Source organism: Argiope bruennichi, chromosome X2, assembly GCF_947563725.1.
Source record: "Argiope bruennichi chromosome X2, qqArgBrue1.1, whole genome shotgun sequence".
In the NCBI taxonomy this organism is placed as follows: domain Eukaryota; kingdom Metazoa; phylum Arthropoda; class Arachnida; order Araneae; family Araneidae; genus Argiope; species Argiope bruennichi.
This window is the reverse complement of record NC_079163.1, coordinates 76,436,233-76,508,321: the sequence shown is the minus strand read 5'-3', so window position 1 is coordinate 76,508,321 and position 72,089 is coordinate 76,436,233. Positions and strand designations below refer to the sequence as shown.

The following is a 72,089-nucleotide window of genomic DNA, read 5'->3' as shown; positions in this document are numbered from 1 at the left end:
AGTAAAAAAAAAAGAGTGTAAATGACCAAGATATGATTAGGTTAAATAAGAAAAAGAAGTAAAATAATAATAATTTGACCTTAACAGCCATTATCTTTGTTATAATCCTAATTTCAGCATATTTTGTAAGAAACCAGAAGTTCCCATATTATTTTCAAAAAATTTCTAATAAATAACTACAAAAAATATTTAATTTAACACATTTTGGAAGAAATCATAATATTATTTGTATTTACATCACAAATTTAGTCTTTAAAAAGTTCATAATACTGAAGCAAAACTCAAAAACTTTATTAGTTAACTAATAATATTAAAAATAAAATGACCAACAATACATAATATATCTATCCCAGTTTTCTAGATGAATTAAATGGCTATAAGGCAGGGGATCAATTTCAGCACAAACTCTGTTAAAGGTCCTGTTAATGGGATTGTTCCTAAACCGAGTCTAATAAGTGCATGGTCTTAAATTAGCATGTTCAATCCAATAAATTATTAATTTCAATGTGACTCCAAACGATATAGCATTAGAGAAACTCTCAGAATAGGCCTCAAAACTTTCAGAAATTCAGTTGTTTATAGTTTTAATTGCATTATTACAGCAGTGAAATTAATGTATAGAAAGCAAAACTCGGCTACAATAAAAATAATATTGGATAATTAATTAGTTAATTATGAGCTAATTTAAATTATCTCTTCACTGTTTAAAACAATCACATTTTAATCCAGATTAACAGACACATTTATGAAACGGTTTGAATAACATTATTTAAAAATACTAAATAAAACAAAAAAAAATATCTCATAACTTTAATAACAACACAAATATTAGAAAATTATAAGATGGGAATTCCTTTCAGGAAAACTTTTAGCAGATAAAACTGAAGTTACTAAAAAAGTAGTTTCGTAATACAACAAAAAATAAAACTTACCAAACTAAAAATTCCCAATTGTTTCAATAATTCTCGATTTTCTTGTCTTCTCCTTGCGATATTGTCTTCGTAACTCATTATGGAAATCTCATAAAAAGAAAATAGATTAAAATATTTCTTAAAAACGGACGGACTTTAAAAAATTAAAAACGGAAGACTTAATCAAAACATTTAAACAAAGCGGCTTTTTTTTTTCCTTCTCTCCCCCCTTCGAGCCCAAAATTAAAGATACAGTTACAGTTACTGTTCATCCTCACTTTTCAATCTATCCTTTAAAAAAATTTCGTCTACTAACACATTATAAAATTATATTTAGTAATTACTAACTCCTAAAAAGTAAGATTATTGGCATACATCCTGGAAAAATGAAAAATAATTCTTTGGCAACTGAGTACGACTGCAAAATTAGACATCGTTCAAATGTTTTAATTAACTAAGCTTCTCTGGTAGCCAATTGATTCAAAGAAAAAAAGATTTTTTTTAAAATTTTAATTAAACAAACTATGTATTATTCAATATGCATAATTCCATCCATAAAGCATTTTACTTATCAAATTGTGAGAGACAATCGGCCGTATTCACCAAACCGGTTGCTAAACATCGGATCGTTCAACCCATGATCAACGATAAATCATCAACCAATGATCATTGGTATTCACGAACGGTAATTTCACGACTAAGCATCAAGGTTACGACAAGCAGCTTTTTCTGCCTTTTTCAACCGGAAATGGATCTTCATTGGTCTATATATATCACATGATTATCAGCTGATGGGTGGCGCTGTTTCGTGTTTTTGTTGTTATTTTGTTTCTTTCCCAGATGTGTACAAGGATCAAACGAGAAAACGAAGGTGATATTGCCTAGTGATAATCTCACCGATTTGCTTACATGATATTATAGCTTTTCGTAGGATTGTTTCTCTGACTATACATTATTAACCAAGTATATTTTAAATTTCCACTGTATTATTATGTAATAAAACATTTGAGCATTTGCTCTCTTTTGAATTGAGAATATGCATATTAGCTGTGCTTTGAATAGTTTTCCAATGAATTAAACTTTTACAAAAGGTCTATCTGAATTAAATTTTTGAAAAAATTGCATATTAACCTTAAATTAGTTCATTTACTTATGGAAATATTTAAAAAATTTTTATATAATTCTAGAGTATATACATAAACAATAGAAATAACAAACTGCTGCAAACTGATTTCGCAAGTGAGGAGTTCATTGAAGTTTCTTCTAAACAATGAATTTAACAAAAATTGTAGTATCCTGTATTTTTAATATAATAAAAGAGGAGGAAATGTAGTGTATAAAATCTTGCTTACAAGTATTATGACTTTCATATTAGTAAATAATTTTCATTTACACAAAATATTTCAATTTCCAAAGGTTATTTAAATTGCAATGATATCTCTGGCAATCCCATATAATTGTTTGCATGAAGTTTATAGCATATATTACAAACTTCTCTTTAAGATTGTTATTAGACTTTCAGCATTTATTTTTAAACAAATAGGTTTTAAACTTCCACAATATATTATATTTAAAAAAAAATACTAAGATTGTTTTTGGTGTCAATATTTAAATATGTATTAGCTGTCTACATATTCAGTAGTGTTTGAGATAATTTTCTTCCCTCAAAGCGGAATAAAAGTAAAAAATACTTATTCTGTGGTATGCTTTTATTTCTATCAAAAAGCAAATATGGAAAAATTTTCTTTTATTAACTATCAGAATATTAAATTTTTACATATATTTTGTTAAAAAAGATATAAATTTATTGTTATAAATGTCAGAATATATACATATAAGAAGAATATATACATTCAGAATATATGCTGCAAATCAGAAAATTCAAATTATAAACAAAAGTCAGTGAAAATTGTATATGAATATTGAAGAATTCTTATGAAAAACAAGAGCCTTTTTTGCCAAAATAAATATTCATGCAATAATTTTTTATAATATTTTATTATTGTGGAAGTGAATTAGCTCATTTGTATCTCATATCTAAAACTTTTTATAAACAATGAATTTAACAACTCTTTAAATTTGAATGAGTTAATTGTCAGTTTGACAACATGTACTTCACAATCTTGCCATTACAAATCTGCATAAAAATAATATAAATATTGATGAAAACCATACTTATTTTAGAATTGCTATCCTTGAATAAAAGAAATGATTAATTTGCACATCATAAGCACTCACCACTCACTTTTGTACAAATAAATTGAGTGGAAAAACATCAACAACCAACAATAAATTTTTTAACACTTTCTGCTTGATGATTCAAACTTAATCAAAAAGCAACACAGTTTAACTTGATTAGCCTGTCAGAAACTAGTAATGATATTTTAATTCTTTCAAGTAAATGTGAAATTCCATTTGTTTCAACAAGTTTTTGCCTTTTTTTTTTTTTTATTCCCAGGATTTTGTACCAAAAAAGTTATTAATTTTTTGATATTTTAATTTACATTTAGTTTCTACTCATACTTGAATAATATCTGTCACTTTATTATATTAATTTCCAACGATGTTTTTAATTATTCATATCTTCATGACAATCATTACTTCCTGAAATCATAAACCTATGAGCACAACATCTAACTAAATACTGTTAAGTCAGCATAATTTCCTTTGTTTAATTGTCAAATTTTTCAACTCAGGATCTTGTGTATTTAAACAAGGAATCTCTTTCTATATTTAAATTTGATGAAAGATGATCCAAATTGAAATGTTTCAAAAAAGTAAAAGAATTTTTCACAAAATTTTTTTCCTTGAAATCATCTTAAATATTATTCTAATAGGTTACATTAAACTGTCAGTTAAATTAAGTTGAATTTTTAAAATAAAAACCTCTTTTTTAAAATTTTATATTTGCACCATAATTTGTAGAAATTTGAATTTACTCGGATAAGTTATTATCTATACTTGTTTTTCAAATTCCAAAATTTTCAAATCCCAATTAATCTATTTTCTTTGTTTTTCACACACTTCTCAGAATGTCTTAAAATATGCAAAATTAAAAAAGGACTTCTGTATACAAAAATCTATTTTATTCAAATTTGACTCGAAAAGTAACATATATGAATTACAAAAGAAAATTCTGACAGAGAAGTTACAGCTTCTACAAGCATTAAAACAAAGTTCCATTAAAGGTACTTTAAAATATAACATTCATGCTGATTATTAATTCAAAATTCTTCTACAAGAATTACAAGAAAGTGTCAATAGAGGTGCAACATTAATGCTGATTCTTAATACAAAATTCTTCTATATGTGTCTTTTTATTTCTCTAATACATATACATATTGTAATAAGATAATGAGCACATAAAACCACTAAAAAATAACTACACTGATATGAGTCATACATGCATGTCATTTTCTATAAATCATAAAAAGAACAACATCAAATTAAAAATACATTTGATTTTCAAAGATGGGAATAAGGAATTATTTAGTCATTTCTATACAGATAAATTCAAAAAATAATCAGGTAGAGAATACATTAGAAATAATGTTAAAATTTGTTATGTAATGAGAAGGAAAACATTAATAAAAATTGGTAATCATTTTCAGCAGATAACAAAGGTCAAAATTTGATTTCTTTAAAAAATGTTAATTTTATACACATTGTTGAAGATTAAAGCTGAAGTAAACTGATATTGTAAAAGAGATTAGCTATATTGAGTAACTAAGCACATTATTATATCACACAATTTATAAGTAACAAAAGTAATTTCTTTAAATTTCTAATTATTAATCATAATAAAAACTGCAATAATTCTTTTTCTATAAAATAAATAATAACATAAAAAATCAATTTACTAAAAAAAAAAAAAACTTATATACCCATGTGAAAACAGTGTACAATCATGGAAATGAGTCATACAGGAAAGTTTTAAAAATACAAAAAGCAATCCTGTATAATCATCACCAGACAGATGAAAAAGATTTTTTTGTTTGTTGCTTTTCTTTCTTTCTTTTTTTTTTTTTTTTTTTCAGGAGGAAAAGGCTGTTCCTTATTTCTTCCATATCTTTGCAAGTCTTTAATCTGAGAAATGTGAAATAAGAATTAATTATATTATAAATAACTAATGAAAAAAATTGCTAATTTAACAATAATACTTACATGACATACTTAAAAATTGATAGTATAAACACAAATATTATAATTTATTTGATTATAATATTAAATACTTTAAATATTATAATATTTGATATAAGACAAAAATTCCATTTTTTGTAACTAAATTTAGAATTCATTTATACAGTACTTTTTAAAACTTTTTTATATATATATAAAAAAAGACATAAGATATTCTATTCTCAATCACTAGAAATGTGCATTCTAAAATATTTGTAAGTGATTTCAGATAATTTTGGAAAATATTCTACAGAAAGAATATTTTTTTTCCTAATCTTAAAATATTATTTGTTCAACGAAAACATATTTATTATTTAGGTGGTTGTTTCTCAAAAACCCTTCTTGCTTTATTCATACAAAAATCTGCCGTAATCTTTGATATACAGTGGTATAATGGTAGGGGTAGAAGAATAAGATTTTTCAATATGGAATAAAGCATAATTAAAATGTTAAGTTTATATTGCAAATAATCTTTAATACTTGAATTCTTTATTATATTTTTACAGATTTACAAAATTGAAAAATAAAAGGAGCAAGGTTAAAATTGATTAACATGTACACTGTCTATGTAAAGAATGGGAAAATTTTCTTATAGCATAACAAATGCAAAAACTGTTACAGATGAATTCTAGTTATAAAAGTAATATTAAAAGTTAATTAAAAATGATTTGAAAAAATATTACATACATACATTATCAATTTTTAATAACTTATATCGCCATAATAACATAATTAAAAAACTATAAGACTACACAAATGATATGAATATGTATAGATATGAAATAACTTATTTTATTAGCAAGTCATTAGATTAACCAGATAGAAAATATGCAATAAAATGTTTTTAATGGAAGTATTTTAAGGAACAAAAAACTGTAAAACAGTATTGACAAAAAACAGTATAATCGTACTAAACTTGATGAGTTTTCCAAAAGGTATTAATAAGTTTAGAAAATTCTTTTAATTATAATTCCTTTGCTTCAAAAATTTGAATGTTCACGGAATTATACAAATGACAGATTCTAATTTTAATTCCAGAAAATAATAATCAAAAATCAACTCGGATATAATAACAATAAAAAGGGATTCCCATATGAACGATGTAAAAGGGATAAATGTAAACATACCTCAAGTCGCTCAGATTCATTATTTGGTAGGTAAATGAATCTTGGCCTCATTTCAGCTATACATCTAGATACTTCATTTATAGCCCGGCAACATGATGACTGGATAGTTTGATTGAAATCAGCAATTATTTGTTGATGACTTCCTGAAGCAAAAAAACGTAAGGCAATACACAATTTCTCTTCAGTAGTTACAGCACTGTTTCGTAAAATATTGGTGCTTAATTTCTCCTTCTCAAAGATAAAATGCATTGGAAACAAAATCACATTCATCTAACAAATCCAAATCAGAAACTCTGTCAGTGTAAATTATTCACCTCCTATCTGATATCAACTGCAATAGTTCCAATGTATCTAAATCCTCCATGTTTGTTTGAAAACTAATGTAACAGTTGTCCTTCTTGAGAACTGCGCATGCGGAAAACCGTTGATCAAATTTGATTATCGGAAGTCCGTGAATCAAAAAATGGGGTAAAACAGGGGGAAATCGTCAACCGATTTGGTGTGGTGAATACCGATTTGACTGCTGATCAGCGTTTAATCATCAGCCGATGTTTAACAACGGTTGGTGAATACGGCCGAATAAGAACAAGAAGTTACAGATTTAGAAGTTCATATTGATGTGCTGATCCGGTTATGGATATTTTTTTTTTTTTCTGAATTTATGAAATTCCAACGACCAATGATGGATTACAACTCATTTCGTTTACTTCTTTTCTAGTCTAACTAGAAATCCGGTAAGGCTCGGTAAGACCACGGTGGCCTGGTGGAGTTATCATACCTGTGGGCCCGTAGGGTTCCAAGTTCGAACCCCAATTCCACCAGAAAATCGTCATGCAGGCGGGCTTGGTTAGAGATGCATAATCGACGATTTTTTGAGCAAATATTTTTGGTATTGTTTTTTTTTTTTTTTTTTTTTTTTTTTAATATTTGTACCATATAACTATTTTACTCACACTTTTAATTAAAATTTGTTAATTAATATTAATAACGAAATTTATTAGTTATAATTAATATTTAATCTCTTAATTTAAGTAACGTGTAATTGACTAAATTTATCTGTTTGAGCTAAATTTTTAATTTTGATTTTTTTAAACCATTTATTTAATTTATTTATTGGAATAAAGTATTTTCTGAAAAAATTGAAATAAAAAAATGCAATTTTTAAAAACTTTAATTTTAGTTTTATTTTTTACCAATAGATCGCGCCTGCAAAATGAATGCCAATAGAAGCTCTCTTCACAGGCAATTAAAATTCATCTCTATGGGATGCACATATTATCAAATGAGAAGTCACGGATATTGGAAAGTCAAGAAATCGCTGATAACGAGCAACGACTTCACACTTACATACACTTCATGTGAATAGCCCAGTTACAATGATATGCGGTTTTGAATGATTTCAATGGTTCTGTAATATCGATTGATACTTTCTATCATAATGCAGGACCTGTAATCGAAATACCACCAGTAAAATCATAGCAAAGATTTGAATCACACTTCTCTTTGAAAAGTATTGATCACTGGTATTTCTGACTTTTTGATATTGCTTACATAATAACCGTTCGTAAAATATTTGTCATCCCTAGGCTTGGTGTACGTTAAATCCGTTGGGGCCAAATGTCCTCCCTCTGGTATGGCGCAGAAGCTTGGGGAGGGAGTGTATTCTCACATTTCGTCCACGTCATTTGAAAGCGGTTCAAATTTACGAAGTCCGTTCCAACAGTAATCTCAATATTATTTTAAAACGGGACGTTAATAGAGATGCATAATCTACGATTTTTTGAATAACAAATAATTTTGCTATTTTTATTTTTAAATATTTGTTCCAAATATCTGTTATTTCAATCATATTATTATTTAAAAATTATTACTTAATATTAAATATAAAATTTATTAATTGTAATTAATACTTAATTTACTAATTTAAGTAACGTATGATTGAATTAATTTATCTATTTCAGCTTACTTCTTAAATTTGATTTTTTTTCAAAACTATTTATTTAATTTCTTTATTGGAGTAAACCATTTTCTGAAAAATTTCAATTAAATATATATGTCATTTCTTTAAATTGTTTAATTTAGCTCTATATTCTACCAATAGATGGCGCCAGCAGTAAATGGAATATATGCAAAGTCAAGTCACAAGCAATTAAAAAGGATTTGTATGGAATAGTGCATCATCAAATGCGAATATCGGAAAGTCAAGGTTACTCTCATGAAGCGGCGACTTCGCACTTTCCAGTGAAGTCACAGATTTCTCCTTTTCTGTTTTGTTCGAGAGCTTCCGTTTGACAGATCGTATCGATTTTTACTTTCCAGTGAAGTCACCGATCCGGTAAATTTCAGTGATATCGTATCGATTGTTACGTACTATCGTGATCCAAAACCTGTAATCGAAATATCACCAGTAAGATCGTATCAAGTATATGAATCACACCCCTCTTTGAAAAGTATTGATCACTGGTATTTGTGACTTTTTGATATTGGTTACGTAATAACCGCTCGTAAAATATTCCTCATCCCTAGACGTTAATAGAACTAAACTGAAACCTATGTTTCGTTCCGGAATAAGGACGCAAAAATTACTCTGATTAATTTTAATAATAACGTATTATTACTGAAGCTTTATTAATATCTAACAAATCAGGAGCCAATTAATAATTCTATAAAGATAATTAATTATATTGGAATAGTATTTATTAGTAGTGATTAAAATTTTTCTTGTAATTATCAAATTTAATGTTACTTTGGCAGAATTTCCAATAATTTTATATGCCAGCATTATGGGTGACTATTAATTATTTTGTTTGCTGCCTTCCAATGAATTTGATTTATTTTCTGAGATAATATATTTATTGAAACTTTCGGTGATGTAATTGCATCTCAAATTTCTAAGAAATAATAAATTTCCCATACTGCCGAATGGGGCTGTGTCGATTTTCGATTTATCGAAAATAATCGATAGTTTTAAAAAAATCGATTTTTCGATGCCAGATATTAAAAAGTATGCATCTATCGATATCATGATCATGAATAATGGCTCACAATGAATCGCGTTACGATAAATCGATATTCACAATTAATTTGTGTTTTCGATTTCGGTTTGGTAATCGGTTAGTATTCATTTTTGTTGCTCTTCATTCTCATTGACCTTCATACACAATTTTTGTTAATATTTCTATAAATACTGTCATATTCTAATATATAAAAATGCTTGTTTTAAGTATATCATTTTGGAATAAACCGTTTTCTGTTCCCTAACTGAATGATACTATTACGGAAGAATAATTGCAGTTATCAGAAGGTTGTTATCTGTCCTTCGTTTAATCGCCAAATATTCATCTTCAGAAATAAAAGCAAAAAGGATTGATTCAGGTTAAATCCACAATTTTATTCGCAGCTCACATTTTCACACTCAAGCGTACTCTCATAAAAAAAAAAAAAAAAAAAAAAAAAGTACTGTTATACCTCCGCATTCGCCTTTCGACTGAATTGCTTGTTGAACTCCTTTTAAAACTAGTTTGAGTCCTCGATCGGTGTTGATCGAACTTCCGATACCTCTCGAATTTTTCATACATATGGAAAATGCTTGTACTTCTCGAATTTTCGATACATATTGGATTCCCGTTACTTATCGAATTTTTTGGTAATTTTGATATTTAGATCAAATTTGCATGACTATTCAGAATCAATCCTGTCAATGTCTTACAAATATTTTGGGGTGATTCAAGACATTGTTTTACATATTGGTGAAAATATAAATTTCTATTCTTTTCAATCCGAATGCTTTTCTATAGTATGCTCTTTTATATTTTTAAAAGTATGCAATCTTTCTTGTTTTATATCTTTAGAAATGCTGCTTTCGAATTCCATTATATATTTTATATTACAATAAATTATATTTTATTTCAGATAAAGATATTTTTAATGGATAAATTTTATTACTCCAATTTATATCATTTTTTGTAACTGGATTATTTGTTGCGATTTTTTTTTTTTTTTTTTTTTCAAATTTTCACGCAGTTTAAAATAGGTTTTCTTTTCTTTCCTTATTTTATTGATGTTCCTTTTTTATTTTGAAATTCACAGTATTTTGAATTGATTTGAAAATTCCTGCAGTTTTTTGTGAAATTATTTTTCTGTTTTGAAAGTAAATATATTTTAGTGGTGAGTTTACAATCTTTCAATTGTTTTTTATATAATCCTTTTTTATTCTCCATTCCTTCATTTTAATTCTTCCTATTTTATTTATTTTTTATTTTTTTCATTTCAAAGTTTGCAATATGCCAAAATGTTGATAGAATACTTAGAAATAAAAGATAATTAGCAAGAATTTTAGTATTCAGAAACACAGCGTTTTTCTTGAGCGTTTATTATTTTTTCATTGAGTTTATATTAATATGGCATATATATAATGGCATATTTTTCTTTTATTTGACCTGATCAGGACCTATTTTAAAATTTTTAATGCATTGCATCATTTGTTCGTAAATAAATTTACCCATTACAATATTTGTTATTAATGTTTTACTCATTTCGGAATTACTATTTTTTCGTCTCTTTTTGAGTTTTGAAATATGAAATTGAATGCTCAATTTTAGTTATATAACATACCTATCGTTAAAATTCTAGTGGATATTTAAATTAAATCTGCCAATAATACTATAAAATAAGAATAAAAATTTACGTAATTCATATACAAAATAATTTTTCAAGGCATCAGATTTTAAATTCATAATTTATTAATAATACTTATTTTTAATAATACTTAATAATATTTAATTTAATAATACTTAATAACACTTAATACTTTACTAAATAATAGTATTTAATATAATACTTAATACTTTTTAATAATACTTAATACTTTTTAATAATACTTAATTTATTAATAAAATTTAATTTTACTTATTAAAGGCCCTATTATGTTGTTTTCCGTTTTTTAATAAAGAATGAAAGAAATTGAAGTTTTCTTTAAATCGGCAGTAAAAAGAGTCAAATTTTAAAGATTATTATATCGGAAAAAACGCAATATTATAAATTGTAACATGCAGACATTGCTTTGGCATCGACACACTTTATTAAAGAGATTTAACACATTTTTTTCTAATTATTTTTATTCAGAAGAAAACGAATATTTTTATTTTATAAATTGAAACTTCCTTTTATTTGGAGTCGTTCTGATCAATCAATATATTAAAAGATACTATTTATAATAGATATAAATAAGTAATGATATTCCGATATTTCGAAAAATATCGATATATGTTGGATGATATATTTCAGTGATGAAATTCGGTCATCGCCAAGCCCTAGTGATGGTTGAGAAAAGTTTGGGAACTTCTACTCTAGCATTTTTTCTTCAAGGCATTTCCCAGAACAGGAATACCGGGCATCTATATCGCTTGACACTCCATCCTCGTTCTGTTTCTAGCCTACCTAAAATATTTCGTAAGGTATAGAATACCACTTTTTATTCAAAGTGATTACGCAAAGGTCAATGGTACCTGCAGTCTGGTATTATTATCTTAATCATTTTGAATGATTATTTTTTGTATCATTCCTTTTATGACATCAGATTTGATGTTAAAAAATATATATAAGCATTAAATTTTTGCTTCCATGACATTTAGAGCATTTACACTCTCTTCTTTCTAGCCGCCACACCACTAAGTATATTATTTACTTTAGAGTTCAATGATGATTAAGAACAGAACTGGCTCTTAAATTTTCAGCTTTTCAGAATGATTTTTTTTCACTCATTATTTCTTGTCAATTAAACAATTAAATTGACAGTTAAAATTTCAAATAAATCTATAAATATATTAACGAAATATTATATTTTTGAATTATAAGGTTTGGAATAATTCAGAGTAAATATAGAATTAGTATTCGGAATAATATTAAAGAAAAAAACAACTTATAAAACCATTTTGCGGTTTTGAGACTTGAACTGAAGACCAGCAAAAATTCTTCACGGGCCCTGCCGCTCTATCAACCAAACCACTTATTCCTTGACCAGTTGAGGGGTCTTTGATTCTTAATATGACAATCCAATTCAAGTTTCAAATAAGGTGAGAATCTCTAAAAGCACAATGCTAAGAATGTAATGACTTCTACACATGTGCATGAAATTAACACTTAAAATTTCAAATAAATTTATAAATATTTCGAAGAAATATTTTATTTTTGAACTGTAAGATTTGGAATAATTCAAAGTAACTTCAGAATTAGTATTCGGAAAAATATTCAACATTAAAAAAAAAAAAGAAATATATATAAAACCATTTTGCGGTTTCGAGCCTCGAATTGAACACCATCGAAAACGTCTGATTCCTTCTGCCAATATTTTCATCAAAGCCACTTATTCCTTGAGTGGTTGTGATGTCTTTGATACTTAATACAACAATCCAATGCATGTTTCAAATACGGTGGGAATCTGGTCTAAAAGCACAATGCTAAGAATAGGAATGACTTCTTGGCATGTGCATAAATTTGACACTTAAAATTACAAGTAAATCTATAAATATTTTATTTTTTAATTATAAAGTTTGGAATTATTCAGAGTAACTATAGAATTAGTATTCGAAATAATATTTAAAAAAAATAAGAAGAAAAAGATATAAAACCATTTTGTGCTTTCAAGACTCGAACTGAACACTAGCAAAAATCTTCAATCCGCCTAGTCACTTTACCCTCCAAGCCACGTACGCCTTGAGCGACCATGGTGCCTTTGATTATAATTAAGACAATCCAATTCAAGTTTCAAATATGGCGGGAATCTGGTCTAAAAGTACTTACTAAAAGTACTTATGCGCATGTGCATGAAGTTGACACTTTAAATTTCAAATAAATCTATAAATATTTTACCGAAATATTTTATTTTTGAATTGTAAGGTTTGGAATAATTCAGAGTAACTATATAATCTGTATTCGGAATAATATTCAAAACAAAAATAAGAAAAATATATAAATGCATTTTGCGGTTTCAAAACACTAACTGAACACCAGCAAAACTCTTTGATTCCTTCTGTCGCTCCTTGAATGTCTGAGGGGTTCTTAATACGACAATCCAATTCAAGTTTCAAATACGGTGGGAATATGGTCTAAAAGCACAATTCTAAGAATAAGAATGACTTTTGCGCATGTGCATGAACTAGACAATTTAAATTTCAAATAAATCTATAAATATTTTAATGATATCTTTTATTTTTTAATTATAAAATTTAAAATAATTCTGAGTAACTCAGAATTATAATTCGAAATAATATTCAAATTAAAAAAAAAACATAAGAAAAATATGAAACCATTTTGCTGTTTCGAGACTCGAACTGAACACCAGCAAATATTTTTAATCTGTCCTGTCGCTGCATCCACCAAGTCACTTACTCCTTGAGCGGCCGAGGGGTCTTTGATTCTTAATTTTACTGTTACAAAACAAAAATTAAATCCTCTAAATGTTTTCTTAATTAACTGCTTTTTCATAATTTTCTTTTACTATAAAAAATAAATCAAATAATAATTTAAAGTTTAATTTGTCTAAACTAAAGCGGTGGATTCGCTTCCCTTTGGTTGCGAAGTTCGAACCCCGCCGTCCGAAGATTCCGCGCATATGGTGTCCGGTACATGTACAATTTTGTCATAGACAAACTCCTCCAAGACTTAAAAATATAAATTGATACAATCCAAATCAAATTAAGAAAGCTGACGTTAAAGATTAATTGATGAAAGATGAACACTCTTATTTTCGGAAGTACTGAATATGTTTCAAAGAGACTACGTTTTTATATAGATCGATATTATACTAAAAGATGAGGCGATTGAAATTAAGTGATTTCATCCTCACTTCTACATGATTTGGGAATAAAAGTAATTCTTTAAAAAATTAATAGATGCTGAGCGTACTTCGACAAGCTTGAGTACAGGATTTAAAAACAAAAAAACAATTGATCTGAATGAATGGAATTGAACTTTTAACTAAATAGTTAGTTCTGTATCGATTTTACCAAAATGTAACATAATAATCGACATGTTTATGATTTTCAAATTATTTTTGTAATAATATGCAAGGCCTTGGTTTTAGCTTACATGTTTAACCCCTGGAGAGCACCTCGAAATGAGGCCGAGATGCTTCCGGCATGGTGGTCGTATCTCGCCACACTAGAGGGTACACGAAAAGGTGGGGGTCTGGCTCCTCCCATCGATTACGGGATGTACTTCCATAGGGATGGGTTATACCGTGGCCCTTAGGACTAAACAACAGTTCCAGTCAGTGTTGCTGTTGCTGCGGTCCGGTATATTCAGTATTTATTTACCGTTACCGTTAGTTTACTCAGAGGAATAGGTGATTATGGGAACAGCCCACACTCTGTGACGAGGTAGGTTAAGCAGTTATACTAGACCATGAATTTTGTTAACTTAAATATTGCTCCAGTCTAGAACTATCTTTTAAGAACTTCTGTTACCGGTATACTAAATCCAGTAGCAGATATGGAGATGAACAATCAGATTCCAGTGTTGACCCAAAATGACTAGTACACGTGGAAGCATGATATGCAAGTCATCTTGATGCATTTTAGATGCTGGCAATTTATCATACAAACCAAGCCAGAGGAAACTGATGAATGGGGCAACCTACAAGGAGAAGTATGACTTGCAACTACGTAAGGATCGATGTTATATGTTGATTTACACTAACATTAGTTCGGATCTGAAGAATCTGATAACGGAAACAACTGATGGTACAGTAGCATAGAAGATATTAAAGGATCACTTCGAACCAGTGACAAGAGCCAGAGTTATCCATCTTTTGGATGAATTCTTCGGAACAAGATGCGAACCAGAGGAAGATATCGGAATCTTCATATCTCGTGTAAAGACGGCGGCAACCAGGCTACAAGAGGCAGGACATAAATTGGATGACCTGTACATAGGGTTTCAATTGATAAGGTGGCTTCCTCAAGAATTCCAGTCCACCGTGCAACAAATTTACAGATGGAAAGAGGATTTCACAGTCGTAAAAATTGAAACGGAGCTGATACTAGAGGCCAATCGTCTTCAACTTATGAAGTAAGATTTGGAGAAAGCGGAGGATGTCTATTGAAGCAAGTCCAAATCGAGGAAGTGGAGGGCAGTTCCTGGTGGTGCAAATACAGTTCCTAGTGGTACGTTTTCAACTCCTGGAGATCCAGGTGGTAAAGCAGAATACTATAAAAAGGACGGTAAGATAATTAAATATAAAACTTCTAAAAATGTAAAATGGCCTATAAAGATGATAGGTCTTTGTTATTTATGCAATAAGTACAGCCCTCTTAAAGTAAACTATAAAAAGAACTCGCATCAAATATTTTTTGCTTATAAATAAAAATGTATAAGAGTTTAATATAAATTTAAGATTTTGTGCAGCTGAGTGTAGTCATATAGAACTAAATAAGCAACTCGTAATTAGTTTAACTTATTTGAGGGAAAACTCTGATAAATGTGTTTGGGTAATGGATACGGCTGCCACGAGTCATTTTTGTAATGGTAAGGGCTTATTTTTAGATTTTAGACCAATAACTAACAAGGAAATGTCGTTAGCAACGGAGGGTACGAGTTATGCAGTAGAGGGTATCGGTAAAATTAGGTTTTTAGTAAAATATAAGGATTGTTTTCATGAATTAACTTTGTCTGATGTTTTATTTAATCTCAAGTTGAAGAGAAATTTATTATCCGGCCCCAGATTAGAAAATAAAGGTGCGCATTTTGTGTTAATTATTAAAATTAATGTTTATAATAAAGACTGGATAAGTTGTTTTCGGCGTCACGTGACAATTTGTATTTTTTAAGCCTGACCGTTATATTATATCAAAGTATAAAAAAATGAATTCTGTTAACAATATAACCGACAAAACAAAGAGGATCAACTGAAATATGGTATCAATGCTTTTGCCATATAAATAAAGATTACTTCGTAAAAACTAGTAAAAAATGGTAGTGTAAGAGACCTCCCACGTTTAATTGACAAGTCGCGTTGTATTCCATGTAAATTAGCAATATTCAAGAATTTCATTTAAAGAGACGGGGACCATAAGATCAAAACGTCCACTGGAATTGTTACATATGGACTTTTGTGGTCCAATGCAAACTGAAAGCCAAGACGGTAATAAATATTTCTTGAGTATAATTGACGAGTATTCAAAGGTGACGGTATTTCCCATTAGGAAAAAGTCGGACTTATTTCATATGTTTATAAGATTTCAGAAGCGAGCAGTGTTTTCAAAGTAGAAAATTAATAGCAGTCAAAACTGATGGCGGATTAGAATTTTGTAATAAAGATATGGATACTTTTTTTGGCAGAACTGGGTATAAAGCACGAGGTAACGAATTCATATACGCCAGAAATAAATGCTGTCGCGGAGAGTTACAATTTAGCAGACCTAGAGGGCATCAAAGTATTGCTCAAGTCTAGTGAAGTTCCCCGTAAGTTTAGGGGAGAAGCGTTACTTTGCTTCACTTATACATGGAACCGAATTTGTCACACAGACGATAACAAAACCCCTTTCGAAAAACATTCAGGTAGAAAACCATCGATATTGCATCTAAAACCTTTTGGCTGTTTGGCGTATGCTGGTGTGCCAAAACAAATTAGAAAGAAATTCGATATGCGAGCAAAACTAGGAATTATGATGGGATATGCACAACATACTAAGGGTTATAGGATATGGTTAATAGAAGAAAATAAATTAGTTGAGACTATTAATGTAAGATTCGAAGAAATTAAAGGAATTGATTTTAAACCGAGAACTAAGTTACCCCAAACTTAATTTAAACCTTCCTGATGATGAGGACGATTTTGATACTGTAAGAAATTCGTTAGGTAGTCGTTTAGTTCAAAGACAAGTTCAAAGTTTAGTTCAAGACAAAATTTAGTTCAAGTACAGAAACGCCCTCGACACCACGTGAAAAACCATATTTATCTTCCGATAATTGTAGCTTAATTCCATGTTCAGAGGTTAAGTGGATTCGAAGCATAGGTAGGAAAGTAACTGGATCTCGCGTATATTATGGTATTGATGGGGAATCAACCCGCTTAAGATCTTTTAACGAAATAGAACGATACTGTAAGAATAACGCTGCGTATGATCAGTTTGATTTTAGAAGGAAAGATGCCGAATCCTAGGAATTTTTAGACTTGACTGAAGGGCAACAAGAAGCTAATGTAGTTGAAGCATGTATTCCTGTTATAAACAGGCAATTAGATCCAGGGAAGCCTCCAAATGGTGTAATGCGATGGATAGGGAAATAAAAGTAATGATGGAACGTAAAGCTTGCGATTTCGTTGATCCTCCGGACAATGCAAAAACTTAAACTATATATTTATATTTATACTATAAAACGTGATGAAAATCAATTTTTAGACACGAAGCCCGCTTAGTTGCGCAAGGTAACTCAAAAGGCGATTCATTTGAGACGGTGTTTAGTCCAGATAACTTTATTACTGTAAGACTTTTTTCACTGTGTATGTTTGTGGAAATGGATGCATGTTCAAGTAGATATCACTGATGCCTATTTATGTTAATTTAGATACTGTTGTCTTTATGAAGCAACCAACTGGATATAAAACTGATAGTTTCAGTTGCGTAGGGCAATATATGGACTCCACCAGAGTGGGCGCCAATGGTTTTGGAATTAGAAAATAAATTGAATTGAAATTCGAGATTAGAGTGGGTTAATTGTGTATATATGTTCAAAAATGCAATTTTATTCTATGTAGACGACATAATATTTCGTAAAGAAATTGAAAACTTAAATTTTGTATTAAAATTATTGCAGAAAAATTTGTTTAAAGATTCTGGGTAAAACGAAAAATTATTAGGAACAGAATTTGAAAATAATAGCCTATTTATACATCAAAGATCTTGCATTCAAAGATTATGTAAAATTAACGAAAAATATAAATATCTTGCAAGTTTATTACCCATATCGAAAGTAAAGTTTCCAAATGTTAATCATTAAAATTAATGTTTCTCAGACTCGGATTTTGCTACAAATAGGGATGATCGAGTGTCGATGGGAGGGTTCATAACTTTTGACGAAACTCCCATTTCCGGGAGAATTTTCAAGCAAAAATCCGTTAGCCTACTCTGGAAGCGGAGTATATTAGTTTAACAGAAGCAGCAAAGAAATTCATTTGGCTACAGAATGAAATTAACAATAAAAGCTTGAATTTGGAATTAAGTGAAAATGTAATGTTTTGTGGCAATCAAGCTGCTATAAGTTTCTCCAATTCACCAGTAGAAAATTATAGAATAAAACATATCGATGTTCGTTACCATTTAAGGAATTTAATACACAAGGTTTTTCAAATTAAATATATTAATACCAAAAGTAATTTGGCAGATATTTTTACTAAACCCATGGTAAAAGAAAGTTAATGGAATTTTGTAGAAAATTTTTTTATTTGAGAATGGCATTTTTCTTAATTAATGATTATTTGTTTCTCTTGCACTAAAGATATTGTAAATAAAGGTTTTTGTGTTAAATTGTATAACATGTTATTATAAAAATGAAATTATATTACTGATTTGTAAGAGATAATGGTAAGAAAGTCGGAGAAGGGGAGGGGGCGATTGTTGGACATTTGGGAAAAGTTCCATGCTGAAATTTATTTCGGTTCCCAATTTTTATGGTGTCCTTGTGTTTTTGCAATTCCGCGCCATGATCTCGAGTAAAGATTCGAACCCGACCTTTTTGCAAGTTTCGTGATTTGTGGTTGGCACTGATTGTAAGGTTTTGACTTGAGGACCAAAAGGTTACAGTTCGAATTTTTATTAGATTTTGCGCATTGTTCTCCCCCCCCCAGGGGTGCAGTGCGAAGTTTGGAGAGGGGAAGCAGGTCAAGTATAAGCTTTGATATTAAATTGCAGTTGCAAATGATGAGGTCAGCTTTGAAATAGCCCTCTTTCTGATTAAAAATAGGATATTAACCGAACTAACTCGCAGGGATGTACAGTTTTTGCTGTCCTGCAAAGTCTCTTATTATATATAGAACCTATGTAACGTGGTCATCATTGGTATTTTAACAAAACTAGGCTGTCTTGAGGGGTTGACCTTTGAATAGGTATAATTGAAGATTTCAAAAAAAACCTAAATAATAAATGTATAAATCATTAATTTAATCACTTAAAAATGCAAACTATTATTGCAAATTATTTACGATATTCATTTATTTTAAATTGTTTCAGACTAACACATTTGTCTTACAACTTCGTCTTCAACACTATGTATAAATTTTCAATAAACTCTGAATTATTTGCTCAGATACCTTTATTTTTAAAAAATACATTTTATATAGGGAAAAGAAACTTTTCATTTATAATCTTTGTAACGCCAGATTCGTCTTCCTAGGATTCAAATGAACTACAGTGCGAGACATCCTGATAATCGTATTTACGTCGTTATTTTTTCAATTGATTTGTACAAACATGCGGTTTTTCAAAGAATTTCATAGTTTTTACATTTTGACTGTAAGCGTGTGTAGTTTGTCCGAAACTTTCTTCTCAAGTTGAATTGTAACCTCTGAAGTAAGTCGAAGCAATTTCAGTGCCAGAATTACTTCATAGACAAGGAAACAGATCTATCTGCACTTTTTCAAAATTGGCCTTTTTTTTTTTTTTTTTTTTTTTTTGAAACTCAGAGGGATATTTCCCTTGGTATGGGCACGATTAGATCTTAAGATATTCAGCATATTATATATGAATAATCAAAGTATTATATACAATTTAACTTATTAGGTGCGGTAAATACTCTAAATCTACTAATTTTATGTTTATAAACTCTTATACATTTGTACTAGACTGCAATATATCTGTAAACGTCGTATATTTCTAAACGCATCAACTCTTAAAGTTCTTTCTCTCTTCTTCCCATCCCTCTTTTAATGTTCAGAACATATTTTAGTTCTTCATGTTGGGGGCCTCTCAATCGTAAGGCCCCGGTGCATAGCATCCGACGCATCCTTCAGAACTCTAGCACTGACGGCCCCTTTGCCATTACTGAAATAAGCCTATTTTTCTCTAACTCTTATATATGAAGAGAGACAAAATATGATGATGATGTCTTGACAGTGTTACCACGAAAAGGGGGTGCAGTAGCTTTTTTTTTGGGGGGGGGGTAAAGACTTCTGGGCACCCGAGGACAAAAGTCTAACTTCTATCTCCTATGAAGATGGCACACACTCCCTTGCACAACCTCTTAACTACAGAAGGGCTCTTTCACTCGCCTCGCAGATGGAAAGCAAGGGGAAAAAAACCCATGCCCGAACCCGGGACACCCAAATCACGGGGAAGACACTCTATCCGTAGCCAAAACGCCAGCAAAACAAAATATTTTAAATTAAATACAAATGTTGGGAAGAAATTGTATTTAATATTTTATAGATCATTAGGCTATTAGAAATTTTTCTTAAGTGTATTCCATGTTTCATGTATCTATTTCTTATTTGAAGAGAACGGAAAAATATCAGCATACAGTCCTACAAAATAATATTCATTGCTATTATGAAATCGGCGCTTTTTAACATTTAATTGTAAGTTTAAATCTAAAAAAAAAAAAAAAAAACCTATTTATCGCCTTTTGGCGATATTGGCATTTTTTTTCTACACACATTCTAAATTGAACTACATACTATTTTAGAAAGAAAAGACAGTATTAGCAGTTTCTTTTTTTGTCATGAATAAATTTGTCTAATGCTTATATAACATGAAGATAACATACTAATTATCTGTTATAGAGATATATCAATTTTTTTTCTCTATATTCAAAGTTAATTGAAGCGAAAAAATATATAAAAAATAAACAAATTATTTTTATTGTTTATTCCTAAATTTTTTTAATAGAAATTAGGAATTAAGCATGCAATAATATAAGTGAGAACTTGACTAATTAGTAAAAGCAGTTTTAAAATGCTTTTAATATATAAGCCTTTAACATCATAAGAAATATAAATCGTAACAAATTCTCAATTTATGAAAGCTATTAACTTCATTCAATAAGATAAAAAGATTCGCCGCGGTTTCATGAAATGAAACTTTTTCCAAAAATTTATGAATTTAGAAAGAACATTTAAAATCACATGGTTCTTGAAATCATCGCCTATGAAATTACAAAGATGTCTTTCAGTATAGATACGGAATGCTGCAATCCTTTAAAATGAAAAATTAATTACATTTTTCTTGTTTTCTTATTTATTCATGAACTGTCAGATTTCATGAATAAACAAGAATGATATTCACATCTTCATGAGTTCAGACATTCATGAACTCAGATTTTCATTTACTAATGAAAAGCTGAGAGTCAAAAATGGTTAAATTCTAGATTCAAGCATATAAATATTATGAATACTAGGACGTTGTTATTCTTCAAATAAAGAAATGAGATATTTAGAAATAATACAGAAGTTTAAGTTTTTTTTCTTTGAAATTTAATTTTCTTTGAATCAGAAACAGAATCATGTTTTAAGCAGGACAAGTAATAAACTATATTTTGCTTTGCAATATCGCATTTCTTTTTTGCCTTTAAAAAACATATGACAATACTGATAATTTTTAATAAGCTTTAAATGGGGGTCGCGGTGGCCTGGTGCTTTGGGCTCGGCTTCGGAATCGGTGGGTTTCAGATTCAAGAATCGATTCCACCGAAGAACCGTCGTGCAAAAGGGATAAATCCGTCGGAACCAAACGCCCTCCCAATGGTATGGTGCAAAAACTTGAAGATGGGACGCCAGTCCAGGTGCGGTCCCCGTCATCTGACAGCTGTTCAAAATTATGAAGTCCGTTCCAAAATACCCTATTTTTGCTTTAATACGGGACGTTAATATAACTAATAAACTTGAACAAATGAGCATTTATAACTTTCCAACCCTTAAGCCTTGTTCTAAATGGGTCAGCACTTCATTCTGATATTGCTTTGTTTCGATAGCTAAAAATATACCAAAAAAATTAATTGTTCGGAAATGTTCAATTGCAATAATATTATATGTTATTGCAATAATATTTTTCCCTTCCCAAAACCAACTCTTTAATATGACATTTTAGATATTTTTAAATCTTGATTGGAATTTAAATCCTGTATTTCAAGTGTAATTTCAAGAAAAATTTATTTAAAACAACCAAGAAATATCTTGAAAGCATTTTCATTAAAAATATATATTCCTAGACACTCAAGTCTGTTTCCGAAACTTTTTGAAAACGGTTCTGAAAATTCTTAAAACAAATCTAGATTACACAACATAACAGTTCCGATTATATATCATTTATAATGCTTTTTATTAGTTTGTAGTAATTTAAAAACAATATTTGGAAAAGTTATAATTTCTTATTCATTGAATCGTAATTTAATACTCATTTCTATGAAAAACATTCTTTTTTTTCAATTAAAAGAAAATCAATTACTGTAGAGTATCTTTTGTCGAATTTTCAAGATACGCTTTTGGCATAATATTTGCTTCACAACTGTCAGAAATAAAAGAAATCCTAAATCTGTTTAACAAGTGCATCTAATTAGTCTTTAACAAATGATGTATTTGCTTCACGGTATTTTATTGTATCTTTAAACCGTACTTAATCCGTTAATTTTGGAATAAACTAATAAAAATGATCACAAGTCGGTAGAGAATTAGCAAGAGGAATTTTTCATTTGATAATTAATATCTCATCTTTGTTATTCTAAAATTGAAATTATTCAAAATTAGAAAAAACATAACTCGTCTGCTGTTTTGCTCTTAAACATATGATGCATAAAAAAAAAAAGTGATTTAGAAAAGAATTAATAATCCGACCTCCCTAATTTGTTTACTATTTAAAACAGAAGCATTTCATTTTTCAAATAAAATTATTTCTGTAAGCAGCATTTTCACTTCTAATCTTTGTCATCAATTAAAAAAAAAACTTTTTCTCATCAATTTAAAAAAAACACACCTCACAATCGTATATATACTACATATTTTTATAAAAAATTTTTTTTAAACATTTTAAAATTGTTTTCTTAACAAGAACTATGTTTTGGATTCATTAAAACATTAAAATATTAAAAATACAATATAGGAGTTATAAAATACTTTTATTGTATACCTCGGTACGAAAAAATTCTATGTACTTAAATTTTCCCCAATTTAAAAATTATAAGTAAAAAATAATAAGTTAGTTAAAACAATTATCTAAAAGCAATAAAAGTCTAATTCACAATGGCGAGGGAAAAACACACATAATAATTAACACCAAATTAAGGCAAAAATAAATAATTAAAATTAGTAGCAAAAAAATAATCTAGAGAATCTCTTTTGATGAAATTACAAGTCAACACAAAGCTGACATCAAGGTCTTATTAAATATGGTAAAAAAAAATGCAGTCGATAATGACGACATAAACTATATGATATGATTAGAATTGGACACAACAAAGCTTCTGAAACGATTTCTTTCCCACACCCTTATTGCAACTCAAGCGACCTCTCCCCCCCCCCGACAGTTTTGTAGATCGTTTGGATTTCGAAAACGGACATCTGGAATAGTCTGAAATAACAAACGGGATTCGAGCAAAATTCATCAGCTAAAGCAATGTAAACATTTTTTAATGATCACGCAGATGTTTCGTTGATGGCGCCAATGCAACAGTGAAAATACTTCATTTTAAAACTAAAACCACAACATTTCAAGGGAAGTTGAATAATAACAATCATAAATAATGAGTAACTTGGTTCAATTTGATACACACCTTATAGTAAATTATAATATATCGCATCAAAGTAGCAAGAATAAAAAAAAAAACAGATGTTTAAAGCAATCTGAGGCTGAAATAAATCACGAGTCGATTTCGCAACAATTCCAGTGACTTCGCTAAACCATATTAGGCGTTATTAGCACTGTCAGTTTTCTTTTCTTTTTTGTTGTTTTTACTTTGTTATTCATACATTCTTAAAACGAGTGTCTGTGTTGAAGTCCTTTAGAGTAACTTCAAAGGGATTTTCATGTCGATGTCTTCGAAAGAATTTCAAAAAACATATATTTTGAAAATTAATTTCTTTTGGCAGTATAATTTAACCCTTTCAAATGTTTTTTTTTTTTTCATGTTCTAATTATATGTCGCTTTCCGTTCCTACTGTCTTTTAGATTCAATTAAATAGAATATATGAGATGTTTGCGGATTATGCGATTAATTATTAAATTAATTATAAATAAATTTATTAATGTAATTAAAGCGATGTACAATGTTTTTATGTCAACTTGTATGTTTCGAAAGCAATGATGATATACGGGCTGATGTTTAAGGGGTTGATTAAAAAAACAAACTATAGATTTATAAATATTATTTCAATAATAAAATACTAATTGAAAAGAAGAAAAAAAGCTGAAAGATACAAAATACACTTTTTATTCATGTCTAAAAACAGGAAATGGAAAGGCAAAGTGCATAAATAGGACTGGAAATGCAAGGTTTAAAAAAATCGTTGAAACGTTCCGCAAGGCACACTTTTCTGCATGCAGTAGCAGTAAGAAGCTGCTACTTGAATAATAAGTACTGGCTATGAAATATTTTCAAAATTTATATTAGATTTTTAATTATAAATTAATCAATAATTTAATGCTTTTTCTCAGTGACTTCAGAATATATCAGATCATAAAAAAGATTTTTTTACCTCCTTGAAATTTTGAAAATAAACTTTTCATTTCTACAGATTTCATTTCAATACGGTACTTTTATTTTATTTTATAATTTGTAACTATATTTTATACATATTTTTCTACAATACTATTCATTTCTTTAAATACACATATTTTATGATTAAATATATATTCTGTTTGCATCTTGTGTGTTCATTTGCACAATATAATTGAACGAATCTGAAAAATAAAATTCAGATAGGCAATATAATATTTTATCAAATAAAATTAAATATTTTCATCCTACAATATTTCGAATTAGAAGCTCGAATTCCATTAAAAATTTTTGATTTTTACATATGCATAAAAAACAATGTTTTCGCAAAAGAAAATTCTCCTTCTTATTAAAAATTCGCCAAACTTATGCAATCTCGCAGAATAAATTGATCGTTCTATTTACAGCTTGATTTTTAAACTTAATGAAAATGTTATGTATGAAATCAGGTTTCCCTTTTCTTTACGTTTTGTAGAAACTTTCTCATGAAAAATAAATAGTTTTCCTCTCATTTTGCAAAATACTTCCCATTCCTTTTCTTTTTCCCCATTCAGTCTAAATATTACTGCCATTAAAACTTATAACACTTCGAAAGAAAGATGCTACTGGATTTTTTTTATATATATTTAGAACTTGTTTCTTCATTCAATTTTAATAGAAGAATATTGAAGAAAAGTATAAAATGTATTTAAGGGTACCGTATACACGTCACCTATAATTTTCGAACGTGATGTTATCCTATGGGGAAAATATTGCGGTCTTTTTTCGTTTGCTATTGCGATTTCTTTTTTATGAAGTCAACTGCAGTTGATAGAAGGAATAAAAACACAGGTTTCTACCAAAGGAATTTTTTCTCGGAATTCTCAAAGTACTTTTAATATTTATTAAAAGTTCACAAAATTTCAACTGTACCATTTAAACAATTTCAGAAATTTTTTTATCATAAAACAATCTCTGTTTCTACTTTTATTTTATTTATTTTGACTGTTTATTGCCAGAACTTGTTGATCCCAGATATCCTAAATCAATGAAAATTCGGGATCCTTCTGCGATTATAGAGGCTCAAAAGAAAAAAAAGGAGAACACACAATAAAAATGTTACCGTAGTTTTTTTCTTCTAGATATTTTTATAATTGTACTTTTTTATATATATAATTCAGAAAACGATGCTATTTTGTCTACATTTTTTTGTTTTTTTGTAAAATCTTATTTATTTGATCTTGCATTTATGAGATCTTGTACATACATTTATCTTATTCACATATCTTGCAATAAATGATAATTAATTCTATTATTAATAGAAAAGTAAGACTGTTTTTATCAGAAAAAAAATAATTAGAGGGATTAAATTCATTTAAAGAGAAGTAAGATATAAGAAAATCTATATATCTTTTTTTTACTAATATTTGAATATTCTGATGTTTCTGACTGAGTTTTCTTCAAAATTGCTATTATCTATACTCATAAAAGGGAAAATGTATGTTTATATATGTATATTACAATAGTTCACTAAGCAATATCTTTATTAAGGAACTAGCCGCCTTTGGTGACCAGTCGGTTCGCCAGTATAAATGATCTCTAAAATTTTCAGTTACTTGGTCTCTTAATAGCTTTTTCTGAAAAATATTTAGCTATCAAAGCTTCAGATTTTGATAGTTATATAATTCAGTCGTACTATTATGTAAGTCTTAAACATTTCTGTTCATTCTATTACTTATCTCTTACTAATTTTCTGTCAGCGCCCATAAAATTTACACTTTAAATTAGAGTGGAAATGTTAAGCTGCAATTAATATAAAAACGCTTTTTACTGAAACCAACCATGTCTTTTTTTTTAATATGAAAAGTGAAAGCAGAGTCGTTCGGCATTAAAGTTATATGTGCACTGCACAATAATTTTCGTAATTTATATAATATCTTAAAGAATTATTTAACAAAAATTTATCTGATTCATAGTAAAATTCAGGTTTTAGTTTTACTTTAAAAATATTTAAATGATGCAAATATTTTATTTCCCTTCAGTTAATAAATGAACTTGTGAAAAAATTATGCAGTTAAATTTTACGCAGTCCTTTTGTCCTAAGGAATCATATTCTGCGAAATACTCTTGACACTTCAACTTTTGAATAAATAAATAAACGTTTCTATCTTCTGCTATCAAATCTGTCAGTTTTTATATATCAATATTAGAACAATCAACATTTTCATAATCATAGGCCAATCACTGTCGAGAAATTCTAGTAAAAGATTGGAGTAACTTCTTTGAGACGGTCTATGAAGTGGTCTAAAATAGACAATCTTTATAGCAAAGGGATATTCAAATTTCATAAATTATTCAGTTTTAGTGAATGATTTAGTTGGAGTTCAACAATTTTTATTTAAAATATTGGTATCTCAAGAAAATTTTGTTAAATATGATTAAAAGGGCAGAGGACTTGTGTAAAAATTTAAAATTCTTAATTCGATTCAAGTTACATAAAATATAATTATTTAGTTCATTTAGACCATTTTGTTAGCAGATGCATGTCCCTGATTAAAATTAACTGATGGACGCTGATTAGAGTGATTATCCTATATATATATATAAAAAAATATACTTACTATGTTTGCTTTAATTTTAACTGTTTTTTTAATTAATAATATAAATATTGTAAAAGGTCATAGAAATCTTTTCCTCCATTTACATTTTAGAAAATATATTTCACATTTTTTTCTCTTCATACAGACACTTTCTGAAATTTACAATTTTATATATTTAATTTGCAATAATATTTGATTTATTTTTTAATTTGAACTTCTGTCAATGTGATGGCAACACATTAATAAAAGCTAATTTTTTCCCATTGACGTGCTCGTGCAAATTAAATTTTATTTTTATTTTGTGCGAAATATATTGTTGAAAAATATGGTTAAAATAATTCTTTACAAACTCGTTAAAAATCGAAACGTAATTTGTAGGTTAAAGCATTGAAGAAACGCTGGGATATTGTCCAAAAAAATGAAATGAAATTTTTGGTAAAGATGTCATATAGATTATTTGAGTTCGTTACAAAATAGGAGAAAATGGAAAAATTTTCATCCAAACATTAAAATCGGTGATATTGCAATTATTAAAGAAGACAATATTCCTCCAGCAACATGGCCTCTTGGTAAGGTTGTAGCTACACATACGGGTAAGGATGGGACCATAGGAGTAGTTACATTAAAAACTTTGAAAGGACTTTTTAAAAGGCCTATACTTAAACTTTGTAAATTATCTGTACATCAAGAATGACTTCTTGATGGGTTGGAGTACGTTTTGTTATTTTATTATTTGTAATTTTTGTTTTCATTTAACTATTTTATTTGTATTTTTTATTCTTTGTATAAATAATTATTCATGTAGTTAATATTAATTAATACTGAACATAGATGGCAAAGTATGTTCTAAATCATATGTATATTTGGAATGAGGGTGAAGAGCACTTAAGCACCCTTTATTGTAAACACTTCAACTTGAGAGTTGGTGTGAAACAGCAGCAGGCGCAAGCAGGCACCGCTCGTTCTCCGTTAGCGGCAAAAGGCATTATTCGTTCGCTCTCTGTTAGCGGCATTTTCTACATTTAAATATATATATATATATAATGTGTTTTCCTTATATATGTGTGATCATCGTCAATGTGTGTTATTATATATGTGTGCGTAAGTGAAAATAAATAAGAAAAAGACAAGAAAGCATCTTTCCTTGGATTGAGCACACATAACCAGCTACAGTATAGAACTAGTAACGCAAAAAAAGGGAAAGCATAGACGTTCCAGCAACATATTAGCAATTCTTACATTCAAATAGACCACGGAGATTTTCGAGCCTTCTCATTGGTTCATTCTTCCTACATTATTCATAACGTAACTCTCACTCTCATATTTTAACGTCATTACTGATTAATATTTGGTGCTTGGCAGAATTAAATGTATATTTCGTTTACTCAATTTTTCTGAAATGTCTGCAATTTCGGAAACTAAACCTACGACTCCATTTTTTAATGAAGTTTAATCATTTTTCTGAAATTTAATTATAGTTCTTAGCAGTGCTTAAAACTTAAAAGAATAAAGGATTACAAAAAATTAACGAATACGAGGTGGAATTCAAGAACATCAAGACATTGTGGATTCGTTTCTTTTAAATATTAATTTAAATAAATTTAAATCAAATTACATTTAAATACAAATGTATGTATTTTAAAATAACATTTTCTTTATTATTCATATAGAATTTAAATTTTTCTCTTTTTCTCGTATTATCAAATTATTACCAGTGAACAAAAATATGTTTACTCTCACTATTGGGAATTTGTTTGAGGGGGAAATATGTCTGATTTTTAAAAGAAGCAATTAACACTTTAATTTATTTTCTTTTGAGAAAAGATGGTAATTCTTCAAAGTGCAATCTGATCTTAAACAACTCGAAACAGATTTCACGTTTGAACTAGAGTTTTTTTTTTTTTTTTTTTTTTTTTTGTATCTAAAGGGTATTTATTAAATTGGATAAAAAATATCTTTTTTATGTATTTTTTTCCTTTGCTTGAGAACAATTTAAATTTATAATTTGTCATCCATCATCTTACTTTTAATAATGATTAAAAACGTTTATCCAAAACTCAAGCATAAAAAAAAATAGATCTTTATTATTTCTATATATACTTTCACTACTTAAACATATATATATATATATATATTCCAGAATTCTTTTCTCAGGTAAGGAAATAAAAAAGAAAATAATAATAATTATTTTTTATTCTTACTAAAAATTCCATTTTTTTATAAATTGCATATTTTTAATTATATTTGAGGTTTTTACATTAACATAATTCAAAATAACCTTAAAAACTGATAGAAAATCTCAATCCTTCTCTCCTTTCCAGTTAAGTACGCATCTAATTATTAAAGGGTCCCCAAAAAAAGATAATAATAGCTAGAAAAAATAACTAATATAAAAATCTGAATGTGTAAAAAATTGCAATTTTCTCGTTTTTAAATCAAATTTTTTATATAAAAAAGAACACTCGATTTTTATTCATAAAATCACTGCGTATTTCTTTAAAATATGTATTTTTATTTTTTACGCATGGTTATTTTCATGAATTTTTAAATTTTGTGACGATTCTTAGGCAAATATTTTCGGAATCTAATTAAAAAAATTAAATTAAATGTTTCTTTTATTTTCTTGTTTTTTTATATACAATTATGAGGCAAAACTCTGATTTTTGCAATGGAGCAGTCTGTAATTCTATATTAGAAATACAGATGGCACCATGTCAAATTTTTTCACTTCACACCTAGTTTTATTTAAAAAGCAATTGAAACTTTTTAAAGCAGAGGGTGAAATGAAATGAAATATAATTTTTTTATTAACTCGTACTTATTATCGTAAAACGAATAACAAAGAGAATACAAATTTGCCACTAAAGCTGTAAGAGGAGAAAACTTTACAGTAATTTACGTCACTTACGACATCACAACTACCTACCAGTGAGGAGGCTCGAGAATCTCCATGGTCCATACAAATGTAAGAAGAGTTAATATCCGTGCCACTTTTTTTTAGAATGACATTACTTGACGATTGTATTTTCAAAATATTTTTGTCTATTATATATTTATAATTGTCTATTATATTACTTATAATTTTTTTTTCTCAGGTAATATCGGTTTTTATTAAATTACAATTAGAATACAAAAATAAATTTATTTAATTTTAAAAATTAGGAATTTTTTGGTATAAACTCATTGTATCTGCGTCACTGACACTGTGTCGATTTGTCATTATTTGCTTTGTCACTTATTTGGTACTAAAAGGAGCTCGAGTTTCTGCAGCGGATGTGATATGATACGCCACGCTATAGTCAAACGACAGTTACGGTGATCTATCTCTCATTAATGATTTACATGCAATCGGATTCCAATCTTCCTGAGATAGTACCGACCTTTTTATTGACCACAGATGCCAACAGTCATGAAAAATGGGTATATCCATGCTAAGTCTTTCTGTAATATTGCGGGAAAAAAATATTTCTTTTCGTAACGATATTATACGTCATCATTTAAACTCAATAGTCTGCTGATACTGTCCTCTTCGTGTCCTGAAATTCATTCTTAATTCATATCTAGCTCATAATTCCCGATCTGGATGATAAATAACACGCGCAAAGTTTATATTGTTTATTTAAAGCAAACACGAATTGCATGTTCATAGTAAAGCTACTAGCATCACTCTTATTTCTTTAGCCTGAAATTTAAATAGATACGAGCTTTCAAACATGCAAATGCTCCATACAAATTTAATTCATCTATCAGAACTCTTTTGGTGTTGGAATTTTATTTTCCACTAGTTTATATACATTTTCGATTATGACTTCTTTTAATATTTGCTTCAAGGTCTGTCCCTAATAACTCTGGTGTAATTTTAATATAGAATTTAAATCTAACCAACTAAACCAAGTAAACGCGAAAAATTACTTTTTTCTTTTATAACTTATTTTATGTATTATACAGGGCATCTGAAAAGTATGGCTACACTTTTAAAAAGTAATTACAAGTAAACAAATAAAGATATTCATTTACGGTTTTTTTTTCTATATAGAAAATATCAACAAAAAATGTTTTGCAATGTTTTATTCCACGATTTCAATGTGTGCACCATTAGTCACACGCAACACATCGAGCCTATCTGGTATTTCTAATCACGTTCAGTAAAACACTGCAGGATCAACACTCTGATTGGTCGCTGTGATTCGACTTTTCAGTTCATCACTGTCATGAATTGGAGATTGGTAAACAATATTTTTCACGTATCTCCATAAGAAGAAGTCCAAACATGGTATTTCTGTCTGGGTGGCCACGGTATTGGACTTCCTCTTTCTATCCAACGCCCAGGAAACATTTCATCAAAAACCTTCCGCATTTCCAAACTTCAGTGTGATGGTATCCCACCTGCTGGAAAATGACATTGGGTTGCAAGTAGGGCTGTGCCAATTTTCAATTCATCGAAAAAAAAATCGATATTTTTGAAAAATATCGAAGTATCGAAATCGTGATCATGAATAACAGCTCACGATTAATCGCAATACAATAAATCGATATTCACACTTAATTTGCTTTGTCGATTTCGTTTTGGTTATCGGTTAGTGTTTATTTTTGTTGCACTTCATTCTTTTTCACCTTCATATAGAATTTTTGTTAATATTTCTATAAATACTGTCATATTCTAATATAGAGAAACACTTTTTTTAAGCATGTTTTTTTGGAATGAACTGCTTTCTGTTCCTTAACTGAATAATACCATTATGGAAGAATAATTGCGAATATCAGGAGGTTGTAGGCTATCCTTTGTTTAATCACTAAATATTTATCTTCAGAAATAAAAGCAAAAAAGATTAATTCTGATTAAATTTACAATTTTATTCGCAGCTCGCATTTTCACTCTTAAGCGTACTCGCATAAAAAAAAACATCGTTATACTTTCGCTTTCGCCTAACGATCGCAATAAATCGCGATACAATAAATCGATATTCACAATTAATTTATATTTTCGATTTCGTTTTAGTTACCGGTTAGTATTTATTTTTGTTGCTCTTATTCTTATTGTCCTTCATACAGAATTTTTGTTAATGTTTTTATAAACAATGTAATGTTCTAATATACAAAAATTCTTGTCTTCAAGGTATGGTTTTGGCATTGACACTTTTTATTTAAGGGGTTTTAACAAAATTATTTTCTGTTTTTATTCAAAAGAAAACAAATATTTTTATTATATAAATTGAAACATCCTTTTATTTGAAGTCATTCTGACCAGTCAACATGTTAAGAGATACTATTTATAATTTATAATAGCAATAAATAAATAATGATATCACGATATATCGGAAAATATCGATATGTGTTGGACGATATATCGCGATGATGAAATTCCGTCATCGCCCAGCCCTAGTTGCAAGTCCTCTACTTGAGGAAGAGAGAAAATTTGAAGTGTATCAAGGTAATTGTCAGAGCGGACAGTTACTCTGAAAAAAAAAAAGGCTCAATAATTCGATTGGGCAGTAAACCGTACCACACGTTTACTTTAGAGCTATCCCTTGTTTCCTTCAGTATGGCATGAGGATTTTTTAAACTCAATATTCGAATATTGTGTCACATAACAATACCTGATATGTGAAAAGTTATCTCACCTGCAAACATCAAGTTATAGAAAATTTCTATCATCCTCCATTTTTTTGCAATATTTCTTCTTCAAATGTTCGACGTTGAGGCTTTATATTTCATTAAAAAGAAAAATTTAATCTTCTCTTTACAAAACATAAAAAAACCATAAGTAAAAATCTGAGTTTGTTTATTTTTAATTCAATTTTGAAAGCGTAGCCATATTTTTTGGACATCCTATATTATTCTATTAGAAATCGAAGTTCTATGAATGTATTTATTAATTAATGATGATAATTACTCTCTCTTAAAATACGAAACAAATCTATATTTCCAGTTTTACATTCAATTAAGAGCGTTTTCCTTGTTTTTTAAAGTAGCAAGTAAAGAACTTAATCATCCATCGCTCTTAAAAGAATGTATGTAATCTTATTCTTTATCTTTAAAAAATCATTATACTATAAATATTCTACGCTGATAAGTGAGTTTGTATAGAAGTCAACATAATGTTTAAATTGTAATCTATATACAGAAGTATAACAAAATATGCAAAATAAACACAGATCTGTTAAAACGGTGATGATGAAAACAGGAAAATCTTGAATACTTTTATTCACGATCTAATTCTCATTTTGCATTTTATATAGCGAAATTTCAAACTTTTAAATGTATACATTTATTAACCACTGTATGAAGTCTAAAAATATAAAAGAAAATAAAGAATCATCTGAAACTCTTTGTCTTACTTTAAATGATTTTGAATCTTTAGTCTTCACAGAAATTTTTTTTTAAAAATAAATAAAACGGAAACTTTTAAAAAATGAAATCATTCCATGATTTGCGGTTTCGATAACAAAACATAAAAATTTGCAATCCATATTTAAAAAAGATTTGAAGAAAATGAAATTCCGACCTTTGATTATACTTCTCGTCCGTCCTATAGTTTGACTCTAGTGAAGATGTCAATTGGAGTCAATTCAAATGGGTTATGCTAGTTTAATTTAGAAACCTTTTTCTCATTTTGCAAGAGTGATATCACAAGACATCAAAATACTAAGTACTAATATGTGCTAAATATGATATCTGCAGAAATTTTTGTCATGTGAATGTGACGTCTCATGAAATAATTTCATTAAATGTAGGTAGTGTTTTTTTTTTTTTTTTGTAAGCTGTATTTTTGCTACTATTTACATAGACAAGGGGATATGCAAACTTTCCTTTGGATGCAAATGAAGAAATAAAAAATGAGACAGAAATTTCGGCGAAACAACGTAATTTGCTTGAAAACTCAATAAGAATTCTTTTTAAAATTAATTCACATTTTTTAGTTTTAATTGGATGAATGAAGTTATGACTGTATTTCTAAAAATAATTTGGATCAAACCGGGATGTATTGATTATATTAATTTTTAAATTACTATGTCATTATTTTAAAGCCTGTAGTAGATCGAGTACAGCCTCTATTCAAGGCCCAGTTTGCCCATCAACAGCTTAAACCATATATTATACGCATTTTTCCTCAGAATATCTACATAAAAATTATCTAAAAAGATCTTGAATCGTGAAAATACACGATTGCATATACTGTAATTTTTTTAAATTTGTCCCTGGAAACTGTAAACAGTAATTTACGATATTTTAGATATCATTTTAATCAATCTTGATGAGGTGAATTCGGATTTATCAATTGCTAATATAAAGTACTGCTGTTTATTAAAATTATTTGCTTTTCTATAGAGATTTTTGCATTATATTATGGTTTAAACGTTTATAAAATATTATTTTTGCAAACTCAGTATTGCGTAAATGCGTGCAATGATTCTTTTTATTACAATTTTTTCACTTAAAATTTCCAAAGCTATCATATGTAATTTTTTTTCGAATCAAAGTATATTTTATTAAATATTCTTCATGGTTTCACGAATCTAAGAAAGAGTTTAGCAGGTAATTTTTGTTCAACATTTTTTAGAACAAGAATAAATAAATAAACTCAGTTTCATTCTTCTTTATAATTACTATTCGATAAATATTTTATTGTTTTCACTGGAAAATCTAGACAAATACGTGTTGCTAAAGTAACCAAGACAGTTAAAATGTTAAATAGAAATACCGTAAATTAAAGCACAAAATTATATCGACATTATAATTTCTAGCCTCTAAATATTCTTTCTACAGTAAGGTAATAGAAAACTTTTAATTGTTAAAAACAAAAAATGTAGTAAGAATTTTTTATATTAAGTTTATTCTTCTCAGACAGATGTTCATTTCATTTCTTGAATTCTTTAAATTGAAGACTACTTCCATCTATTTTTCTTCTTGTAGTTACCATCCATTCATCTGAAATTAAAAAAAAAAATGCATTAATTGTTTTTGAAGGTAAAAGAACAAAAATATTTTCTATCTAGAGTGTGAAATAACAACTATTCTCTAAACGTGCAATATATTTATTCTGTAAGAAATTTATTCTTTGTAGGTTTTCGTAATATTTGTTAATGCTAACCAGCAGTGAAATTTACATGGAAATATCAAATAACATACTTAATAAAATATTCTTACGCAGACGATAAAAAGGCAAACAAAATACTTGTGCACTAATAGAAATAAAATTACATAATTAAAATGTTTTTAAAATACCATGCTAATTATCGGCATTATAATAAGCACTTTATCCTGTAATACAAAAATTTTTACTTAAAAATGTTATAGAATCTCAAACAAATCTATTCAAATTTTTAATTAGTTCTGATATTATTTTGTAGATCCCACTTGAGGCAGTGGGGTATTTAATAAGCTCTGCTTTAAAATTGGACCTCTGATTAAACATGGTAGCTTCAGGAAAAGAGTTTCTTAAATATATTGATAACTGAATTAGGTTTTATGGACATTTATAAATAAATGTAATATGATAAATGAATCGGTTTTTTGTTTATCTTCTCAGTTAATTTTTCTCTATTAAACTTTGAACTAATCATACTGATAAAAAAAATGTGATAGAATAAATGAATCACATTTTTTTCCATTTTGACAGTTCGTTTTTCGCTATCGGACATAGAACTATGCTTTTCAACATGTAAAAAAAAGAATTTTTTTTCTAAGATACCGTATGAATTAAGACAGGTTACAAGCAACTGCAATGATTTCAAAGAATACAACATTTTTCAATAATTACATAAATTAAAAAAGTTATAAATAAAACAAACGGGGTAGATGTAATTTTAATTACCTAATAAATAGAATTCGATTTTGCATCATTTTATAATGTTATCCTGTAAACTTTTTCTTGTGAACTGATAAGAAATAAGTTTGCAATATAAATATTTATTTTAACCTTACTTAAAATACTCACCTTTATTTTAACCATTATTTATTTTCTATTTCTATTGTTCAAACGCAGTCGTTTGAATCTTTTAAAATTTATTAAGAAATACAGAATTAATAACTGAAAAATAAGTTTCGGACTTAAATTTTCCTTAATAAAGTTGAATTATTGAAAATATTGCATCTTATACTTCAAATATTATAGATGAGTTTATAGACTAAATATCAAATAATTCAAAATTAATGAAAAAGGACAAACTATGCAAATGCTGCGATTATGATTCCGTCTGGAGTGAATCCCATGATCCCTATGATAACTCCATGGAGTGATCACGTGACACGACCCGTCACTGCCGGATGATAAGTATTTTCCAGTTGTCTATGACTTAACAGTTACTGTCCCAACAGCTTATGATCCGCCATTGCCTGATAATAAACTCTTTCCAGCTGGCTGAGACCTAATGGTTGTTATGCCAACTGTTTCATGCTTTTTTTTATTCCTCCTTCCAATGTGATTCCTTTGGATAGACATCCGAATACGATAAAGCTAATCATCCGAAGTCTCATTTTACAGCTTAATGAACAGTGTTATGAAAATTGAATGAGTTGCAAAATTGATTCTATTTTCTTTAATTTTTATATTATAAACAAAGTCTGGTATAATTATTTGAGGATCTATAATTTTCCAATAAATCTTTAAAGGTTTAGTGCTTAAATAACATTATAAAACTATGCATTGTAACCATAATATTCAGACAACATAAAGTGTGCAAGGCACACATTTTTAACAGATAAACATCTTATAGTGCAGTTTTATATAGAAAGCATAAAATAAGCATATGTTATCCATATTTTAAGATGCTAATAATCAGTATCTCTTTCCTATTACATTTTCTTTAAGACACATTCCAAGGTGTAATAGAGAACGTTTAGTGAATTCTTAATTTATTATAATTTAATCACTGAATGTCTGGCATCAACCATTCGTCACAGCAAAATTAATCAATATAAATTTTAGAAATTTTTACACATTACAATGAAGAATTTTTTTTATCTGAAATTTATAAAAGAGCAACGGATGTAGAACACTCATCTTATCTACTTTTGGTACAAATATTCTGTGACAAAACATTTCTCACTTTTTAGAGGAGTTGCCGGGAAACATTTGTGTCACATTCTTGGCCTATCCGGAAAAGTCTATATTTATACCAAAGAATTTCCAAACAGTCAAACTGACAGTGATGCAAATTATGGTTGAAGTAAAACGAAAAGGTACTTCTTTTGATGCTGTCACAAAATACTTATATTTATGTTTCTAAGAAAAATATTTCATGAAGGATTCATCTCGATTTTTAAAATCATGATTAAAGGACCGTTAAATTATACTTATTTCTTTACGGAAAAATATAGTTTATATGAGTATCATACAAGTAAGAATCGTTTAATAACTTCTATTTCTCTACGAATAGGTTTAATTTCGAAAAATAAAAATGTTTGAAATTCCGATATTCCTTCTATCATCATTTATTTTTCATTTCTTTGAAATCTCGAGAATAAAGAATCTCAGTTTCAGTGAATTTTAACTGATAAAATAAAATCTGCAGATTTTGTGAAAATAAAAATAAAATGAAATCTACATCTTTGAAAATTAGAATAGGATTCTGGAATTTTTTTGGAATTATTTTATAGAAATTTGAAAGGGTTTAGAGCAGAAAAAAAATATTTCAGAAACAGGATTTTCTTCCAAAACGCCAATTTTAATTTCAGTATTTATAGCTTAAGACACACTATGACTATGCTACTTTTTCGATATGCACATCCAAAGTTTATTTAAAGAAAACAAAATTGCATGATTCTGTCTGTTTTTTTGTTTTTTTTAAAGTTTTGTTAACAAAATTGAATAATAATATGGTATTAAGTAAAAAAAAATATTCCTTTAATTGGAAATTGTCAAAACCATTTAATTGATGGAACCATCAACCACTTAAATATTACTTCGAAGATTGAAACTAAATTTGAGCTTTTTTTTTATTGATTACATAGGAGTATACCGAATACTGGACTTGCAAAGACAATCATCAGTCGAACTCAAAGATTTAAGTAGAAGATGCGAGTATTCGAAGAGGAAATGAAGCAAGCGTGAGCTATTTTATTGATCCGGAACGGCCATCAAAATACCATCATATTATTCTCACTTAAATTTCATTTTTGACGTTTGCATTGATTGTATGCACAAAGAGAAGCACGAAAAGAAATTAGAGCATTAGAAACAACAATTCCTGCACTTTCTTCATGTTACCTCTCATGAGTTTAAATGAAATGAACAGGAATACGATGAATGACGGGTTACTTTATGTTAAAGGAATGTTGACCCATCATGCTGACAAAAAATATAATTCTATTTGGTCACCTTATATTTAAAGTACCTGGTTTATATCAATAAATTTGTCTTGTTTCAGTTTTTCATCAGTTTAATATTTCATAGAATATAAATTTAGCGCTTTATTATGTTTTAATAGACTAACATCTCATTTTGAAGATATATTAGGCCTATTGGGACAGAAACCATATTTTAGAACCATAATCAAATGGCAAGGAAGCTTGAACTGGTACACTTTTCATTTGGCACAATATTCCACCTCGTGCCAAAATGATGACGTTCAATCCCTAACAACCTATTACGGGGGCATCAAGCCCACTTTCCACGGAGACAAACCACGAGCCTTCAATTATCGAGTTAAGACGAAATTTATTTAACACGAATCCTTCGGAAGTTCAATACGTCTAGATAATATAATGAACTAATATTAACCACTCCGTAATTATTCTAAATGAGTATTTGTTGCTTTATCAAACTTGTAATTACTTAATAAAATGTAACGTAATGTAACGTTTATAAAACGTAACGAAACGTAAGTATGTAATAAATCGTCAACAATTGTAAACAACGGTAAAACTTAAACGTAATAATCACCATTTTACTTATACAAATACAAAGTATATTTATATAAATACAAATTTGTATTTATGCAAATCTTTTCGAAGAGGATATTTAGAAATTCTAAATTTTAACTTAATTCCTTATCTATTGAAACATTCTCCATATTTCTTGAATTGAAACTAAAGGGGAAAAAATATGATAAATATCTGTGTGCATGATATCAAATATAACTGCAAAAGGCTGTGGTGGCTGTAATGGAAAGGTCTCAGTTTGGGAACGGGAAGACTTCAGGCTCAAAAATCTAATCCATTGCAGAGCTTAGATTAACATTTCGGCATGATACACAGTAAACCAGACGTCTTTTATCAAAACACCTCTACTGCTGCTGCGTGGAAGTTAGGAGAGGGGAGCGCTTGATTAGGGATTGTTCTAAGCATAGAATCGCGGTTCAAAATTACTAGGGCCATCTCAATATAGTCTTACTGAATGGGAAGTTAACCAATTAAATTTAGTAATAACTTCAGAGAGTCTCAAATTATTTTTAGTATGCATATTGGAAAGATACGTGATTTGTTTAAGAAAAGATTTATAAAATAAATAGAGAAAAGTTCAATCACATTTGTTGTTAAAAAATTTTCTTCATGAAGACTAAAATTTATGCTTTGTTATAATAAAAATTGCATGTATTTATATAAATGCAGATTAAAACGAATGTTTAGAAAAAAAAGCAAAATAATTCTCGCTATTTCTTTCTTTCTTTCTTTTTTTTTTTTTAATAATGAACCCAGGTACATCTTATTACAGAAAGCACTCAGTTTGCCGAAAATATTAGCTGGCGTTTGTGAAATGAAATTTATTTTTTTAGCAATGAATTTAATATTATTACTTTAAGAACGACTACGAATAATCTTTCAGTTTTTGTCGTTAATAATGATTATTTACAACGTTGTTTATGGCTATAATATGTTTTTTCAAACGTTTTAAGGCAAATTGGCCAAATGAGTTTTTGTGACATATTTGACATCTTGATCGGTTTGATTAATTCAAGCTTATTGACATCTGTTCTGTAAAATCATTTTCAATGCGGATGGACATACATTATTATTTTGACTATAATGTACACCCAACACATTATTAAAAAATAATTAATGAGATAATAGTGTCTGTTCATAATCTGACTATTTGTATATGCATGCCACACATGAGTTTAATTTTTATTTTGTACCTATAGTTTTAGAAATAAATATCGTGAATTAAAATTTGTATTTTAAACATTTGATAGATATTTCTTGTGCTCAATTTTCAAATTTATTTTTCTCTTTTTGTGTTATGTGTTTCAGAAATGTTAAGAATTTCATCCCATAACTTTATTTTCTCCTTTTTTTTTGAAATATTTGTATCTTTTAGTGTATAATATACATAAAAAGGTTTAAATATTATAATAATATGATTTTAGCAGTCTTTTTTCTCTCATAATTTGCTATTTATAAATAAGTAAAATCTATTTCGCTATTACTCTTCATACTCCACGAAACTATTTAAAAAATTAATTCATTTTTTCCCTCCCAAAGCTTCTTAAATCTAATTTACTTATGTTTATGAGTGTTTTTAAAATTAACTTTAGATAAAATTCTTAAATTAAAAATAGTGTTTTTAAAATAACTAATCATAATTTACCTTAAGCGATCCTTTTTTAATGATATTAAGATAATTCCTTGCTCAACAATTAGAATTCAGGATGTTTTATTCTGCCCTCCTGCATCAGTATAATTCATTATTGAGCGTTACTGTGTTATTGTAATAAGCATTACTACTTTCTTGTTAATTAATGGAAGAGTGCAGAATAAAGCATCCTGAATTCTAATTGTTGAGCAAGGAATTATCTTAATATCATTAAAAAAGGATCGCTTAAGGTAAATTATGATTAGTTATTTTTAAAATGTTACTTTTAATTTAAAATTATTGTTTAAAGTTATTTTTAAAATCCTAGATAGACATTAGTAAATTAGATTTAAGAAGCTTTGGGAGAAAAAATTTGCTAAATTTTTAGTTAATTTCGTGACGTATGAAGATTAAGAGCGGAATAGGTGATTTTACTAATTTATAAATAACAAAATATGAAAGAAAAAAAGATTCGATTCAATCTTGACAAGTTTCTAGACTTTGGTTTATTCTAAAAGACAAAGCATTACCATTTACTCAAGTAATGGAAGCAGTAATTTTTAGTCAAGTTGCGAACCATTTAGCAGCATACATTAGCAATGCATGCTTTTTTTACAAAAGTAACCACAGTTAGAATGCCACCAACTGGAATTTCGAACCCATTTATATGTATCCCACAATGTGGATTCGTTTCCATTTGTTCCTTCAATCAATGCGCGAATAAATAAATTGAAAAAAAAAAAGGGGGGGGAGGGGTAATTCTTATAGGAAAAGATGCGCAAGTGAAACCAACTGGAGAATCCTCCCCACCAATTTTTCGCATACTTCCAAGGCATGGGATTTTTATGTTTGACTTTGTAGTGTAGCAAAGAAAATCGAGTATACACTTTTAACCTCTTACCGTTGACTGACTTTATTCAAATTTTAATATAGATCTCTATTTCGGTCTATCTTTATAGATACCATACCAAATTTCTTTTATATACCTCATAACGTTTTTGAGTTATCGTATCCAACCAAAAGATACATATTCCGAATTTTGTATTAAGATTATATTCGGAAATTCCTCCTTCTTCCTAGTAGTGTTTTCAATTATCGTTTTTAGATACACACGAATAAGCAAGCAGAGAGGCACATTGGGCCAAAATTTGATTCAAATCTAGTGTTAAAAAATATGCAAAATTTTATCCATTTAGCTCATTGCGTTTCTGAGTTGTGTTCACATGGATGGGAAGATTTGCAGGCTTGTCTTAAACGAATTTTATACAAAATTTGAAAATAATTTACAGTTTGGGAGTGAAAACCATAAACTAAAATTCATAAATTTAGCACGGTGAATTTTTATCGTGTTCACAGATAGATAGATATAATTCCAAAAATGGTTTTCTGAATTCTTTGAGGGCAAAACACTAATATTCATCAAAATCTCCATATCGCTATGACTTTTTTTTTGTATTGTTCGTAAGTTAAAGTAAATTAGTAAAGGTAAGTACTTCGTAAAGTGAAAAGTGAGTCTAAGAACATTGCCAAAAAACCTCAGGAAGTCCCTTTTTAACATTTTGTGCTATCACATGCATGTACGAGCTGTTTCTATTGAATCCTCTTAGTACTTTTATTCTACATCTGATTCATGCAACAATAAAAATGATTCAAGCTGCTTTTGAAGTCATTCATTGCTAGAGTGAAAATTCTTTTGTAAAAGTTGTTAGAATGGGATAGTGAGATGAATTAGAGTAAAAATGGAAGAAAAAATTCGTAAAACCATAAGTATCTTTACGAATCGTTTGAATAGGATAAAATATTTCTAATTACACTTATGGTCAAGACAATCACAAAAGATATCAGCTGATGAATGAAATATGAATTCAATGGAGGAAACCAAACTCTAAGTACAATTTATCGGCTATTCATAATTTTCATAAACCAGATTTACAACAGTAATATATACATCATACAATTCAATATTTTAATTAGAGATCACTTATCATCTTACTAAAAAATAGAAAAAAAAATTAGAAGTTAAAAGTATTTTTATATATTTTTATTTAACGTTATTGATAAAATTTTGCAATAAACATGTCTTGTTCTGCTTCCTATGCTTCAGTTCTGAAATTTGGCACATTTTTGTATTTTCAATGACAATTTTTGTATTTTTAACATTTTTAGAACTTAATTATCGTCAACTTAATTAAATTTCAATGCTATACAAGTGGTGCCACTTGTTAGTGAATATTGGAAGCTTTATTTAAAGATTTAATATTATTTCTATTAATGAATTATAAATTAAAAGACTAAGAAAAGGATAATAATTTAAATAAAAAATTCTACTTTTCAGTGCACTAAAAAAAGTGTGTTTTTTAAAAACTATTTTTATTAAATTCATTTGTTTAATTTGTTCTGCAGCTTTCTTCAGTTTGTTCAGAATTTAACTATTTTTTCTGCATCAATTTGTAGAATATGAATGTAATATGTATAATTTATCACTCTATTTTTTTAACATTAGTTTTAACAAATTGTCTTTTTTTGTGACTATATTTTAGTAATAAAATGCATAAATTTATACATCATCGTTAAATCCTAATAATAAAAGAAATAATTCTTCAAATAATTTTTAATCAAATTTTACTCTGGATTAAATTTTATGTAAGGAAAAAAATTCCAGTAAATGTAAAGAAATATAATTATAATTAAATAAAATTTATAACATAAATTCAGCAATTTATTGGATAATTATTTTCGATACGATGATATTGAAAGATGAAGAATACATACATTCGAACGATCTCTTAATGAAATTCAACTGCTATTGCTTAAATTATTAGAACTGAAAATTACATAGCTTTAAGTACTTATATAACTTCCTCAAAAGGGGAGACAGCCCACAAACGAAGTATTTAAATTTTACTCCCACACTTCCTTTCAGCCCCACCCCTTTTCATAGAAGGTAAAAATTTAAAATCATGCAACAATGTGTTAAAAATTCGATATGCAAAACCTGTATTTTTTTCACTAGCTTACTTAAAATCTTATCTAAGTGACTCAAGTTTCATCTATGAACTGTAAGAGTTAACCATAAAAATAATTTAACACTTTTAGAACTTTCTTCCCTTTTTTTTTGTTTTCTTCTCCTTTTATTTTTAAACCTATACTGTTACCAGTATTAGGCACAAATTCGAAAGAAGAAAAACATCTCCCAAGCTGGTAAAAGTTTACATTCGCCCTCGCTTGTTTATTCTTTTGTAGGTACATTTCAGCTCAAACAAGCCTTTAAAAATGAGCAAGAGTTTGCGTTGGTGCAAAGTTATTGATTCTTGTTAGAGAGATGCATAAAATTTCTTACCTTTTTCCGTTCTTCATCATTCTCTGGAGCACCATAGCGCGGTGTTTTTCGTGGGCTTTATTCCAAAGGTAATCAGTCAGATCCATTCCCATTGCTGTTTGAGAAGACAGAAATGTGACTAAAAAAAAGATAATGGTATACATGTAACAAAAGTATTTAACTATCTAGATTCTACTGTACTTAGTGATTAAGGAGTTAGATAAGATGACCAGATGTCCAGTATTAGCCGAGACAGTCTCAAGTATCGACTATTTATCCCGGATTGTAGAAACGTCTAAAATTTCTGTTTGAGGAGACAAAAATGTGACTAAAAAGGCAACATGTTTTTAACATTTTTGTTAAATATTTTGAGTATTTAATAGATAACTATTTCTGTTTGAGAAGAAAAAATGTGACTAAAATGGCGACATGTTTTTAACATTTTTGTTAAATATTTTGAGTATTTAATAGATACTATTGCACTTTGTGAATGAGGATTTAGATAAGGTGATTAGACTTCCGGGATTCGCTAGGCCAATTCCAAATTTCGACTGTTTGCCCCAAGTTGAAAACGTATTCAGATTTCTTTACTGACTTGTGTTAAAAAAAGAGTTTTAAGAAGTTGGTTGAATTAGTTAATTTTAAATAAAACTAAACTGATTTTTTTCCTAATTTTTCTACACACATAAAGTGTAGGAAATATCCGGATTTAGCTTTCGATTCTTTATAAATCCTAAAAAATATTTGGATTTAATGCCACCGATTATTCCATTCTATACTTTTCAGGGAATAGTTCATGTTAAAAAAAGGGGTGAACTAAATTTTATTTTAAAAAATTAACATCTGAATAATTCTGCTTTCGAGCTTTTCTTGTTCATAGGTGACCTGTTCCTGTTCATAATGAGGGCAATGTAGAAGAATCAATCTGAAAGAAACATTATAAAAAAAAAAGGTAAGAAAACATTTTATTTCTCTTTTTTTAATTCTTCTAGATCACATTTATTATTATTAATTATTTTAATACTTCTGATTTTATTTATATATATATTTTTTTGAATTTGAATACGGCCCCATCCCTCTTTTTTAATCCGCTTTCCATATTGCCCGTTTCAGAAAAAATTCCATTCACTTAAGTTTGAGCTCGCTGGATGAATAAAATGATGTATTGAGAAGACTAATCCTGTCTAAAAAATGTCAAACATATAACAGAAATATTTATTATAATTGATGTTATATTTAATAAATAAAGAATTAGAGCTCACTGCCAATCGAATAACTTGAATGCTAATTGAAAAGACTAATAGTCATTAAAAAACACTGGGTATGCTGTGATCCAGACGCAGATTATGTTTCCATGGACATGTAAGAAGTTGTATGCATATTTAAACTGTTAAAAAATAAAATAAAATCACAAATAGAATCATTTTCCTGTTTTCCTCCTCCTTCCTACATGCATCCATTTTTTCTTACTTTGGCGAATTTCCATATCATCTTATGCTGCATTTAGTGTCGTGAATTGGCGAATAGACGAATAATTGCATTAAGATTAATGAAATATCAAACAACTTAATTATGACCTATTCCAAGCAAGTTCGGATTATGGAATGCGTTAAATGATGATAAAATCTATAAATATGAAATAATACAACTTCCCTGTCTCTCTTATTTCGAGCAGATGAATAGGAGAGACAACGTAAAGAGCTGTAGTAAACAGATGCCAATAGGAGATTCAATTATACATAAACAATAACGCAAGGGACATGCACGGAATCCATCTCGATGTATAATTTTTCATATAGATTCTAAAGTCTAAAAATGCCATGCAATAGAAATATTTAACATTCTGTATGTTATTATATTTAAAGAATAAGGGAGCACAGTTCATTCACTGTTCATATACTATTTTAGATGGTAAAAATTTGACGAAACCAGCTTCAACTTTCTCATGTACCTCTTTATTATAACATTACATTACATTTTTAACATTACATTCTCTTTATCATAACATTAAGCTAGACACATTTTGTGCTTAGCTTAATGTTATAGTAAAGAGAATTGAGTATATAATTTGTATCTCTTCTCTTTGACTAAATATTTGAAAGAAATCTACCAGTTTGATATCAACAGCAAATACCAAATTTCATTCCTCTAGCTCCTTGCATTTGGGTATCATTGCATTCACATTGCGTAGATTTGACAAATGTCTACAATTTTAGGTAATGATGACATTTTGAAACCCACTTTTACAACTTATTGCGGTTTCGAACTACCGTTTTTTTATGCACATGAATAGAGAGACCCATTCACGTATTTAGCCCACCATTTGATACAATACAGATTTTAGTGACGACTGATAAATTACCTCCAAAATTGATAAAAATTTACAGTTAATTTTGTAGTAAAGTCCACGTACCAAATTTCATCAGTCTAACTCATTCTTCGTATAAAAGAAAGTGAAAAAGATGACGATGTAAATGTAAAATAATATTCCAGTAATCAGCGCATAGCTATTTACTAATCGAGAAATGGGAAGTGATCTCTATATCTTTCCCATAAAATAGTTTCGAAATACATTTTTTTTAATAGTTCAATTAATAGCGCACTTGGAGAACTGAAGACTTACTAATGATGTCTTTATGCAGAAAAGTGTTTTATGTTCCTGTTTTTCCATAAAGTATAAGAATAGTTTATATAAAAGAAGTTTCGTGCATCGATTTTTCCACTGAGATTAAAAATATTTTTATAGAATTTATTCATTTTCAATGAACAATTTATTAGTAGTTTCTCCATTAGCGAAGTAACTAAATACGAATCCTTTTTCAATTTTCTTGCACTTTTTGGTTAAGAGAAATATCAAATGCTCCAAACAATTATATTTTGTGATTTTATAAGACCATTTATTAAGCAAATAATTTGTTTTAGAAGTTTTTCTGCATCTTCAGAAATAATTTTCCTGTAATCTTCTAAAAAAAACGCATCTTCTGAATTTGTTAAAATTGTATTCTAAAAATTTTAAATGTAGTTTATGTAATGATCGAATAAAGTATATTCATTCTTATATTTAGAAAATAGCTAAAATGCCTACTTTAATTGGCCAACATTCTATTTCCCAAGCAAAACTCATCAAGCGTTGGATTTTTTTTTCGATATATTTTCATTCCGTTTTGAAATAGCAGATAGACCTCCTCATTTTGAATCGCAGTACCGATAACGATGACGGGCTGGCCCCATATCTTTTTCATGCTTTTGTGCCATATTACTCATTAGGTTTGAGCTACACCAGACTCACGTGTTCAGCTGATGATATATCGAATCGGGTTTCGAAATTCGAATCCTCTGGTCCCGAAGACGAGACCTTACTAAAAGACTCCAACGACCTCAAATCGTAAGCAGGGTTTTTAAAAAAGGTAATAATTGTAAAGTAGAAAAAATTTAATATTACACCTTACCACACATTGCAGAATTTCGGTAAATTTAAATCAGAATTGTGCTTTGGCAAGGTTCGGTGTAGATTGCCAACAAAAAAACATGATTGGAGAAGCGTAGTCATCAATCAACTAACCGGCAGAATGTATGGAGAACAGAATATAGAAAACAGTGCAAAATTGAGAAAATATTTCAACTTATAAAAACAATATTTTTTCCCTGTTAATAATTCCATATCTGCCAAATAATCCTACGACTCAAATAAGCTAATGATTTTAAGCTAACGAACGATGAGCTAAACGAATAAGCTAAGCAAAAAGAAGCAGGTGTATGATGTCTCCCCAAGACGTTTTACTTTCGTATTACGTAGGTAATCTATATCTATACTTATAATAAAGCTCAATGTGTGTGTATGTGTGTGTGTGTGTGTGTGTGTGTGTGTGTTGGCGCTCTACAGGCCAGGTCATTTGACATACAGCTATCAAATTTGGTACATGTATACCTTAGAATGTGCACCTGGGGTCCCTTTTTCTGAAATTTTAATTATTAATTAAAAACTAACTTTCCCGCCAAAAAAATCTTCCATTTTCCCCACCGCCAACTTTTCCGCCAAAAAAAAATCTTCCATTTTCCCCACCGCCAAATGAGTAAGGCTTCAGTTTCTTTTTTCTCCCAACAGTAATGAGGCTAGGGTTAACATTTTTCGGCGGATTATTTCAAACGATTCTGTTTATTTTCTTAATGTTTTATGCATTTAAAATTAAACATTGTTAATTAATCCATGTTTCAGATTCATTCTGAAGTACTTTTGAATTAAAATAACACAGAATAAAGGAAATTAAAAATGTATAATCTGCATAGCGTTTCCCCAACTTTCGTAGAAAAATTCACGCATTTGCCTTACCTAACTGGCGAAGAAAATTCACGCATGCGCATTGTTCTGATTGTTGTCATGATAACCACTTTCAATGGATGATTTAAATTATTTTTAGGTTAGTTGCATGCTTTTGTAAGTAAATTGTATTTATGTTAGTTATATATTTTTTGTATATGCTTATAGTTTTAAATACATCGTTTTTTAAGTAGTTTTTTTTTAACCTGTTTTCAATGATTTAAATTATTTTTAGGTTAGTTGCATGCTTTTGTAATTAAATTGTATTTATGTTAGTTATATATTTTTTTGTATATGCTTATAGTTTTAAGTACATCGTTTTTTAAGTAGTTTTTTTAAACCTGTTTTAGACCGATTATTTTAAACGATTCATTTTATTTTCTTAGTGTTTAATGCATTTAAAATGAAACATTGTTCATTAATCGATCTGTTCATGATGAATCTGAGAAAATTTTGTTGACAAATTCTTGAGATATTACATAAATTAAAAAAGATATTCTTTAGTGCTCATAAAGTTTAAACGCTCAGTGACTCTATTATCAGTAATCATATTATTAAAAAAATGCTTTGTTTCAGTAAAAAATATTATTATATTAATTGCAGATTAATCATTTACACTTTAATTTAAAGCATAAATTCTACGAGGGGTAACAGAAAATTAGAGAGATACATATCACGTTATGACTGAAGGCCTTTATAATATTATGAGTGAATTATATGACTATCAAAATTTGAAGTTTAAAAATATTTTGCTGAAGAATCTATTAAAGTTGGAATTGCATAAAATATTTAATTATTAAAATTTTAACGAACATTAAGATTGGCGAACCGGCTGGTCGCCAAAGGCGGCTAGTCATTAAATATAATGAAGTTTATAAGTGATATTCTAGGAAAGTTTTACTCACCTATATCCACGTTGCAATAAATAAAAAATACATGTCATCAAAATTCGAGAAAATGGGTACATTTAGCTACAAAAAATAATTTGTGTGCATGTTTAGTAGTCACTAAAGTTGTTTTCAAATCATTAATCGATAAATAAATCATTTTTCTAAATCAGCTAGTTACACAGTTATAAGCATTTGTATTTATCTTGTCGAATTCTTTGTATTTATTTTTTCGGATTTCATATCTGACTGAAAGCAATATCTTGCGCATTCAAGCAATGATTCTATAAGCTATATATATATATATATATATATATATATATATATATATATATATATATATATATATATATATATATAAAGCCAATTAGGAAAACAGTCGTGAAACTCGGTGGAAATTCTTAAATATTAATTAAAGTATGTTTCGCTGCATAAACTAATTTTGTTTTATTATTTACTTTTCCGATACTAACATAAATTTGTAGTTGCACATTGCTTCTTGCACGATCTAGATACTGTTATTTTATCTTTTCTGAAGACAATCTTCTGCTTTTATTAAAATGTGCTGAGCATATTTTTTTTTATCATATGTTTGGACCTCATGACCAAATCCGGCCCGTTGCGCTAAAAAATAACAAAAGCACTTGTTTAACTCTAAACAAAAGTGTTGTCATAAAATGTTAACAAAGCACATTGTAAGAAAACGAACTTCATTTAAATTCAATGATATTGATGCTTTTTTTTTTTACTCGCTTCATAAGTATATTGTTTGCATATCACAAGAATTTGATAATTTTGTCTTAAAATCCACGTGAACTATTAATCAAGTATTTATTTTCAGAAAGTCAATCTGTGTAAGTAGAAAATTGCTTCAAAGACTTCAACTGCTTTCAAGGACACAAATAAAACATAATTGATTGAATATTTAAATTTGTTAAGGAAATGTATCAAGCAATCAATATTCATGCTGATATTATGTCGAAAAAAATTACTTATTTCCTCATTTGATATACATGTAATTTAAATCATATTCTAAATATAAATGTTTTTCTAATTCAAATTTGCCTCTCGTTTCACATGTTTTGCCGATCTTTTTGTTTGCTGCGTTTTTATAGATCAATGGAAGTTTTTAGTGAGTACAGCAATACGCTTTGGCTTATAAAGTTATAAATGATTTGCAATAAGAAATCCTTTTTCATTTTTATCTCACCAGATCGAATCTTAGATGTAAATAAAAAATAAATAATAAATATAAAAAATTTATTACAAAAAAATGCGTTCATCAGGGCATCAAAAAGAAAAAAGAAATTTGTCAAAAATCTGGTGTTTAAAATATGTAAAATATAATAAATAAATATGTAAATGTAAATGCAAATGTAAAATATGTAAAAAATGTGTATGTTTCATAATATCTAAAAATATTATTTTGAATAAATAAAGGAACAATAAGGAAACTCATTTTAATTTCAAAAACAATAATTTTTCGGTACCTTTTTAAAATTAAGATTATGTACGTTTTGAAGATTAAGAGTGTTAACATCTACAACCAAAATTTTTTTTAATTTAATTCATATTCATAGTTAAAAAATTGTAAAAAAATATAAGTATATTAAAGAAATTATATAAAACATTAACATTACAATTTTTTCTATTATTTTAACCCCAATAAAAGTTTCGATTAAACAACAATAAAATAAAAAACTCATTCAAAATGTTAAAAAAAATCTTTTTTTAATGAATGCTTGTAGAAGGAATGTAATTTTCTCATATTTCATGCTGTATGTTAACTGGCTTGGGATATCCGTAGATTAGTTAAAAAACGTAAGCATATTTATACATATAAATAAATGAATAGCATGGTACTTATGGAATGATAAGATACATTTTTTAATATCCCCATTACGTTTATTCATTTATCTGCGTGGACTAAATAAATATAATAAAAGATGGTTAGTAAACACCAAAATCACAGTTTAAAAGTTTCCCAAAAATGTCACGTACTCAGCAGATTATCATATCATTGAAATCGACATCGTGTGAGCACTGGCAAGACTACACAGAATTATCTAAAAGGATATTAACATTGCTGGATGCTGAGAAAAAGTTGATAGTTTGCTTTCTTTTGTCGTTTGATCCCATTTTATTTCATTTATTTTTATAATATGTAAATAATATATATTTTTTATTAAATTACCTTTTTAATATCTCTTGCTGTATTCAGTCATATGAAAAGATAATATTGAAATGGCAATGTTTGAGAGAAAATTTAGATATATTTAAAATCAGGTTTAATTTTACTTAATTCTTTTGAATTTCTTTCCAGTAATTAAAAGTACTCAAAAATTCCTGATATAATATAAGCATTTTTTGGTGTGCGATTTTAGCTTCAAAGTTCTTAAAGAATTTTTAGAGGTTAACAAAATAAAATGTTTGAAGGGCTTGAATTTGAATCTTATCATAGATAACTGAATTCGGATCTCACTCGTAGGAAATGATGGTTAGATATGAAAGATGGGAAAATGATGCACTGCAACAAATCTTATAACCTTCTATGCACAGTTGTTTTAAAAGAAATTAAGGTGTTTTTTTTTGGAATCAGTAATATGTGAAATAGATCATGCAATATCTATAATATGACATTATAGTACTCTTCTTAGTAATTTTCATTTAGATTTGTTTTTATAACACATCTATTTCTAGTGAAACTCTGTTCATTGTTGCCTACATTAAAAAGAAATGAATATGTGTACATTTAAGTACTCTTTCAATATTTTCTTGTAGAAAGAGGAGACTAACCCGTTCTTTTCCTCTGTGTCGTCCTCAGGAGACCACTGAGAGCACTCAAGAAATAAGAATAGGAAAAAGATGCTGGGATAGAGTTTGGTAATCCCATGTCTTGGAGATTCGCCGAAGAAAGGAGATGTTTCTGTTTGTCCTCGTACGAAAGAGAATGGGCAAACATGACGCACACCACTGCTCCTGTGAACCAACTCCCCATTCTCATATCTGTTAAAAGAAATATATATATATATATGTTTAATTTAAGAATGTTTGTCACTTTAATACATTTGCCTGTTATTGCTTTGCAATAAACGTAAATCATCAATTTTCTCTAACATTTTAAGTTATATGCAGGCCCTTTATAGAATCACCGGTGTTAACGTTGAAAGATACGCATCCTATCTATGCCAATGTTTAAATTTCAATATTTAAATACTTTCTCCAAGTATTATATAGAATTACAAATAATATTCTTTTCATTGACACCAGCAAGCAACTAGAGCGAGTTTAGAAACACGTGGTTTTGTGAGCATGCTTGGTCAATAGTATAGTGATCATATACAGCGCACTGCACGTAATTTATTCCCACCCCGTTGAATAGTCATCAGTGATATAGCAAGAGTAAATGGCGCCTAGAGACAAGGTAATATTTTTTCGCCCCCTCCTCATATTTAGACCGAAAATGAAACGAATATGCTGTCATACTTTTTTCTGCATGCCACTTCCCAAGACAAGCTCCACAACCCCCCATTATAACCTATTCTTATGCCAATGCATTTGATGAACTCTTGGCCTGTGCTGTCGAACTGAGTGAATATATATTTTTTTGGTCAGAAACTTTACTCTCAGGAAAATCTTATATTATTTTTGGAATTCTTTTTAGAATTTCATGTTGCTTTTGTAATAATGTGTGAATAATTGTCAATCTATTATTTATTATACATAACTAATTAAAATAGAACTTGTATGAATCAAAAAATGTATCATACAACAATTTGATATATTTTTGGATTCATTCTAGTAGTAATTTAATTAGTTATGTGTGATAAATAATCGATTAACAATTAAAAAAAAAGAGAATATATATATATATATATATATATATATATATATATATATATATATATATATATATATATAAAACCCACAGAAGCCAAGGATGTCAAAAAAACAATTCATCTGCGGAATAAATTTTGTGAATGGAGTCACCATTTAGATCACTAAGCAACAACAATTTGAAATGGATCCGATTAAGTTATCGATCGATGCACATTTTGTATAAAAAAGTTATTGTTTCCGTGTCATTACAAAACTGTCAAATTTTTGCTATATTCGAATATATCAATTCTGATTGTAATTTTATTTTCACGAATAATTATACATCCTTCGTAGAATGAGTTCTGGCTTTCAAGCGTAGTAAACGGATGAGACAAAAAATTTTAAAAAGAAAATTTCGGTTTCAAAGTTCGTAAACGCTGTAGAAAAATAAAATTATAAATTATGTATGCAAGGCAGTTAGAATTAAAGTGTTACTTTTTTGAGAATTGTAGAGAAAAGTTTGAGATCATAAGAATGTTTATCTTAGGAGCATACATTGCGTAATATGAGAGAAAAAATAATAATAACTGAAGCATGAACTTTTGTTAGAACTCATTATATTATATGCATGAATTGAACTGATATTTGGGCATTAATGAAAGTTATTATTATATTCTATTGCACTCTTATTTCCTATATTATTCGTAACTAATATGCATCACGATATTCTGCTGTGATTAAATTTTATTTATACTTGGAACTATTCCTCATTTAGATCCTCATTAGATTATTCCATTATCATTTAGATTATTCCTCATTTAGGAACTCACTTATTTTAAATGACACTTTGCGTCATTTGTTTTCCCACGTTTTGCAATGCATACCACTGAAATTTGGCATTCTTATGACCTCCAGTTTGTTTTCTTTTTTTTCCTCCCTAAAGTGTTCTGGGTAAACATACTTCTAATTCTCCAAAACATTATCTAATTTTAACCATGTGAAAAAATGAACGGAGAATCAAAGAACTTAACAGTTACAAGAATTATGTGAATCTTCGGAATTTGATTAAGAAATAATAAGGAAGTATGAAATTGGAATTCGTGAATTCTGACATAATTTTATCACTTCCAAGGATGTAAGATAAATTGTAGATTGGCCACCACTAAACACTAAAATGGTTTGATAACGTTAGAAAGTTAGAAGAGGAAATCAATGACGTTATTTTCCACCTGTGCCTATTTCAATTTGAAAAGTGCTTGTTTTCATTTCCATTACGGCGTTTTTAAAGCTGAAAGATATTAAAATAACAACTTTTATTCTTTCTCATTGTATTTAATCACACTAAACTAATGAAATGATAAAAAAGGCATCCTGAGAATATTTCATTCATAGTCCTTTATAGCCGTAAAATTTCGAAATGGACTAGGTAAGATGCACAAAAAAACATGTGAGTACGGATGCTCACTACCAATAGTCGTTCGAAGAATTGTAATGGTTTTAAGTGGATAAGAAACTTGGGATGTTATATTTTTTTATTTCAAAACAGTGTTTTATAAAATCGCTTTAATGCATGCTTAATAATATATAAAGACCAAATAAAGATGTTTCATCATAATAACGCGCTATCCTCATATTTTCAAAGAAAGAAATTATTGTCTTATCGATTTTTTGTACTTTTCATAATAACTGAATTAAGAACTGAAGAAGAAAGCGAATGAAATATAAAGATTGTTGTAATATTCGACAAAAAATAACAAATAACTTCAAAAAATAATTTTCACAAATTTTCTAAAATCCTTCATCTTGCATAATAATTGTAATAATACTTATTCTCATAAATACTATTACAGTTTATTTTCATAATTTATAACAGGTTTTATTCCCATAAATAATATTACAGTTTATTTTCATAATTTATAACAGGTTTTATTCTGACAAATAATATTATTAAGGAAAAAAAAAATCTCCAAATCCGCTTGGTGGGTTATATGGAGAAAAGTCCTTCAGGCTTAGTAAAGGATAAAGAGCTTCATTCTACACGAATACACAGCACAACAACACTGCCGGAACATAAATAAGAAATGCACTTGCAATAAACAGCAGCAGATCAGTAATAAACAACAATAACAGGACAAAGTATTCATAGAGAATTCACTGAAGAGACTTTGCTCGCCTACTCACTTGAGCTGAACTCGATTAACTAACACTCACCACATGACTGACTTTTGCATTTTTATAGCTTCTGTTTTCGAAAACAGAGGCTTCTAAAAGGATATAGTAACTTTTCTTCTAACCGAAAGTCGCAAAAATTCTAGCAGTTTAGGAGGTTTTGTCTTTGTCGCCAAATTCGTCCCCAAGTTGCCAAATGGTTGTCAAGTTTGCTGCCATGACCATGGTTCATTGAACTATTTTCCATTCAGTATCTATTAGAGCTATATGTAAAACTCACTTTCCCAGCTTGAACTAACAGCGCATGGAAGCAATATTAAAAATTCCTAACAATATTATCGAGTGTCTATAGATACAGCTTTTAAATTGTGATATAAAACTCAAAGTAAACATTAAAATATCAGAATTTATTATATACGTAAAGACGAATTTCAAAAACTATGAATTATTCATGAATGAATGATTTTTTTTAATTCTTGGGAATAATTAATATATATTTTTTCAAGTATCTCAGATAATAATTTGCAAAATACTTCTGAACATTTTAAATGTTAAACTCCACAAATATGATTAATTGTGTTACCGAGTTTTATAATGGAATCTTACGCATATAGTTGAACCTATGAAATTAATACAAAATGCAAAGTTTAAAGTCGAAGTAAGTAGGAAATAAAATTCAGATCGGAATCAAATGATTTTTAATCCTTTTTATTACCAAGGGAAGAGATAAGGCGAATTATAAATAATTTAGTGATTTGAATTGCAAAAATAAAGCACATTTCTGTTATTTTGATAAAAGTAATATTTTTATGATGGAATAGAAATATGCGAATAAAAAATTAACTAATTCAAGCCTATCTTTATTTGCTATATTCTTTACTTTAATACTAGAAAAGTCGCCTCTCTTTTACTAGGATATTTGTTTGCATTAATTCTTCGTATGCGTTCTAAGCATGGAATCTCTTTTTCTTCTAACGATACACATCATCGAAATATGCAACTGAAAATTGTGCTGCTTGATATAATAGGTATGTGCCGTTCTTACACTATCTCATGATACAGTTCACACTTTCGTAACTTTTGGAATGGAAACATTTTGTTAGAGAGAAAGACCTTTTCACCATTCTATTTTCTGTTTCCCCATCCGTATTTACAATACAGGATTTGAGTTATTAAATCCATGGACTACATCGTAATATGTATTGCAACATTAAAAATTTTCCTACTCATTGGTTCATATACTGAGAAATCTAATAAACTATTTAACTTAATTAAAAACATCAGTATAATATATAATTTAAAATAGAAATATTGCGAATGATTTGAGATCAGTATGAACTCATATAAATGAAAAGCCCAGTAGAATCAGGGGAAAAAAATTATTATTTCAAACATTTAAAAATTTTAAACAGTAATTCTATAATAGATTTCAAATTGGAAAGATATAAGCCGGAATTTCTTTAATCTTGCGGGTTCCTGCAAATTTATTTCGAGGCAGACCTGGGCTAAATTCAGATAGATTGAAATATGTATTTCTTACAGACGAATGAAGCGCAACATTCTTTTATCTAAAAAAACCAGCCTACAGCTGGGGTACATTCCAACCCCCTCCCTTTCTTCTTTTTATCTGACATGCCTTATATCATTCTTTAGCATAACTCATTCTTCTTTACTTCACACGTCATTATTAAGGATGCAAAGATAAAAAGGGCTAAAAAATTCATAAAAAAAGAAAAAAAAATCTTTTGTTAGTAAAATAAAATAAAAACTAACATTAGTCTTGAAGGAGTCATTTCCAGACTAGTTAAGTAATTCATAAAAACATGCGAATTTACATTCTTCAGGTGCGCGGAAATTCAAGACAACACGTGATAAGTGATAAGAAAAGTGATCATTAGAAATTTATCTATTACTAAATATTTCGATTTTACTGCTGTCTTGAAAGCCTGTCAATCAATTAATTTTATAAAATAAGCTTTCAGAATATTAAAAAAAATATATAGACAATTGAAGAAATTTCTAAGAAATATTCACCTCTGCGTCATTCTTTATTAATAGTTAATTCAATGTTTATGAAAATAAGAACTAATTAATCAATCAATAAATTTGTATTAAGTTATTCTATTTGTTTTACTATTTACTAGAAAAATAGTGTCTCAGTTTTCGATTTTTCTATTTTATGAAATAAAATTGTTTTGCATTTAATAATAAAATAGACATTGAAATCTATTATTTGGATATTTTTATATATTCAAGCTACGTTCTAAGCAAAATCACATCTTCATCGTGGAACAATTGTCTCTATTTTAGAAGTAGATGGATTTTTTTTTATCGAAATAGTATACTTCCATATTTATTTATAAATGACAAGATAAATACTGAAATCGATTATTCGCATGTAATTTTATATTTAAGCTACAAAACTCGTCTCTTCTAGATTAAAAAAACTATATCTCTCTTATAAATAGTTAGTTTTTTAGAAATAGAGAGAAAGATTTTATCATAATAATATGGTTTCATGTTTAATTATTACAATAAAATAAACAACGAAACTTTGTGAGATTTTTGTATACTTGAACCAAACATTCTAAGCTAACTCACCTCTTATACATTAAAAAATTGTCTTTCTATAATAAATGCAGAAATTTATATTTTAGTAGAAGAGGATAATGTTTTATAAAATATTCTTTAATATTTAATTGTAATTAACATAATAGATATTGTAAGCTATCATGCGGATGCTTTTGCATGTCGATGTTCAATGCTGAAAGCTAATTCATTTTTGCTTCATCAAAAGTCTATTTTTCTCTTAGAAGTAGAGGAGTTTGTTTCTTTCGACATCTAATAAAATAAAAGTATGGCAGAATTCTTCGGTTAAACTTAACCAACTTTTCGTGAGTCTAAGCAGAAACGTGTCTACACACTTATTTCACAGTGAGTAAATCCGTTAAGTCAATTGTAAATACAGCTCTATTCAGCAGTTTAGTCGATTTAAATAACGAAAGTCGAATAGATTCAATGAAAGAGAGGTATCCTGTTAAAGAACTAGAATTGCTGACGTCAAATAAATGATATTCTTAAAGTTAGGCAGGGAAAATCCACATTGATTGTTCAATCGCATTACGCTTTACTACATATTTACGACGAAAAGCTCTTAAGGCATCTGTAGTGTTCTGCTTTTTTAATTTAAAAGAAATTATTTCGTATTTATTACCTAGGAAAATATATTTAAGCTAGGTTGTCTCTATTACTAAAGTTGTATTTGCGTGAAGAATTTTTGGTTTAAGTGGTATTTTAAATCAAATTGCCATCAATTTCAAAAACTTTACATGCAGAATTAGAACATGTCGTTCTCGTTAAATGATTAGTAGCAAAGCTCTATGAGAGTAGCTGATATTTGTAAAATTAATAATATTCAATTAAGATAAATTTCTCATTAGATATCATTTTAGTATAATTATAATGGGGTAAGGCTGAATGCTTGTCAGGCTTCCTAGTAGTCTACCAAAAGAATATTCCGAAAGGTTATTTATAAAATTTAAGGTCAGTTTAGGCATATGGAAACAAAGCATTTTTGCAATAGAACATGGGAACGCAAAGCAAAACCTACTACTCATTGCAGAATATAAAAGAAAAGGATATCCTATACAAAATGTACAGCACATAATTAATGGAATACACATTTACAATGGAGCAACAACACAGTAGAATCTTCGTAAAGTGAGAGATAATAAATGCGTCCATTATGACAACATGATAGAGGAATATGAATGACATAAATTATAAAATTTATAAAAATATATCGAAAGACAAATGTGAAAAAAAAAATCTTTTTTTTCTCCCTATCTTTGTTATAGAGAAAATGATTATTACTGCTATCAGAATTTTGAATTGTATAAAAAACATTTCATTGGATTTAAATGCTTATTAGAATAAAACTCAATTGAACAGCCTTATTTTGTGTATTATAAGAGAACTGATCAGAAAAAATCAATTGAAAAGTGGCCTCACAGTGTTGAATTAAATAATATATTAGCTTAAAGGCCTGAAAATGAAGATAGAATTACAAGATTTTGAGTATTGCTTCTTATTAATGCGTTTTAGACAACATTTAATACATAAACTATGAAATAAAATATTTGATTAACAACAATATTTGGGCTCGGATATAAAAACTAACATAAAAGATTAAACTCAAAGCACTAGAGAATGTAAAAACAATTTTGTACTTCTGCTTCTATGAAAAGTTTCTCTTATGACAGTAAAACGGATCTCTTACCCTACATCAGATAACTAGAAAATTGTTTTTAAAAATCCAAATAAAAAATCGACAGATAATATTTAAGAATACTACAGGGAGAAGTACAGGGTTATTTAACACAGGTGCACCAATTACAAATGGCTATAACTTCGTCAGAAGCAAAGATAGGAAGAAAATTTCAACTAGTACAGAATGAAGTTTAAAATTTTCTTTGGATAATTTATAGATACCCTATGTGATTTCTCTTATTCACTCAAGTATAATTCAAGCGTTAGTTTATCTGAAACTCACTCTGCATGCCTTCACTGTTATAAGCAAAGGAAGAGTTAAGACAGAGTCTCTTTTAATAGAATGAAGAACAATAAATAACATTTAGATAGCCATAAGCAGAATATGTATATGGCTACCAAACGCGCATCAATGTCAGCGAGCATGCTTCATAGTGCCCAGCATGAAATGGGGCATGGAAGTCATCCATTTGATCAAGGGAAGCCCTACAAAACAATGATTACGAACGTAAGCAAAATTTGAAGCTTCCTTCTACATAATATTTAAAATTTTCCTTGTTTTAAACGAAGTCGGAGTCATTTGTAATTGGTGTGCTTGTTTTGAATACTCATACATTAAGAGTAATGTAATAAGTATCTACGAATGAAATAAGTATTATACGAAGTCAAGAATTTGTTAACATATTATTTTTCTGATAACCAATAATATAATTCTTTTCATCATTTTAATAAACATTCGAAAAAGACATTTCTTTCATTCATTTCCCTAGCTTTAATGTGTACTATCTTAAAACAGCAGAATGATTGTATTCCTTTCAGGTTCTCCCGCACAGTTTTCGTGACACTGAGCCAGCAACTAATAAACCGACAGCTATTTTCACATTCATTAGTATATTATAAGAGCATGGATGAGTACAAAAATTTGCAAACCTTGTTTCAATTATGAATATTTAATTGTTTACATAATTATTTATTCATAATTTTAGATTATAATAATTAATTCAGAATTATAAAATTCAAATTTCCAATGTTTTCTTCCCCAGTTATCAAACAATTGTTCTCTAAATTAATAACATAGTAAACACACTCTATTTATATGTGATAGATATAAATAAGATTAGATAGATTTTTAGATATGAATCGTGCTAGAAAATTTTTTATGGATTTTTCCATATTCAAGAGAAAATGATCTTAACACTTCCCATTTATTCTACATTCCATAACTTTTGGTATTATGAACTCCAATTTTCTAATCGTCAAGTTCGGTATAGCTCATTTTTACATTGAAATAATATTAATCTTTTTACATGAATGGCATTAGTAATTTTTGCAGCCCCAGAATAAATTCGGAAGATTTTGAGAATAAACAAATTTTAAATTTATTGAGGAGTATTATCAAAACTGATTTATGAATTAAAAATTATTGAAATTTTCACATGCTTTAATTTTATGATAACATCAAGAGAATGCCGCATTCACATCCTTTAATTCAGGATTCAGGTCATTGCTCTTAATCGTATTAAAAAATGTTTCTACAAATTATATTAAAAAAAAACCCACACAAATTATTGAAAAAACAAACTGTAAATAAGAAAAGAATAATCTTCTCAGAATACCTTGAAAATGACACGCTTTAAAAAGTTTTTTTAAACCAAATATAGTATTAAACCACCATGATGTTAATTTTGCACATTAGCTATTATTTATTTTTAAATTTAAAACTAATTTGGCATTATACTTTTTCTTTCGCTTAACTTATAGCCTATGTTACAATTAAAAACACTATAATAAAATAAAATATATGATACGCTAACATTATTACTATTATTATGGAGTATGTGTCTTTCAAACACAGTATTGCTTCATAACGAAGCATGATTCTTTATTCAAAATACTCAACGATTGAAATAGTCTTTAAGGGACTTTCTTCTTCTTGTTTTGCTGGAATATTACAATTACGTTCAAGCTCTAAAATTTGAAGTTATAAGCTTTGTTACATAAGCACAAGAAATAAATATAAATAGATCTTTTAATGTTTTAACCAAACATTAATCATCTTATTACATTAGTTTCAGTTTCGAAGAGCTGTTTCTATTTTTTCATATAACTTCATTATTTGATTTGAAAAGTCAATATTTCTCAAAATCTCTGTAACTTTCATTCGAAATTCAGTATTTAATCTACTTTTTTTGCATCAAATTTATTTTCTTTATTAGAATGGCAGATCAAATAGCTGTTTATTTTTATGAGCTTTGTAGGTCTCAAGTATCTGCATTTTTATTATTTCATAATTTTGAGATAAAAATATTGCTAAATTATATAATCATGTTACCTCAAATTGCATTCGAAATCACATTAGAAATCTGAAACCTTTTGTAGACTTTTGTCTTTGTAACTGAACGATAACAGGTTCAAATCCCTTCTGCATCGAAAATCTGTTACATATCTATGCAAGAAAATATGCCTTAGAGCATATGGTGTACATTAAATAAGTGAAGGCCTAAAACTCTTGACGTATATATTATATAAAGAGTAGAAAAAGGCTCCGATGTAGTGCTCATATTTTCAACATTAAACAATCCTAAGTTTAAAATTATGAGAATTGCTCCTAACAACACTAAACGCTTCTTCGGGATGGAATGTACAAGCATATATGAGATGAAATAATAATTTTTAAAAGCGAATTTCGCAAAATTTATCATGCGGCCTAGTTACAATAAAATTAGGTAAATAATTTTTATACAGTTCCTCTTATTTTATGTATCAATGTAGGAATGAAATGAAATTTTTCAAGCTTTTGCATAAATAGTTATTTTATTCAATAATATAAAAATTGTTTCGACTCACACACGTATTTGCAGCAAAAAATTAATAAATAATAGTAATTGTATAATTTTTCCAAATTTGGAAAAAAACGTTTTCTTTTAATACAAAGAAGCTATTGTAAAAATTTCAAAAACTGGTATACTCATTTAATTTAAAGAGGATTTAGCTTTTAATCAAGCAAAATTCATCAGATATTACCTCAAAACAGTCAATTGTTAGATGCTTTCGAATAGTTTGATCAAGAAAATTCCAGTTTATTTGAATTTGAACATCTCTTTTTGTGAAAAAATGTATTGATATGAATTTTCATATTAATAAGAAACTTAATGCAAACGAAACTAGTTGTTCTTGCTTACGAGCATATGGGTACAGTTATTTCTTTAGTGCTATTTGAAGCTGTGAACTAAAGTAGTATTCAGACTATTTTTTGACCAACTATTAGCAGTTGTTAACTACTGTTAATGGATTGAAAATGTGAAATGTAGGCTGAAGGAAAACGAGAAACGAGCTCTATCTGAAGCATTTTAATGCTTTTTTCCCCAGATAATTCTCTTTTCACGTTTTCTTTTTCTTTGTACAAAGTAGTTCGTGTCCTCAACTGAAATAATTTCAGTTACTAATATACATAACCGTAATTTACAGTACAACTTTCAATATATCATTAAAGTTAAGAAATGAACTTTCATGTCCACCAGCAACTACATCATGGATTTTTTTTTATTTGTTTGATTTGTTGGTATGTTGTTTCATGAATTTTGATATGTAATAATGTTATCACATATTTAAATTAAATTGATCCCGAGCCATAAAAGGAGACTAAATTTACAGTTATTTGTAAAACATATTCAATTAAAAATTTACAGTAAGATGAAGTTAGTTTCATTTATTTTAATTATACTAATCGTCTGGTGAAATTACTGAGGAATTATTAAGAAATTTAATTTGGATGAATCTAGAATTTAAAAGTAATTTCTTGGCGTTAATTAACGAAAAATGAAGAATTTCTTTCACAGCCACCGGAATCGAAATTTCTCCCGTTTGTCTACAATCTGTTACTTTTTTCATATTAGGATATGATGAAAAACGTGGCAGATAATTTTTATTACTTTAATTTAACCTTATGCATCTTTTTCTCTTTAGAATCATTGGTACAAAAGGCGTGCTGACGATATTTCGTTCTCTAGGATAAGGTAAGTGGAATAAAATTTGGGGGGAAAAATAGAGCACACTTAATATGTATGCTGCATTTCAATGTCATCTAGTTATCAAAGACATTGCTATCTGCCATGTAATTGGGATATACTTTGACCCATAGTGGAATGGAATGAACTTCTCAAATGTCACTGCATAGGAAGCAACTTGTTAGCACGCTCCCCGTTTAATCAATATACGGAACTATTGGTATGTTTCATGTTTGTCTCTTTAAAGAAATTTTTCTTCTCTGTTAAATGGATAAATGTGAATTGGTTTTGAAATTTTTTCTAACCGATATGATTTGTATAGTTCAGATCATGCAATTAAGTCATATTCTACTGCGTTTATTTTCTAATATATCACTTGTTTCAGAGTTTCTTTTTTTACGAAAACGATATTTTTCATTTTGATTAAATATGGTCGCATATCTTTTCGTTTGAATCGAAAGAATTTTTTAAAATTAAATTCACCTGTAAGATGTAATTGGATTCATAAAATATTGGTAACGATAATAGAATATTATTTGCAATCCACTACAGGCATCATTTATCACCTCGCCTTTTTACAAGAACGATGGACTATACACACTCTAAATAGTGCAATCGTAAGTAAGAAATAGTGACGTTCTTCGATGGATCTTGATTCAGAAATCCAAGCCCGACTTGGCGTTCTTTAATGTGAAAACAATATGGAATCAATCATGAATAAAAATAAACCAGGCAGAGAATTTTGGTTGAAGGGACATACCATAAACGATTTATGATTGGATGCTTCTTCATATTTTTAATCTAGAGTTACTCACAGAAAGATGGTATTGGTATAACAAGAAAATCTTTTAAGGCCAATGTTTATTATGTTTGTTTTATTTATAAATGTTATTATATATGTTTTGTGTTTATAAATGTTTGTTTATAAGTAAGATACCAAATAAGTATATAAATATAAATAAGATCAGATGCCAAACTTTTGAAACAGGGTTCAACTAACCAGGATAGCTAAAATATAAGAAAAAATAATTTATAAGAAATTCAGTGGATGAAATTACCTATTTAATTTCCTGATTCCAAAGCATGAACTATGTCCAAGTCTATTTTAACAACTGGTAACACAAAGAATTCTCCGGACCTTTATTTTTTAGGACATGAAAGCTGCATCGAAGGATGAGTGATAAAACATAGCATTAGTCATTATTTATTCATTTAATTGAGAGAATGCCAAATAGTTGTTGTACGTACCATCCTTCAGCAGTAAAATGGCTTACCAGACTTTCTATGATACCGCGTCAAAACGTTTATTCTCCAACTTAATATATTTCTCATCGGAAGCGAAATTGATATCATCTGACTTATCAAAAATACAGTGTATTCTAAAGATATTATGAATTTTATTCCGGAAAATGCTATTCATAAATTTTTATGCAAGTTGGTACTTAAGTTAAGCAAGGTAAAAACCCATAAAAATATTCTGTGTACTTTTGTCGAATAATCCGAAGGAATAACATAATTAAAACCTAGATTTATAATTTTTATAAAAAAAATAGTGTGAATTGTATCCTTATTTTCTTTTATCTGACAAGGAATGAGTTTCATTTATTTTCTTTACCGTACAGAAATAGAGAGATGGTAAAATGGTAAAATCATTGATTCTAGATAATCGGAGATCGAGGGCTTGAGACCGGATTCCACCGAAGTTCACTCCTAGTAGATTTGGTGAACATTAAATTTGTCATTGTGATTGAATGATTTTCACTATCACTGTTGTGCTGTTAAATTGAGAGAAGCAGGGTGCCTACTCAAATGCCATCATCAGGAGTCTCGTCTTCTCTAGGTCTCGTTTAGCTTCAAAATCGTACATTATTCGAACAAAAACCCCTTATTGCACATTTTCATTTCCCTCGATTTTTTTATGTGTGAATGTCAACATTAATATTAAATGACAAGCTCATTTAAAAATGTGAATTAACTTTTTTTTAAAAAATCCTCATGCAAACTTTTTGCATTTTTAAGAGATATTTAACTTATTCATATGATTAAAGTTTACCTATAATGAATTTACACATTTATTTTACTGTACGATTAATATTAAACGAACATTTATCGCAATATGATCAAATATTGTCCTAATAGCATAAAACAAAACTAAAAAGTAAGTAAATAATTCATATACCTCAACGGGATTGGTCATCAGAAAGTACTATAAAGTTTTGCTTTACTAAATCATTTTTATGCTTTACTTATTCCTTTACAATAATAGTGAAAATTCTATAAGACTACGATTTGCAGGCACATGATTTGTCTCTGTATTAATTTCTCATGTCTCATATCATTGAAAATACTCGCAAAAATTCATTTTTGAAGATTCATAGTTCTTGTAATCCAATTTTGTTATTTAAAGATATCATTTTCCTGTCGATTCCTTATAGAAGACAAATAAATTTGTACTTCAAATAACATCAGCTAAACATCAGCTAAAATATACATTCAATAACGATGTATTCTAAATATTATGAAAAGGGTGGTAATAAAAAAATTGTTAAATAAAGCTATAATAATATCTGATATTGAAATTACTTTTTATAAAATATTGCTACTACAGCATGTTATGCATTGTGACGATATGTTAGCCTTTCAAAAAATGCAAACGAAAAAGTTATTTTTAATGTCATTCCTCTTCATCAATTTGCAAAATTATATTGCTATTGGAAAATTATATTATTACTAATAATTCTGTTACTCTGTTATTATTTTTTAAACAGGGAAAATCAAAATTTAAAAAAGAACTGATCGAAATCGTACAAGTTTAATCTCATCCAAATAATTAACTTTCCTTGATTTTTAGATATTAAAATTATTGCTGCAGTTGGAAATAATACTTTTGAAGACAGTGACTACCAGTAATTTGTTGAAAAATAAAGCCGGAGGAAAAAATTGCAAAAGCACTGTATTTTAAAATAAATATTGCGAAAAGAATTTAAAAAATTAAATATTTTAATCTGGGCGTTTGATTTTTACAATGGTTTATATATATATATATATATATATATATATATACTGAGTTATATAAATAATCTTCAATATTGATTATAATAGCCTAATCTCCCATAGACTATAATTACTTTCACAATTACCCAATAAAGATTTTGGTGCTGTATTAACGTTGTACAAATAAAAATTCAAAAATAGAATCTCGTACACGATTGATTTTTTTTTATTGAAAATCATTTTTATTTTATTTTATTCGCATGTTTTTTTTAATGTTTATTTATTTTCTATTTTCACTGGTCAAAATAAAGAGAAAAATATTAAAGAAAATAAGAAGGAAACCAGAGAATAACCTTGTATTCAAAACTAAGCATTTATTATTATCCATATTCAAAAAGGTAAATAATTAAACAAAAAAATTATTTAAAAAGTAAAGATATTTAGCTCTTTGAATAGTCTTTACAGATTTGCGTTGGAATATATGCTAAGAAAATACTTTGCATAAACTATAGCCCAGTTTATCATCATTTATATATGTCAAAGCGCAATTAAGAGATTGTCTAAACATAAAATAATTACTTTGATATTACATTTTCAATACAAAATATATTTATGCTTTCTACTGAATTTGTGGTAGCTAACAGCCAGAACTAACAACAATAAGATAGATGAATAAGAATATGAAGAATTACATATATAGCTGGAATTTCATTTTTATAAAATAAATAAATTTAAAAAACTGAAATTTTGCTAATTTCATTTATTTTGTCTTTATTGAAATATTAAATAAAAATGTTCGAACCTACTTAAATTTCTTACAAAAATAACATATTCTACGTCCAGTAATAATATCCTGAGGTATAAAGCTTTATTGTACAATTAAAGCTTCATATGAAAATTTAACATAAAATCTTCCTAGACTTTTTATTAAGTAGTTAAAATATTTCAAATGTTAATTACTATATAACTGTAGTTTAGGATTCTAATTTTACCTAACTATCGCAAGTAAGGATAAAAGGAAATTCAAAATTTTCTAATAATAATAATGTTAATAATCTTAATAAAGCTAATAATAATCTGTTAACGCATTTGAGGTTCGAAACATGTTACTTGGGATAATCCTGTGGTAATTTTGACCATGTTGCTTCAATTATTTATACTACTTAATTTTACTTCATTCCTTTTAATTTTGGAAAATTAAATTTGATTTTTTCCCATAGCATTACATTTATGAATAAAAGAAAGAAAAATATTATGAGATTCTGTGAATCAAATTGTTTTACAAACTTTAGCAAAACTAGAAGGAAATATTGTCACATATTTGATCATTTAAATCGAATATGTTCTAAAGCATAATTAGATATTTAGATGAGATAAATTTCGAAAAAATTTCAAGTAATAAAATTGATTACTTTTGGAGATGTCATTTTAAATCATTTTAGTAACAAATGAGTAAACCATTTTTTAAACCAACGAAATTTGTTCCTTAAAATATATCTTTTATAAATTTGATATATATATATATATATATATAGTAAAGTTGCATGTATGAAGTTATATATTAAAACACTCTAATAAAATTAAAATTTTAAAAATGGGCATTCATCTTACCTGTGTCTTTAATGAAGCTCTCAAGCCCAATATTATGAATCCAATCTGGTCAAGTTTAAACGCTCAAAATCAGAAATTTCTTTCAGATTATCTTTTTAACAGATTCTAATGAAAATATTAATTAATAAAAGTTAATCAAAAGTTGGAAATATTTTTGCGCTTGAAATGAAACTACGCTGGCTATTTATCAGAGGAAAGCCGTGATCGCACTAAAAGTTTTCAAGCTCTCCTGCTTTTGGAAAAACGTGAAATAAAAGTGTTCTTCGCTAGATGTGCCCTGACTTTAGCTCCGCCCACTTGTTTAGTCTTTTGCCAATCACTGATCACTAGTTGCTTCCCCCCAACAATAAAATGAACCAGGGGAGGTTGGAGATTCATGTAAGATGTGTGGGAAGAAAACTTTTTTTTTTTTTTTTTTGCTTTGTTTTGTTCTTTCTACTGTGTATACTTATTTTTAAAAAGATTAGATTTTTCGTTGAAAGTTTGAAATAGAGAGATAAGAAATACTCCTAAGAGTTCTATATTTTCTGAAAAGATAACCAAGTTTGAATATCTTGATTGCTGAAGTAGAAATGTTTCTTTCGTAATAAGTAGATTCTGCTGACAGCTTTAGAATTAGCTACGCAATTTCCCCTTAAAACGAGAAATTGTCATGGTAGACCTTACTTGAGTATTTAGTTTCTCAGTATTTCGAAAATAAAATGCATTTTAAGCTTTTCTTTTTATCATAAAAATTATGTTCTGTTTATTTCAAAAATATTAGTAAAATCTAAGACTTCAGTAAGAAATGCTTTTGTAATTTTTAATCTTAAATAAATTTAATTAAAAACAGTTTCTTAAAACACACATTTATAAATACACTAAATTATACATTTTTTTTAAATTTTAACTATTATGACCTTTTTAAAATTGATATGTGTTGCTTTTCCAATTTACTACCAGACGGCACCATTGCAATGGAATCAAAAATTAATTGATTAACATGTCATATATATAAGGTCTCGGCTTCGGATCCGGAGGGTTTCAAGTTCGAGACCCGATTCCGCCGAAGAACTGTCGTGTAAGCGGGTCTGGTGCACGTTAAGTCCATTGGGACCAAACGTCCTCACCGCTGGTGTGGTGCGGAAGTTTGGAGAGGGGGTGCCAAATCAGGTGTCGTCCTCGTCATCTGACCGTGGTTCAAAATTACGAGGTCCGTCCCAAAATAGCCCTAGTGTTGCTTTAAAACGAGACGTTAATATAAACAAAATAAAAAATAAATAACAAGTCATATAGTTAAATAAATTTTAAAATAGCGTATTCAAAATTACATAAGTGTGCAAAATTTTAAATCTTTAGCACAGTGAAAAACATTCAAAATATTATTAAAATATTAGTTTTTTCAAATCTGAAACAAATTTTGTAGTTTAAATTGTTAAATTAGTAAACGTACCACAGTTAAGATAGAAGATCCAAATATCGCCAGTCTAAGCTGTTATTTTAATCAAAGGACAAATCTACTATAAAACAAAACAGCTGTAAAGCAAAACCTTTAAATCCCCCTTTTTTTTCGATTGTTTTTTTCTTCTTTTTTTTTTCCTTCTTTTTTTAAAAAAAAGTATTCCTAATACCTCCTATGTTTAAAACGAATTGAAGTAAAATTTAATTTAGGTTATAATCCTACTTTCTTTATTAAATATGAAATTCAAGACTTAGAAAAATGAAAGTAAAGCAAGAAAGTTTTTTTCTCACACTTCCCAAATGTATTTAACATACTTTTTAGCACCTTTTCTAAATACCACATATATATATATATATATATATATATATATATATATATATATATATAAGATTTTAGGAATATTCTACGTAACTTACTTGTTTCCTGTATTTTCACCTTTTTTGCATTTTTCGTGAGACCATTTGTCATATATCGCACATTTTAATCAGTCTTCTTCATGGTAATCGTTTGGTAAAAACTCTAAAAAATTGAATGCCAATATTTTCTTCTCCACAATCACTTTCATTGTTGACATTTAGCACCAATAGAGATCCTTCATCATTTCCTAATGAAAGTGATAAGAATTTAGGGTTATAGCACTTTCTCATTTTCTCTTCTTTCTCAAGGACTTTATAAAAGCGATTTTGGAAAGAAAATCTTAGGCAAGACAAGCAAATCCAGCCTAGAAAGGAAAAAATGAAGAAAGTGGGATTGGATAAATATGCATTGGATATTTTGTAAGTGCTGGATTATGAAGTTATTGCAAAGGAAAATTTGCCTCATTAGGGTTATATGTTTGTTTTTTTTCCCCTTGAATCACGGATTGCTGATATTGTAAGAAATGTAAGATCATTGGTCAGTAAAAATGCTTTGATTAAAAGATAGAATTACACTCGCCCTAAAATGCTGCATAGCGACTTCCATTGTATTTGTTCTTACATAGATCTTTCCTACCAGCTTTTCTATTAGATACAGTGTTACAACCTGAAAAGTTCATAACCAGCCAACTATCAATTCCTTACATGCATTATGTTTTGAGCAATTTCATGGACATTTTATTTAACTAGTGATTGGAAGGATCAGGAGGCAGATATATCAAAGAAACAGAATTTTTGCAGACAAGATCAATCACAAAACGTTGCATATGCGTGTAGTGTGGTGTGTGGTCATCTAAGATAAAGAATACGGGATCCTCCTACATCGGTTTTACTTATGATTAAATCTCAATGGGGATACCTCAAATATGGAAAAGATAAACTTTCGGTATGGTGGCTGGTTCTCGCTTCCCAGGTGGAAACAATAATTATGTGGGATCGAGTTACTTTCACTCCGGTTACGGGTTCCAGTCCGAGTTCCGTGCCATAATGTGGGCTATAATACTTTCCCCACAGTTCTCGTTTTAATTTTCTTGGTGATTCATCATTAGATTACCTCAAACACTAAAACAGGGCAGGATTAGCTCTTTTGTGGTTATGTATGAATAAAAGGAATCCTCCACTTAATAAAAAGGTCTGATTGAATTCACCAGGATCTGATCGTCCACAAATACATTTAAGAAGAACTTCATCCATGAGATTGCTCTTTCATCTTTTTCTAGGGCAAAATCATTGATGGTACAAAGTTAAAAATTTTGGATATACATTCTACGATGTTTACAAGGTGACCATGTTCTTCTAAATAGAGTTTATGGATTTCAATTTTGCCTTTCAGATCAGTTTTCACCGTTCGTGCCAAACTGCAAAGATTCAGTAGGAAGTTTCGAAGCACCCACTATACAGGACAGACATGGAACTGTCAGATTTTAATCTGCTTGAACCCATGATCTGTTCGAACATCTGTGATCAGAACTTGTTTCTGACGATGACCTCAGACGGGCCAGGCGCAGTATCTCTGTTCACAAACGACGGCGTTTTATGAGACCCGGATTCTCAAACTGATCCACCGCTGGGACAAACACCTCAACGTGAATAGCATTTATGTAGAAAAGTAATAAATTGGCAATACTTTCATTTTCTTATTCACTGTATCTTTTAATATTGTGCTCAAAATTATGTGCATTACTTATTGATATACCGTCTTATAATATGATTCTGATTTATTATATTGAAGATAAGCAAACGAGATTATTAATTCACCGTACACAAAAAGCAGCAAAAATTCTCAGAGAAAAGAAAAATTAACACAGGTGCACCTTTTTTTCTCTAACAACTA

General features: G+C 28.4%; 2 protein-coding genes across 3 annotated transcripts in view; both read right to left on the bottom strand.

Annotated features, from left to right (window-relative positions):
- LOC129960657 (uncharacterized) overlaps window positions 1-1,149 on the bottom strand; it is a 24,288-nt gene extending 23,139 nt beyond the window's left edge. The window contains exon 1 of the mRNA XM_056074206.1: window positions 933-1,149. Within this exon, the coding sequence (XP_055930181.1) occupies window positions 933-1,010 (78 nt within the window). The 5' untranslated portion in view covers window positions 1,011-1,149. The remainder of the gene's footprint in view (window positions 1-932) is intronic.
- Window positions 1,150-35,301: 34,152 nt separating this feature from the next.
- Window positions 35,302-68,620, bottom strand: LOC129961075 (uncharacterized). 2 transcript variants are annotated; one of them, XM_056074881.1, is made up of 4 exons: window positions 68,399-68,620; window positions 52,326-52,535; window positions 44,346-44,463; window positions 35,302-35,421 (listed from the first exon to the last, which is right to left on the bottom strand). In XM_056074881.1, the coding sequence occupies exons 2-4, from the start codon at window positions 52,531-52,533 to the stop codon at window positions 35,418-35,420; spliced, it is 330 nt and encodes a 109-aa protein (XP_055930856.1). In that variant the 5' UTR covers window positions 52,534-52,535; window positions 68,399-68,620; the 3' UTR covers window positions 35,302-35,417. The 2 variants fall into 2 exon arrangements, with proteins under 2 accessions (XP_055930856.1, XP_055930857.1); XM_056074882.1 differs by having other exon boundaries at window positions 44,346-44,439.
- Window positions 68,621-72,089: the final 3,469 nt, after the last annotated feature.

Bases quoted from the DNA above. Each gene is read 5' to 3' on its own strand.
- LOC129961075 (XM_056074881.1), bottom strand. From the start codon at position 52,533: ATGAGAATGGGGAGTTGGTTCACAGGAGCAGTGGTGTGCGTCATGTTT. The intron at 44,464-52,325 runs GTTAGTCTCCTC...TCTTTTTTTTAG, and splicing joins GACACAGAGGAAAAGAACGG to TCACATTTCTGTCTTCTCAA.